This window comes from Amblyomma americanum, chromosome 2 (assembly GCF_052857255.1).
Source record: "Amblyomma americanum isolate KBUSLIRL-KWMA chromosome 2, ASM5285725v1, whole genome shotgun sequence".
In the NCBI taxonomy this organism is placed as follows: Eukaryota; Metazoa; Arthropoda; class Arachnida; order Ixodida; family Ixodidae; genus Amblyomma; species Amblyomma americanum.
The window spans coordinates 45,777,299-45,838,246 of NC_135498.1; the positions used below are offsets into that span (position 1 = coordinate 45,777,299).

Below are 60,948 nucleotides of genomic sequence, written 5' to 3' on the forward strand. Positions count from 1 at the left end.
CTTCTCCGCGACCTGATCCGCTCCGTTGTGCGCGAAGAGCTCCAGGCGCTTTTCGGTGCTCCCCTGCCGACGGCCGGCTCTCTCGCTAGCCTGGTCCGCGAAGAGGTTCAAGCCTTGAGACCTTCGTTCCCGTCCGTTGACCCGCCGCCTTTACCAACGGAGTGCCGTCGTCCAACATACGCTGAAGCCTTGCAACGTCCTGCGCCCTCTTCGGCGCAGTTTCCTCCGTCCAATCAAGGCTCGCTGTTTTCCGCACACCCCGACACGTACTACATCGACAATCGACGATCACCCCAGCGGAAGACGGACCTGTGGCGTGCTCCGGATCGGCGGCGTCTCTGCTTTCACTGCGGGGAACCCGGTCATCTGTATCGCCAGTGCCCGTATCGACAGCTTGGGCTGCAGGGGTTCCCTATCGACATGCCCCGTCCACCAAGAGGTCAACGACCCCGGGAGATCGAGGACTACGTAGCCCAGCAGCGCATGGCGACAATTCCCCAGCGGCAGTCTCGGTCTCCATCACCACGCCGACCTTCGCCACAGCCCCAAAGCTCCTCCTGGATGGCGCAGAGACGGTCGCCAAGTCCCCGCCGGGAAAACTAAAGAGAGCGACCTCAGGGGGCGAGGCCGCTAGCAATCGATACGAACAAGACCCCTCGACAACGCGAACAGCGACCGACCGCGATTTAAAGGCAACGACTGCAGTACCTGAACTCGGAGATCGATTCTCGTTGGATATACCCGTGCTTCTCGATGGCTATAAGGTTAGTGCTTTGGTGGACACTGGCGCTGATTTCTCGATTTTAAGCGGAAAGCTAGCGGCGCTTCTTAAAAAAGTAATGACACCATGGTCCGGCACGCAGATTCGCACGGCTGGCGGACATGTCGTAACTCCGCTTGGCCTATGCACAGCAAGAGTCCAAATTCGCAGCTCCACATTTGTTGTCAGCTGCCTAGTTCTACCGAACTGCTCCCGTGACTGTATCCTTGGCGTTGATTTTCTCCGAGAGTATGGAGCTATTATTGACCTCCGAAAGCGCACTGTCACATTTTCTACCGAGAAAGCTGATGTTTACTCCGAGGACTGTCCACGCCGCGCCGCCCTTAGAATATCCGCCGAGAGCGTTTGGATTCCGCCACGCGCCAGCGTTTTTGTGAGTGTTCACTGCGACGGACTACGTGAAGGGACAGCGGTCGCAGAGGGCAACCTGTCCCTTTTGCTCACCCACGGCATCTGCTCAGCGCGAGGTCTCATTCATCTCCGCGACGGCTGCTCTGAGCTCCTGGTGACTAACTTCTCTAACGAGCCCCGGCACCTTTTTCGTGCTACTGCCATCGCATTCGCCGACCCCTTAGCGGAGGTTTCTGAATGTTTCGCGTTCGAAGCTGTTAGACCTGTGCGCCCATCCCTTGACATCAGCCCGGACCTTTCGGTGACTCAACAGCGAGAACTACGTGCCCTCCTACTTGAATACTCCTCCTGTTTCGCTTCTTCGTCGAAAGTCCGGCAAACGGCTCTTCTCAAGCACCGCATCATTACGCCCGACGATGCCCGCCCCATCCATCAGCAGCCGTACCGTATCTCACCGAAGGAGCGTGAGGCGATCCAAACGCAGGTGAAGGAGATGCTTTCAGATGGAATCATTCAACCTTCCAGCAGCCCCTGGTCTTCACCTGTCGTGCTGGTGAAGAAAAAGGATGGGACACTCCGCTTCTGCGTGGATTATCGGAAACTGAACAACATCACCAAAAAAGACGTCTACCCGCTGCCTCGTATCGACGACTCGCTCGACAGACTTCGTCGCGCCCAGTACTTCTCTTCCATTGATTTAAAGAGTGGGTACTGGCAGATAGAGGTCGACGAGCGGGACCGCGAAAAAACGGCGTTCGTGACACCCGACGGACTGTACGAATTTAAAGTGCTACCTTTTGGGCTATGTTCAGCGCCGGCAACTTTCCAGCGGATGATGGATACCGTCCTCGCTGGACTAAAATGGCAAACTTGTTTGGTTTATCTCGATGATGTCGTCGTATTTTCCGAAACCTTTGCCGAACACCTTGAACGCCTGAGGACAGTATTAGATGCCCTCCGATCGGCCGACTTAACGCTAAAGCCCGAGAAGTGCCACTTTGGGTACAAAGAGTTGAAGTTTCTCGGTCACCTCGTGAGTGCCGATGGCGTTAAGCCCGACCCCGAGAAAACTGCTGCCGTCGCGAACTTTCCTGTTCCTGCAACAAAGAAAAGTGTGCAACGTTTTTTGGGTCTGTGCGCATATTACCGCCGCTTCATCGCCGACTTTTCAAAGATTGCCGCACCCCTGTACCACCTCACGCGCAATGATACACAGTTCGTGTGGGCTGCCGAGCAGCAGGAGGCTTTTGCCGAGCTGCGCAGACGACTGCTAACATCCCCTGTTCTTGCGCACTTTGATGAAGAGGCTGAAACCGAAGTCCACACCGACGCGAGCAACGTCGGCCTCGGCGCCGTACTCGTCCAACACCAAGGTGGCGTGGAAAGGGTCATCGCGTATGCAAGCCGCACGCTTTCTCGCGCTGAAACAAACTATTCGACCACAGAAAAAGAATGCCTTGCGGTTATGTGGGCAACCATGAAATTTCGTCCGTACCTCTACGGCCGCCCGTTCAAAGTAGTTACCGACCACCATTCGTTGTGCTGGCTTGCAAATCTTCGCGACCCATCGGGGCGCCTAGCCCGATGGAGCCTCCGCCTCCAAGAATTCGATTACACCATTGTGCACAAATCTGGCCAGACGCACGAAGACGCTGACGCACTCTCTCGCGCGCCCGTCGGGTTAGCGGATGATAGCATAGAGGACGAGAGTGGTTTTATTGGAGTTGTCAGCGCCTTAGACCTAATGACCCGCCAGCGAGCTGACCCAGACCTGCGACCTATCATTGATTATCTGGAGGGCCGAGCTTCTGTCGTACCCCGACAATTTTCTAGAAACCTGCCGGCCTTCTGTCTCCGGAACGGCATTTTGTTTAAGAAAAACTCCAGCACTGTTGACCGAGCGCACCTCCTCGTCGTTCCGGCAGATCTCCGCGCCGATATCCTTCTTGCTTGTCACGATGAGCCGACCTCCGGCCACTTGGGCTTTGCCCGCACACTTGCACGCGTGCGCCAGGCGTATTATTGGCCCAAACTTTCTCACGCCGTCCAGCGTTACGTCAGAGGCTGCCGCGATTGCCAACGTCGTAAGGCGCCTCCTCTCAAGCCAGCGGGCTTGCTCCAACCTATTGAACCCCCTCGGACGCCTTTTGATCAAGTCGGCATCGATCTTCTGGGCCCATTCCCTGTGTCATCGGCCGGTCATAAATGGATCATAGTCGCGACCGACTATTTAACAAGGTATGCGGAAACTAAAGCGGTGCAGCGCGGTACGTCATCTGAGATCGCCCAGTTTTTTATGCAACAAATCGTGCTGCGTCATGGCGCACCGTCCCACGTAATCACTGATCGAGGTACGGCGTTTACGGCACAGCTCATGTGCGACGTGTTCGAGCTCAGTCACACGAACCATCGCAAAACTACTGCCTATCACCCACAGACGAACGGGCTCACAGAGAGACTCAACAGAACGATCGCCGACATGATCGCAATGTACATAGACTCGCAGCACAAAACCTGGGACGAGATTCTCCCGTACGTCACATACGCTTACAACACGGCCACCCAGGAGACGACCCGATTTACACCATTTCGTCTGGTCTACGGACGTGACGTTCAGACGATGCTGGATGCAATGCTTCCATGCAGCACTGATGACCACCCACTCACGCCAGACGCCGAGCAGTTCGCTCAGCGCGCCGAGGAAGCACGTCAACTTGCCCGTCTTCACATTCAGCGGCAGCAGGGCACGGATGCACGCCGCTACAACCTCCGTCATCGGCACGTCGAATACCATCCGGGAGACCAAGTTTGGGTGTGGACCCCGGTACGCCGCCCAGGCTTGTCTGAAAAACTGATGTGCCGTTACTTTGGACCGTACCGAGTTTTGCGCCGCGTCACCGAAGTGACCTACGAAGTTCTTCCTGACGGGACTGTGCAGCCTCAGCGTCGTCCACCCCGCTCTGAGGTTGTGCACGTTGTCCGCATGAAACCCTACTTCACGCGGTAATGGATAGTACGCTCAGTGTTCTGCTAGTTTTCGCGTGGGACACCTTCGCCCACCTCCCTTGTACATTTTTGTGTGCTTGTGCTGTTTTTTTTTTCTCTTTCCACTGCCCATACTGCAACCCCGCTTTTGTTTTTCTTTTTTTTTGGAGGGGGAGTAATGCCACCTGGTGTTCTCAGGTGGCGCTGAAGTGTCTTCGAAGACGTTGAAGTGTCTCTCGCTGGCTGGCTGGCTGCTTGCTGTATTCTGCTGGTTAGCGACCTGTCTCCCTGTTTTCCGTTACAATATATATATATATATACGGCAGCACATTGGCACATAGCCTAGCGACCCAAGAGAGCAACTTTCAGGTTACACCAGAGCGGTGTTACGGCGTCATGGAGAAGGAGCAGTACCACCAATCACAGCAAGCCTGAGACGCCAGCATCCATGCTGAGCGGAATGTGCGTAGAAGTAGTAAGTGGTTTTATTAAAATAATAATAAAAAGGAAGGAAAAGATTTTTGCTAACCCCGGCATCTGCCATCGATACTAATAAAGCACCTGAGCTGGGGCAGCGGAAATAAAGGATAGCAGGCAGAATGGAGAAATGAAATGAAAGAGGTGAGAGATATGTGCGTCTGAAATCAATTTTTGGTGTTTTTTGAGGAAAAGGAAAGACGTCCGTGAGCTGTGCGATGTCAGTGCACGTTAAAGATGCCCAAGGGCCAGATTACGCAACTGTGACAAATTCTGTGAAAAGTTATTGACAGTGACGTCAAAATGACGAAACGATGAGACGTCACCACGTGACGCAACGAGCAATCAGCCAATTACAGCAGGGCGGTGCCCAGAGAGCATTCGAGGGGCCGTCTGCTAAATTCTTTGTAAAAAAAGAAATAAGCAAAGATGAAAATAACTAATATTTTATTTTGCCAAAGCGTTCGTTGTGTTTTAAGTTAGAAAATATTAAGCAAAACAAAAAGCGTTTGAAGTTGTGCTATTAAATTGGCTGGTGGGTAACTTTCGGTGCCGCGGGGGTGTGCTGACAGCAGTAAAAAGGCCACTTTGCACGAAAGCGACGAAAGCACCTGTTTCACGCCGCGTTATTGTCTTTTGCATGGCTACTGTGCGGTTGACCTAAGTGCGCAGAAAAATTTCAACGAATGCAGTGAAGGCTACGTGACTACCGAGCGAACTTGCAAGAAGCGCTTGGTACGAAATGGACGAAGACAACTTGTTGGAAGTCTGCGTTGTTCGGCTCTTTCGATCGATGACAAAAATGCCAAAAGGTGAGATGTTGCAGTATGTGATATGTGGTTGTTTGTTTCTTTCCCCTTGGGAAACAGAAGACGACCACGAAGTGCCATTTGCTAGGAAAAATAAAGTGCTTTGGCAGCATAAGCGTGTCTTATTTATATGTAGCTGTGTGTCACAGAGGTGACGACGGCACCCACCCCTTCTGTGCACTAATAATAATAATTGGTTTTTGGGGAAAGGAAATGGCGCAGTATCTGTCTCATACATCGTTGGACACCTGAACCGCGCCGTAAGGGAAGGGATAAAGGAGGGAGTGAAAGAGGAAAGGAAGAAGAGGTGCCGTAGTGGAGGGCTCCGGAATAATTTCGACCACCTGGGGATCTTTAACGTGCACTGACATCGCACAGCACACGGGCGCCTTAGCGTTTTTCCTCCATAAAAACGCAGCCGCCGCGGTCGGGTTCGAACCCGGGAACTCCGGATCAGTAGTCGATCCGGAGTTCCTAACTTTACAAATTGCCTCCAACACCCGCTGTACGCATTTGCTCACCGCCGGTTGTGCGATGCAGACGTACGCCTCATTACCAACGGCAGCTTGAAAGCCGCCGGTAGCAAATAAGCGCAGTGCACACAGCACCTGCCGCCGCACCGACAGTGCGCTCGCACGCAAGCCTCCCAGTTCATCGGTGAGTTCGTCGCATAGCCACTCCACCGTCTGCTTGTCCAGTCGAGAAAGGCGTCGAAACAGCTCGTCCGGCAAGTCAAACGCGTCTTCGTGCGCACTCCTTCGCCGTTGCTCGCGCCAGCGCAGCCGCCTCATCACCGCCGCCATTAGAGGGTTTTAGTTTCACGTACGTAGAGGGTTCACGTACGCAATCGTGAGAAGTCTACGTAGCCTGCACGCAGGTGGTTTGAAACCCTTATAGTTACACGTACGCGAAACACGCCGCGCGTTACGCCTAGCGCCATCTACTAAGAAACACCGGCACTGGTTGTAGCCTAAATCATCCAAGACGAGTCGTTAAGCCAAGCCATTCATAGCGAGACGGTTGCTATGACGACGACCAACGCTACTTCGTCAGGCTTAGCAGCTGAAAAATCGCCCTTCTGTCTGAAAAACAAAAGCCATTTGTCGCTTGAAACCTTATGCGAGGGTAAGAATGGGCAAATCGAAGGCGAATACAACAGTTTAGAACACGATATCACCTCGAGGGATTAGCGACGAAGCTGTTATCGCTGTGAAGCGGCGGGCAGGGCGCCGCCATGTTTGTCAACGCTACGTACGCAAGCAACGCAAAGACCGCAACGTAAAAATCCGAATCTCACGTACGTACGTGAGACTCGCGCACACCCTTTGCGTTCTGCGCATGCATACTGGTCACCCGTAAGAGCTCTACGTACGTGAAGTCTCTACGTACGTGAAACTAAAACTCTCTATTTACTGTCACAAACGCAACGGTCAAATTGACGGCCTCGAAACTGTCACAAAAAACTGTCAATTAGCGGCTGCATAATTAGGTGTGAACGTCACCACTTCTGCCACAGCCGAGACGTAATCTGCAGCCAGCCATGACGCAAAAAAAGCCAAATGTCCGCCGCCCACGACCGACCAATAGGAGCGAGGCTTATTGATACCTTTTTGACAAGTTTTTGACAATTTTCCCAATTGACAGTTGCGTAACCTGGCCCCAGGTTGTCGAAATTCATTCCCGAGCCCTCCACTATTTCACCTCTCTCTCTCTCTGCCTTCACTCCCACCTTCCTCCTTTCCCTTACGGCGCAGTTCGGGTGTCATCGAGATGTGAGGCAATTATTGCGCCATTTCCTTTCCTCAAAAACCAATTTTCAATTTTCAAGCGCGGATGGACACCACAGAGGGACCGGGTGGTGGTGGTAGTGGTTTTATTAAAAATAATAGAAAAAAGGAAGGAAAAGATTTTTGCTAGCCCCGGCATCTGCCACCGATACTGAAGCACCTGAGCTGGGGCAGCGGAAATAAAGGATAGCAGGCAGAATGGAGAAATGAAATGAAAGAGGTGAGGGGACAGGAAGTGAGGATAGGGGGAGAAGTAATATGTACAAACAATTTACACAATAAGAAATGTGTCCAGGTTGTGCGCGTGATTAGTTCATTTTAGAGGAATTAAATCACACACGCGCACAGCACTGTGTTGGGTACAACTGGAGTGGGGCGTCCAGTTATTAATCGTTCAATGTAGAACTCGCGGAGCGTTCGGTCACTGCGTGTAACTACAAGACGGAGAACAAACGGGACGTCAAGCCCGTGTGTTCGAGGAATGCACAGTGGCTCACCAAAGTTCGCTCACGAGTGCGCGCACTGCCCTGCGGCCTCAATAGCGTCATGATGGAGTCTGGTAGTATGCCCTGCGCCCTATAGGCCGCGAGCATATCGCGACGAGCATCGGCGAACGTGGCACAGTGAAGGAGCAGGTGTTCTAGGGTTTCCGCTGCACCGCATCCGTCACACACATCACTCGTCGCGATTCCGTGACGCACCCGTCGTTCCCCGGGCCACACGCAGCCAATGCGCGCACGGAGGATCATTACACGTTGTGACCGTGTAAGTGTGCGACAGCCAGTGATACTGTCGATGCGCTCACCTCCCGCGATGCGTGGGTCGGGGTGCTGCTTTCGGAGATGGTCGTGGATGGCCGCACGCACGTCCTCCAGCGCAAGGGACAGATCGCTGGCAGGTAGTTGGTGTGCAGCGGTCGCGAGGTCGTCAGCTTCTTCGTTGCCTGCGATGCCGCAGTGACCGGGCACCCGCTGTGCACGCACGGCACATCCTCTCTGCGCGAGGCGCTCGGTGCGTGAGCGAATTTCCCGCACTAGTGGGGTACCGCGGCCGTTAGATTGCAGGCGGCTAAGGGCGGCGCGGGAGTCACACAGCAAAGCACTCCTGGGCGGCGGAGGGCCGAGGGTGAGCAGCAGGTCTAGCCCGAGCCGGATCCCCATCAACTCCGCCGTGGTGGAGGAGCCCAGGAAGGCTGCGTGTTGCTGGCTGTGCAGTCGCAGGGCGGGGATGGTTGCCGCCGCAGCAAGGAGTGCTGCAGTGCCGGGTGTGGTCAGCATGAATGGGAGTGTAGCTGGTGATGATGCCCTGGGAACGTTACAAAATGTATGAGAGGTTAAGAGTGTCGCGCAACGAATGGCCTTGAAACTCAATTCTCTGTACGGTGAACTTTGCTTTCATAAAGGATGCTCATTAGCAGAGAATTTGCCTTCTAGGCTGGTGCTTGTGGTCATGTCTTAGAAAGTGACAGTACGACACTAGGGCTGAAACTGATTTCATTAGCAGTTAACCATCTGCCCCCAATAAGACGCTCGATTTCTGTGTAATGTACGTCGATAATTGAGGTGTGCCTGCCAGTGTCTTCCCTGTTCTGACCGCTTTCGAAGCGAGAGCTCCACTACGCCATGTTTCGCCAAAGTCATCGGGTGTTGCAGTTGGACATTCATCAGGAGGCGCACCGAGGTGTGGATGTGACGTCAGACTACGTGACTGGTCGCTGCTTCTACCGCCGCCGCGCTACTGCTCCGACTACAGTGCGCCGACGGCCGCTTCGCCAGTTGTGGTCATGTGATATGCACGTGACTCCGCGTTCGCTTAAGGAGGTGACGCCGCTCTCTCACGCAGTTTCGCCATGAATGAGAGCGCGGCTAACAGTGTGCCTGAACCAAATGCAGCCAAGTGTAACGGAGCTTTTGCTCTAACTAGTTGAGAAGAGTTGCACTGAAAAATTGGTGGTGGTAGTTGTTTTTGTATTAAAATAATAGTAAAAAGGAAGGAAAAGATCTTTGCTAGCCCCGGCATCTGCCATCGATACTGAAGCACCTGAGCCGGGGCAGCGGAAATAAAAGATAGCAGGCAGAATGGAGAAATGAAATGAAAGAGGTGAGGGGACAGGAAGAGAGGATAGGGGGGAGAAGTAATATGTACAAACTATTTACACAATATGAAATGTGTCCAGGTTGTGCGCGTGATTATTCATGTTGGAGGAATTAAAACACACGCGCACAGCACTGTGTTGACTACAACTACAGTGGGGCGTCCAGTTATTAATAGTTCAAGTTAGAACTCGTGGGGCGTTCGGTCACTGCGTGTAACTACCTGACAGAGAACAGACGGGACGTCGAGCCCGTGTGTTCGAGGAATGCACAGAGGCGCCACTGTCACTGGACGGGATTCCGATTCCTTGGCGTAAATCGGTGCGGTACTGAAAAATTATAATTGGTTTTTTGGGGGAAAGGAAATGGCGCAGTATCTGTCTCATATATCGTTGGACACCTGAACCGCGCCGTAAGGGAAGGGATGAAGGAGGGAGTGAAAGAAGAAAGGAAGAATGAGGTCCCGTGGTGGAGGGCTCCGGAATAATTTCGACCACCTGGGGCTCTTTAACGTGCACTGACATCGTACAGCACACGGGCGCCTTAGCGTTTTTCCTCCATAAAAACGCAGCCGCCGCGGTCGGGTTCGAACCCGGGAACTCCGGATCTGTAGTCGAGCGCCCTAACCACTGAGCCACCGCGATGGGTGGTGGTGGTAGTGGTTTTATTAAAAATAATAGTAAAAAGGAAGGAAAAGATTTTTGCTAGCCCCGGCATCTGCCATCGATACTGAAGCACCTGAGCTGGGGCAGCGGAAATAAAGGACAGCAGGCAGAATGAAGAAATGAAATGAAAGAGGTGAGGGGACAGGAATAGAGGACAGGGGGAGAAGTAATATGTACAAACCATTTACACAATAAGAAATGTGTCCAGGTTGTGCGCGTGATTTGTTCATTTTAGAGGAATTAAATCACACACGCGCACAGCACTGTGTAGGTTACAACTGGAGTGGGGCGTCCAGTTATTAATCGTCAAGGTAGAGCTCGCGGAGCGTTCGGTCACTGCGTGTAACTACCTGACGGAGAACAGACGGGACGTCAAGCCCGTGTGTTCGAGGAATGCACAGAGGCTCACCAAAGTTCGCTCACGAGTGCGCGCACTGCCCTGCGGCCACAATAGCGTCTTGATGGAGTCTGGTAGTATGCCCTGCGCCCTATAGGCCGCGAGCATATCGCGACGAGCATCGGCGAACGCGGAGCAGCGAAGGAGCAGATGTTCTAGTGTGGTGGTGGTAGTGGTTTTATTAGAATAATAGTATAAAGGAAGGAAAAGATTTTTGCTAGCCCTGGCATCTGCTATCGATACTGAAGCACCTGAGCAGGGCTAGTGTGGAAAATTGGTTTTGTGGAGAAAGGAAATGGCGCAGTATCTCCCTCACATCTCGGCTGACACCTGAACCACGCCGTAAGGTAAGGAATAAAGGAGGCAAAAGGTGCCTTGTGGAGGGCTCCAGAATAATAATAATAATTGGTTTTTGGGGGAAAGGAAATGGCGCAGTATCTGTCTCATATATCGTTGGACACCTGAACCGCGCCGTAAGGGAAGGGATAAGGGAGGGAGTGAAAGAAGAAAGGAAGAAAGGTTCCGTAGTGGAGAGCTCCGGAATAATTTCGACCACCTGGGGATCTTTAACGTGCACTGACATCGCACAGCACACGGGTGCCTTAGCGTTTTTCCTCCATAAAAACGCAGGGCTCCAGAATAATTTCGAAAGGAGGGAGTGAAAGAAGAAAGGAAGAAAGAGGTGCCGTAGTGGAGGGCTCCGAAATAGTTTCGACCACCTGGGGATCTTTAACGTGCACTGACATCGCACAGCCACGGCCGCTCAATGGCAACGCACTTGGTGGTTGCCATTGAGCGGCCGTGGCACAGCACAGGGGCGCCTTAGCGTTTCGCTTCGATCGAAACGCAGCCGCCGCGGTCGTGATCGAACCCGGGTACTCTGTATGGCTCAGCAGGTAAGTATTGATTTTACCCCAGGGTGGCCAAAGTATATCCTGAGGCTTCCCAATGGCGCCTCTTTATCCCGGGCTTGTTTAGCTCTCTTCATCTTTGTCCCAACGGCATGGTTGAATTGTTCACCCAGTAGTGTCGTTTACTTTCTTTTCCCTTCCTCATAATTAATTAGTTTCTCTTCGGAAGCGCATGACTAGCTGGGCGTCTTTTACACATGGTCCATAAACTCGAGGCACCAGCGTCTTCACTCCAAAAATAAAATTGGTTTGCGGAGCCCTCCCGCCGCGGTGGCTCAGTGGTTAAGGCGCTCGGCTACTCATCCGGAGTTCCCGGGTTCGAACCCGACCGCGGCGGCTGCTTTTTAATGGAGGCAAAACGCTAAGGCGCCCGTGTTCTGTGCGATGTCAGTGCACGTTAAAGATCCCCAGGTGGTCGAAATTATTCCGGAGCCCTCCACTACGGACCTATTTGTTCCTCTCTTCTTTCACTCCCTCCTTTATCCCTTCCCTTACGGCGCGGTTCAGGTGTCCAACGATATATGAGACAGATACTGCGCCATTTCCTTTCCACCAAAAACCAATTATTATTATTATTAAACCCGCTGTGGCGCTGACGCAGCGCCCAACCCCCTAACCTAACCGCGATGGCTAGCGCACCACCTGAGCGGCAGTGCAATTGTAGAGGCTTCCGAGCCAAGCGCAGAGCCCTCAAACACACCTAAAGGCACAACCTTACACGCCACTCATCGTTGGTCTACAAGAAACAAACACTGATGCCAAACTCACCAGCTACTCCGCATACAGCCAGATAGGAACCCCGGATCACCACCCCTCAACTGCTATCCTGGTGCATCGGAAGCCAACCAACATGACCTAGACTATCTATACGTGCCCCCACTCAATTGTTCAGAGCCTCTCCTAACAACCAAACTCAGTCTTCCCTATATGTCCTCCTTGTTTACAGTCCCCGCCCCCCCCCCCCCCCCCCAGTGATAGAAGAAAGATCGCCACCTTCTTCAGAAAAGCCTGCATGGCTGCACGCTACGAACAGCTCCTGATTGTCGGCGACTTCAATGCACCACAGGCAGCATGGGGATACCCCAACAAAGCTTGTCACCATAAAGGAGATCAGCTTTGGGTAACAGCACAGGCACTCGGTCTCACGCTTCTTTTGGACCCGGACAGACCCACTAGAACCGGCAGTAGTGTCAGCCACGACAGCTGCCCAGACTTCAACTTCGCTCAGAATCTTCCTGGGGCTAGCCCCCCTTCTTAACAACATCCCACATATCAACCACTCCATTTATGCTGCTGACACCACTATCTGGACTTCCACCGGTTCTGATGAGAAAATACAGGAGTCCCTTCAAAAAGCAATCCACACTGTCCGCACCGTTGTCCAAGCCAACGGACTCTCCTGCTGCCTGACTAAATCAAAGCTCTTAGTCATTCGCGACAGACGCACTCGCATATCGGACAGAAATACCCTGGCTCCTATTTCACCTCCACATACACGCGCACCCCTTTCCCTCAGTCCCCATCATCTGAGTAATCGGCATGCTTGTGCAAACAGCACACACAATTCGGAAGCCATAAAGTGCTCCGTACCACTGCGACACAGATCACTGGTCTCATTCTACGCACCTCCACTCGACACAGAGACATGCAAGAATCTGACATCTGTCACATCACCCAAGCCTTCTTCATTAGCCGCATCATCTACACCCTACTGTCACCTTCGGAAGAAATACATAGAAGCGGCAGACAGTGTCATTCGTGCGGCCTACAATGCATCCCAAGGCTGACCTTCTATGCCAGCACACAACGCCTCCTTCAACTTGGCGTGCTCAACACTCTCACAGAGTGGATCGAGGCCCAGAAGACAGCTCAAATTCACCGCTTCTCACGTACTGCTCATGGTCGCCATATTCTCAACCAAATACATGTCAACCCTATGGGTGACTTCACTCCCCAAACCCCTTGCCACAGGTATCTACAGTCGCCTGGTGGTCAAACCCCCGCCAGAGAATATGTTACCTGGACGACATGACACACGCCGCTGCCTTAAAGCCCATGCCCTAGACACTGCGTGCATGTATGACACCTACGCAGTCTATGCACACACGCACACACGCACGCACGAGCACAAACCCACACGCACCACCGCTTTCTTGCCGAAAAATTAATATGCGCGTGAGAAAGCAAGTTCTTTATTTGATGTTGTGATGAAGGGTGAACTGCCGCATCTGTTGTCTATTGATGTTTTTAGCAACACGATGAACAAGTTATACCTAATGAAATGAACGTTGTAGCTTTTTGAGCAATCACATGGCAGCGCCGGCGACTGCAAAAGCCAGGAAGATCAAAACACAACGCAGTCAAGTTTTTCTTTTTTTACATTGTAATTACCCAGTTCCCTTTTACTGGAGTTAGCATTGCAACTGCGCCAGGCATGTTGGTATGTACATGCAGCTCATTTGTTGTGCGTTCGTAAAGCCATTTCATTTCGACTGTAGAAAAACTTGTTGCCTTAACCGGTATTGGAAAATTGCAGTACTTGTTGAGGGCTGCAGAAGGCATAAAATTCGCTGACAAAATAAAATTCATGCTGTTGCTATGTCTGCATTTTTTATACCGAAAGTATCTTTTTCTCGGAGATGCTGGGGTTGAATCGTAGAATTTTAGTGACTTTCAGCTTCAGGTTTATGGAGTTTTTGTGCCATATGATGACAGCGCAGAAGGTTTGTCAGGAACATCAGACGACAAGAGGATAGGTATCGAGTCTTCAAGGACCGGTACAAAGTCTACTTATTCAATGTCAGCTTTGTAAAAATTAAAATACAAATTCGGTACAGTTCCTTGTTCTGCGCTGGTAGCACCTACTCTCAGACTGTGGAAGAATTCGTTGTTTTGATAAATAGGTATTGAAATATTTCATGCTTTACTCGCGCAACACTTCTGAGAAGCTTCAAAATGTCAGTGAAGCCCGGTCGAAAGTACGGCTTAAATATTCCTCAGTTATGGTGGCGTTGAACCCAGTAATAATGGTGACGTTTCGCTTCACACCGGGTATCATGTAATCGAGCCACCCGTGCACGAGCTGACCGCGGGTGTGGGTGCCGGTGAGTTCAACGGTGACGCGGTGCTCCACATTCTTCGTAATGCTCTGGGGTTCCATTGCCGCCAGCACAGCAAGACCGTCGCCCAGGTCGAAGCCGGTGTTCTTGTCCAGGCAGCACTCCACTGTAAACGTGGTGATGTCACCCAGAAACTTTTGGAGTGGGCCTGGGTCTGTCCTGTTCGTTATGTTGTAGTAGGCACCCTGATGGGAAGAGAACATGTACATGTGCGTTGACATCGCTAAATGCGCGAAGGTAACACTTGTTTCGTGGCTTGGATAATGGCTAACTGCTCTGACTTATCCACGAAATCCTTGCGCCAAAATTTCGCAGAAGTACGGGCAGGGGCTCTACTAATAATACTGATGTCGTAACAATGATAGTAGTAATATAAATAAAAAATTGAACGGGACACTTAGGCTCCGCTTTAATGGTATGACGCGATGGCGTAATGGGTTAAATCCCATATATTCCTAAGGTAAATCTCTACATTCATAAATCTCTGGGAGTCCTCATACCTCTCCTGGCACAATGGTGCAGCGGTTAAGCGATAACCCACTGCCCTGCGATGGCAGGTGCTGCCACCAGTGGGACTTGTGACACCCAGGTTGCTCTTCATACCAAGCACCAACCTGCTCACAGGATAGTGATAGGATACACCTGCCACGGAGGGCAATTTGCTCACAATCCGGTGGTCAGGTGTGATGACGCTGCAAAGTCACGTCACTTTGGTGGCCCACGCGCCTCCTAGGATGCTCTCAGGCCAACATAGTCATGCTCCAGAGTCATGCTCGTGACTTTTCGCTCACAACGTTGACGCCGACAATGCTAACGCCGGATTTCTGGACAACGGAGCCTCAACGCTGTCGCGTTAATATGGTTTATTTAAATTCAACCTTGAGTCGTGCAGAAGTAGGGAATTTTATATCAACCGCAAGCTTTCCCTGCAGCAAAAAGTAAACTGGCGGCCAGTAAAACTTAAAATACTCACATTACCAATTACCTTTAAATAAAAACTCACTAATAAAGTTCAGAAGAGCCACAACAAGCTGCATTGTGCAGGCGTCACTTGCTTCCATTCAGTGCTGCCCTTTCGCGTCGCAATCATTTACCACTGTAGCTCCTAATTCTTATTGTTCCTCGTGCGCTATACCGCTGGTTGATAATTGATGCATGTTATCCGCTCCGGTCATGAATTAGTTCCAACGTCTTAGAAAAAATTAACAACTTTCAGATTCTCACGTACCAATGGGCACATAATTCTAACGACAGAAATCAACCCTTTGGAATCGGTATAATAAATATCCTTTTGTGTCGGATTATGCTTGTACACAGGGTGATTCTATGGTTGTCTTGAATATTTAGTTGTATTATATATTCTGCCATTCTACGAAAGCAGGAGAAATTCCTTCATATCGGGGGCCCTTAGTGTTTCACAAGCTACTGTCAGGCACTGTGATACTTAGATCGCAGCGAAGAATAGAATAACGTTAATAAATTGTTGTGTAAGTAGCAGGTTACAATTTGCACTGGAAAGTTATGGTTATTCTCAAAATTTAGAATAAGCATTGTGTGTTATATTCTAAACGTCAGTTGAACGTTCAAAATGAGCTAATGCTATATTCTAAATGTTATTTTGTTGCAGGAATTATATCTAACACAATACATGCAAATTAGATATTTTATTATAAAGTTCTGATAATAATTAAAAACAACATTACCAATACATTTCAAGTACTGTGTCTCGAAATTACTACACACGCGGTGCCTCTGAAATTGGTTTTTGGGGAATGAAAATGGAGCAGTATCTGTCTCACATATCGGCGGTCACTGAACCGCGCCTTAAGGCAAGGGATAAAGGAGCTAGTGAAAGAATAAAGGAAGTAAGGTGCCGTAGTGGCGGGCTAATAATAATAATAATAATAATAATAATAATAATAATAACTGGTTTTTTTGGAAAGGAAATGGCGCAGCATCTGTCTCATATATCGTTGGATACCTGAACCGCGCCGTAAGGGAAGGGATAAAGAAGGTAGTGAAAGAAGAAAGGAAGAAAGAGCTAGGTGCCGTAGTGGAGGGCTCTGTAATAATTTCGACCACCTGGGGATCTTTAATGTGCACTGACATCGCACAGCACACGGACGCCTTTGCGTATCGCCTCCATCGAAACGCTGTCGCCGCAATCGGGTTCGAACCCGGGTACTTCGGATCAGTAGCCGAGTGCCCTAACCACTCAGCCACCACGGCGGGTAATGCGGCTCTTTACTCATTTATGTATACTACTATTGCAACATCTTTTCCGGCATATGCTAGCATTCTTAATTTTTCAGATCTTAAACATTGTAATCACTGTAGATTTCATAAGATCTACTTCTTTAGCTAATCACAATAATACCAGTTTGCTGCTACCGAAAGCATCCTACTACCGAAGATCAAAACGAATTACGATAAATATACAACAAAATTCATGCGAATAGCATTCTGGAATTCGTTACCCAATGAAATTAACATCTGTGGCAGTCGAGAAGAAATTATAAGAATGTCTGGTGATTGTACTAACACAAAATTATGAAATATTGTAAATATTTTTTCCCAGTGCTATTCCTGTTCATTTGTATGCAGATTTTGATCTCACCTATTGTTTTCTTCTTACGATCTAAAACCTTTCTTTTACTCTTCTGAGTTTTAATGTTTTTTCATCACAGATATGATTCCACGTAGTTATTAACATCAAAACAATAATCCTGTTATTTAATTTCAATTATTCGCGCTGTAATTCGAGCGTTTCTTATAATTGCGTTCTTGCACTTTTTGGAAATTTAATGAAATTTTTGTATATGAGATCGTTCTGCCGGTGTTTAAACGTGGGACCCCCTCCTGTATATTATGTTAACAAACACCAAAGCTAAATAAAATATTTCTCACTCTCCTGACAATAATGTTATTTTTAACTAGCATGATTTTGCAGTTTAATATCTGAGAAATTTCCCCCATGCACAGCCTCGAAATTTCATGAGAAAGTACGCTTTCACCACTACCGCTTATACATACCTCTCACAACCGGTCATATAAGCTTGAGACCATGGTATACTTGTTAAGAGAGGAATAAATTTGTTGCGCTGTATTTTAACGCGTGTACCCCTCGCTGCCCTCTACAAAGTGTTGATTAAATTTGTGTACATCACAACTGGCGGACGTAGCCTTGCAGGATTACTTCAACATTTTGACGAAAGTTGTATATATGTCTTTTAAATAGTCACCTGAGGTTAGTGGAAGGCTATTCCAAGGCTTATTCTTAACGGTTCATGATCGTTAAAAAAAGAGAGACATCAGAACACTGCATTAAAGTTTGACCGGAACAAAACATAACATTACTAAATGACGTTTCTGTGCCAGCAAGGTAGACGAAATATAGATTTTGTGGCGCCATATGCTGGAAAATGTCGTATTTACTCCATGCTATTTGGTCCCTGAGCGATATATCTTCGTTTCCACCGATTGCACCTCCCAAAGTCAGTGCTCTTTTTTAATGACCTTGATAGCATCTGGAGACGATCGTGCTTTAGATAAGCAGCGATCAAACACTGGAGCTTATTAATATCCGCCCTGAGATTTACAGGACTAGTTTTTTGCGAAGTAGTTGTCGCGGATTAATTGTCTGACACATAAAACAAAAACGCTATTCCCATGAGGTCGTCTTATCATCTATTTTATAACCCTGCGAGATCTGCGTTTTAATGCAGCTGGGACGTGGTGGCACATCAGGGGTCACTTGAATCAGATCTCCCTGACCGCACAAGTTGCCACTTCGGAAACCCCGCAATTCCAGCAGTTGCCACTTCGCACAGTTTTACAGACCGCTGCCGCCTGTGAGTTGTGCTGTCAGCTATCAGTGGTCAATTGTAGCTTTTATTTCTCTACCAAGTTCATGTTTTGAGTAGTATTGAGCACTTCATCTGAACCCCGCAAGTGGTACGACCGTCGGCTGACCGCAAAAGTCCCCTGACCTCCACGTTTTCGTCTTATCAGATTGCTTTATTTTGCTACACACGTGGCGTGACAGTCGGTTAACCTTGACGTGACCTTCGAGTTTTCGTCTAATCGCACAGCTGGATCTAATTACACTACCAAAGCGGTCTAACTTCAACTTAATAATTCTAACGTCTGATAAAACAGCCCACTCCCACCCCACCCCCCCTCGCCAACCGCACAAACACGCATACGCACACAACGTGGCATTATTAAGCAGCCTTAGAAACGAGTGGTGCAAACGATGCAGTTAACGCACCCATGGCACTGTGGATTCGAGCACCGTCTCCCAAGGAACGATGTACACTGGGCATTCAGCCCTCTGGAGAACCACCAGCGCCGCCTCGGGGTCGGTGAGGAAGTTGAACTCGGAGCCCGGTAGGATGTTGCCCCTACCTGCGGAGGAGGTGATAACACTGACGCCGAAGGAAAAATAAACACGTCTATTAGCAGTGACGATGAAAAAGATGAGGACGCTCGTAACTGGCTCCCTGTGTCAGTGGGCACCTCAATCGCGCTTTCACCTGATGTCCGCTTGCAAAAAGAAAAAAAAAACGTTTCGCACAATATTTTGTGCTTAGCAATCCTGAACCGCCGGCGATTTTCTTTTCCGAATTCTGCAAAACCCTGCTATATTATGGTGGAAAAATAACGCCAGAGAGACAAATTAACGTCAACTTCAGACAGATGGAACGATTTGAAGGTCTCTGCAGCTCAGACTGCAGCAAATCCCCCACAAACGGCTTCTCTTTTCCCAAAGGGGTCAGTTCAAATGCTGCAGTGAACCCATCATTACTACAGGCTTCAAGGAAGACGAAGGCACCTTTGACAGTTATTGTAAATTTCCGATGATAGAGGCTCCGCACATCCTTCACCGTAACCTCGCACCCAACTATCTCCTCCCACGCACACCTTACCCTCGGTAAGATTATAGACAATGCACCTTGTTTTGCGAATTTCCAACGCTGCAGTGTATTAAGCTTGTATTCATGAAAGCGACGCGTAAAATCTGACTGGTGCAGCGGTATCCTCTTTTTATCTGAAACAAGGAAACGCTGTGGATGTAAAAATTCTGAAGGTGTAAAAAAGGACCGAAAACTAAACATCTAAGTTGTTGGAAAAATAAAGCTTCTGCATAGGCAACCAGTGTTCGGATGAAAGAGCTTATCATTTATCTGAGGGCAGTTATTGCACGACGCCTTCTCGCTGAAGCATAGGACAAGCTAGTCTATCTTTGCAATGCCTCAAAGTGTCTCGACAGTAACGTAATAATAATAATAATAATAATAATAATAATTGGTTTTGGGGAAAGGAAATGGCGCAGCATCTGTCTCATATATATCGTCGGACACCTGAACCGCGCCGTAAGGGAAGGGATAAAGGAGGGAGTGAAAGACGAAAGGAAGAAAGGGGCGCCGTAGTGGAGGGCTCCGGAATAATTTCGACCATCTGGTGATCTTTAACGTGCACTGACATCGCACAGCACACAGGCGCCTTAGCGTTTTTCCTCCGTAAAAATGCAGCCGCCGCGGTCGGGTTCGAACCCGGGAACTCCGGATCAGTAGTCGAGCGCCCTAACTACTGAGCCACCGCGGCGGGGAGACAGTAACGTACCGTAAATATTTCCACCAAGAATGTAGATGGCGCTGACGTTCTGAGTCAGGTGTGGTTCCACCAGGAGCGCTATCGCCAGGTTAGTCAGCGGCGCCAGAAGTACTAACGTCAGTTCTTTCGGGCTATTCTTGATGAGCTCTATCATCTTGAGGTATCCGTACGTGCCAGGATCTGGAGCAGCGTTTGGGCCCATTGGGTAAAGGCTGCTCGCGTTGCCGAAGTTGTCGGGACCAAAATACGTCTCTTCGTAATCCCACAAGCCGTCGATGGGACGATCAGCTCCTTTGTAGACAGGAATCTGGAAAACGTAAACCGAAAAGAAAAGTGTACGGATCTTCAGCAAATGGACAAAACATCTCTTTGAATGAGCCTCGCGCTTAATGGGACCCTAAGGACCAATAGAATCAGGCCTCTATCGATAAGGCTGTAATTACCTTGAGACCCCCCTCACCGAAAACGCAGCTTTTATAAGCTTTAAAAAATGGAAAAAATTTCAGGGGACACTTAAGCTCCGCCTTAAGGATATGACGTGATAGCGTTAATGAGTTATAGCCCGTATATGCTTATTAGTCATTCTCAACTTCACATTCACATGTCCCTGGGAGTTCCGATACCACTACTTGCGCAAGCACCACTACCAATAGCTTGCCCTTTTCCTCTGCTGAGGGAGCTGGCAAGAGTGTCGTCGTCGGGGGTTTGCTAGCGCATTCCCATATAATATGGCCTTGGGTGGTGTGCGTCTACTACTTGTCTACTGCTTGCCTAGCTAAGTTGAAACCCACAAATAAGAACACTGGGGAAAAAAATGCGCGCCACTGACGGAAAAAGAAGCGTATCGCGCTAGTAGTTCGTGTCCGCATGCGATGAATACACCGCATGAAAAAAGTCGAAATTTCTGAGCGTTCATGCAGCGAAGTTGACCGACGCCGAGGGACTGGGATCGGAGCCGCTGCTTGATGATGCCGCAGTGCGCATTCGCACCTCGTTGAAAACATAGGCGCTTACGAATTATGTGCTTGCATCACACACTTGTGTTCGGTTTGCTCGAACGTTGAATTACGCTGCGCCGAGGCGACTGAGGCTTCTAGACGAGCCGACATTTCTTTCCTCCATGCGAGCAGATACAAAATGGATGCCGACCCGCCGCGGTGGCTCAGTGGGTAGGGCGCTCGGCTACTGATCCGGAGTTCCCGGGTTCGAACCCGACCGCGGCGGCTGCGTTTTTATGGAGGCAGAACGCCAAGGCGTCCCTCATAGCCAGAGTCGCTTTGGGACCTTAAACCCTCATAAACCTAATACTCTATAGCGCAGGGAGCTCCTTCTGTTGAAAACACAGCGTCGTCGTCCGTTGTGCTGCGTTAGTGGGAAAAAATCCCAGAAGTTTGAAATGAAGCTCACTGATTAGGAGAGGTTCCAAATGAAGTCAAAATTTGCGAGGAGGTTGCTCTAATGAAGGTATCTCAAAATAGCTGCATACATTCGAATCCTTGAATCGTCTCGAATTCTCAACCAATAGGTTTATGGCGGTTTAACGTCCCAAAGCGACTCACTCAGGCTATCAGGGACTCTGCGGTGAAGGGCTCCGGAAATTTCGACCACCTGGTGTTCTTTAACGTGCACTGACATCGCACAGTACACGGGCATTTCGCCTCCATAGAAATTCGACCGCCGCGGCCGAGATTGAATCCGCGTCTTTCGGGTCAGCAGCCGAGCGCCATAACCATTCAGCCACCGCGACGGCCGCAATTCTGAAAAGATAATTTCATCTCTCCTTTAAGACTAGTCCACGAGCGTTGAAGTTAGGTTTCGGCTCAAACGCGAACACATCCTTCCGGGCAACTTACGTCCGTTCGGTTGATCACTCGTAGCACCCTGAGTGTGTTGTCGTACGCAGTAGACAAATTCGTGTTTCCCGCCACAACGGTGATGGCCTCCAAGCAGACGTCTGCCGAAGTGGCGGCCATGGTGATGGCCAATGCATCGTCCACGCCCGTGTCGACGTCCAGCAATAACTTCAGTGGCCGCGTCGTCGGGAACCTGGGACCCCGAGTGGACAGAACATTGCCGAATAAGCACGCGAAAACTATGTACCGCATGGCAAATGAGGAGGCCTTCAGTCTCATTGCTAAGCAGTCCGCAATTCGCTGAGAACTCATTATCTAGTCCCGAATCGGAGCTGTTCCTAGAATAGAAAATTAAATAAATTCTCGGAACCAAAAGCCAAGGTGTTCGTTAGTCTCAAGTGCCAGAGACGTCGGAACCGTGCGAATTGTGGCTGTCGAAAGGTGAAGCTACTTAAGCGGGAGCATAATTTTCTCCTTGCTCCTGTTTACTTCGACACAGACGTTGTTAGCACGATGTTATTAGTGTAACGAGCGTTTATTCGAGAATTGTTTGCCATCGCCCATGCGCGTTGTCTGAAGCGAACATGATTCTACCTTCTCTTGTGCTGTCATTTCGCTGAATCATTTTTAGAGCACATTGATCTCTTCAGCGCCCGCGGTACTATACATTCCGCATCGCCGTCAGCGTCGGCGTTGTCGGGTAACCGGTTCTCCAAGTAGCAGAGCCACCTGAAAGATGGCTGCCAGGGGAAGATCCTGGAAGGTGGGCGGGTGGGTGGATTTGGTTTGGTTTTATGGGGGTTTAAGTCCCAAAACGACTCAGGCTATGAGGGACGCCGTACTGAAGGGGTCCGGAACTTTCGACCACCTGGGGTTCTTTAACGTGCACTGACATCGCACAGCACACAGGCCTCTAGAATTCCAGCTCCATCGAAATTCGACCGCCGCGGCCGCGATCGAACCCGCGTCTTTCGGGCCGGCAGTCGAGCGCCATAACCACTCAGCCACCGCGGCGGCCCGGTGGGTGGATTGACGGACTGACAGACGGACAGACAAGAGCGTCCTCTTTTGAAACTTTGTGATGGCAGTTGCCACCATGCTCGTTTTTTTTTCATTCATTTTTTGCTTATAGTTCTTTAGCTTAGCAATGTTATAAATCGATATATATATATATATATATATATATATATATATATATATATATATATATATATATATATATATATATATATATATATATATATATATATATTGCCACCTAGTGTTGCCAGGTGGCGCAAGCTGTCCGCGAAGACGATGAGGTTGCGATCGTGCTATCGCGGATCGGCCGCCATTACCGTCTCCTCTTGCCGACTCCAGCTGTTGAAGCGTCTCTCCGTGAGAACTCCGTGACAATTTGGTGGAGCCTGCTGGGTAAGAGTATCCCATGCAAGAAACCCCTCCAGGGAGCCGTGCCGCCAGCCCTGCGCCGATTGACACCCCGGTACACCGCTTCAGCCGGAGGCTGCAGGGACTTTCACCGGAGCTTGGACCACTCGCGACAGTCATGATACCAGCCACCGGTATTCTCACGCAAGCTGCCGGTGCTACACCTGCCCACTATACCTTGCAGACCCCGCGGGTTCCCAAGGCCTTCCACGGGGACCTTTTCGAAGACGTGGAGGACTGGTTCCTTCACTTCGAGCGTGTGGCTGCTTATAACCAGTGGGACGACGCCGCGAAACTAAGAAACGTCTACTTTAGCCTAGAGGATGGCGCCCGCACGTGGTTTGAGAACCGTGAGGAAGTTCTAACTTCCTGGCGAGAATTTCGCCGTCGCCTGCTGGAGGCCTACACCAGCGCGGATCGCCGCGAAAGAGCGGAGCGGGCAATCCAGTCCCGCGTCCAGCTACCGAACGAAAGCGTACAAATGTACGTCGAGGACATGACGCGGCTCTTCAGGAGAGCTGATCCTGCCATGCCTGAAGAGAAGAAACTTCGGCACTTAATGAGAGGCGTCAAAGAGCAGCTGTTCGCAGGCCTCGTGCGCAGCCCACCATCTACAGCTGCTGCATTTCTTTCGGAAGCCACAACGATGGAGAAGGTCCTGCAACAGCGTTGCGCCAGTTACGACCGGCCCGTGCATGCTGCTGCAGTCACATCATCGTTTGCCACCATCGGACAGCATCCTGATGATTTGCGGGAACTTATTCGCACAATCGTGCGTGAGGAGCTTCACAAATTTTGTAGCCCGTCGCAGCCTGCGCTCGGTTCCATCTCCGCTCTTGTACGAGAGGAGGTGCAACAGGCGTTCCGGGGCCCTGTTCCTGTGGTCGACGTACCACCTCTGCCTAGGGACTACCACCGTCCGACGTACGCCGAAGTTGCAAGGCGTCCGGCTCCCGCTTCGCCGCCACCAATTCACGCCACGTCTCAAGCCCCGCGGCCCTCTGTGCAACCGGTGCAGTACTTCGAGGATCGTCGAGCACCCCTCCGAAAGGCCGACGTTTGGCGTACACCTAACCGACGACCGCTCTGTTTTCACTGCGGAGAGCCAGGTCATCTTTATCGAAATTGTTATTGACAAGAGCGTCCTCTTTTGAAACTTTGTGATGGCAGTTGCCACCATGCTCGTTTTTTTTTTCATTCATTTTTTGCTTATAGTTCTTTAGCTTAGCAATGTTATAAATCGATGTATATATATATATATATATATATATATATATATATATATATATATATATATATATATATATATATATATATATATATATACGGCGGCATGGTTGTTTTTTCTGCTGCTTTGTAAGTACTTTTCTTTAAACCAAAGATAAATTGAAGTATTATTCTCCCACTAATTCGCACTGTAAATTAAAAAAAAGAGAGAAACATTCCCCTAAGCGCCTTGGTTTCGGTGACTGTTGGCTTCCTTCACGTATTTGTCAAACGAGCCCCTTATTTCCCTTACCTTGTCTGCTAATAGCTTAACGAGGGTCTCGATTCTGGCAGTCTTGACGCCATGGGTAGCATAAGAGGGCTCTCGCACAGTTTCCGCCCTCGTCGTTAGATGACGTTCCACGTCACACTCGCAGTAATACAGGACGTGCTACGTTCGCCGCTATGGACGTGGGTGGCGCTGGTGAACACTCTCAAGGTTCGCTTACACTTAATAAACATAAATACCCACGAGAGCAGCAGATTGGAGAACCGTCGCCGTAGCTCAGTTGGTAGAGCACCGGACGCGATATTCGGAGGTCGTGGGTTCTGATCCCACCGGCGGCATGGTGGTTTTTTCTGCTGCTTTGTAAGTACTTTTGCTTAAATCAAAGATTAATTGAAGTATTATTCTCCCACTAATTCGCACTGTAAATTAAAAAAAAGAGAGAAACATTCCCCTAAGCGCCTTGGTTTCGGTGACTGTTGGCTTCCTTCACTCCTTCTCGTATTTGTCAAACGAGCCCCTTATTTCCCTTACCATGTCTGCTATATATATATTGGCCATTTTCTTTAAAAACATTTTAATCCTAGGTTTCTAACAATGTGCCACCTCTCGGCTGTTGAGCCAGCAATCTTCCAATCCCTTTTTGCAAACAACCACCGCAGATTCATTCACATGACCATTGTTATCTCTAAACCCTAGGGCCTTAGGGAGAGTGACTTTGCCTGCGTCGACATCCGGATGGATACCACCACATTCGAGAATAGGGTGTTTACTTGTTTCTACAGTAAGGACGGCGAGTTGAGCTAGTTGGTACATACTGAGCGTGAATAGCGCAGAGACAAGGTTCCGAGAAAGGAGGGGCAACACCGGTCCTTTCTACTTACTCTCTCCCTTGCCTCGGCACTGTTATTCACACTCAATTGTTTCTACAGATTTACCACGCACGGCACATGCGTCATCTTTTTGGTTATATTTCTTTTTGTAGCCGCGCGTTCTAAGACACCCTGACCCAGCTTCAAAGAGTGGGGCACTGCCTATTGAATTGTGATAAAACGATTCCTTCCTGATCTACATTTTCCAATTTCGGTATAGGTATACACTGCGCTTCTTTTTCATTCAACTAGTCCAGTTTTTACCGTCTTCGTTTTTTACCTAGCAGCCTAGCACGCCACCTGCCAGCGGTGACAGGTGGCGTGTGAAGAGCTGCGCCCAAATCTCGCATTGCCGACTATCGTTATCGTCTGTCAATTTTTTTTTTCACTGCTTTCTTCTGATCGTTCACGTCTGAGCAGATGACATCGCAATGTGTTTCAAGCTCGAAGCATTGTGATTGATGGCGCTATTTGTTTTGGTGCTTGTGGAGTCATATTAACGCAGTTCATCGAGAGCTGACATACTTCAAGCACTTCTCCTTTTTGTGTACAACCTTTGTCCGTAAAGTTCCGAGACGGAGTCCATTAAAGAAATGCGTTTAACATTGAAAATCATTTGTGCAGCACCTCTTCGAAATAGTCTCACTTTCAGTCTATACGCAGCTTCCAACGTTTCTTGAGGTCTTGGAAACAGTTAAAAAACGCTTGTTTTGGTAGGACTGTAAGCTCCTTTGTCGTGGCGTTTGAATGGCCTCCAGGCTCCCCATCCAGTGACCTTTTAGGGCTCTCTTCACACGAGAAAACGGGAAAAAATCGCATATGGAGAGGTATAAGGCGAGTATGGCGGATAGGGAAATACAGTAATGCTGTCGTTGGCGAGAAATTTCGTCACGCTGAGAGCAGTGTGCGGCCTCACGTCATGGTGGAGAATGCTCCATTGTCCAGATGCCCACAAGTAAAGGCGACGGCGTCGCAGTGCATCACGCATGTGTTGGAGCGCGCCGATATAAAACTCCCGATTCCCCGTCTGCCCTTGCGGGACGAACTCATGGTGTATGACACCTCTGGCATCGAAAGAAACTCTCAGCATCGTCTTTGTTTTGATCTTCTGTCGCCGCACCTTTCTCGACGCCGGAGAGCTTGTGGACCGCCATTCGGCGCTCTGCCTTTTTGTTTAAAGATCGTATTGAAAACACCATGTTTCGTCTTCAGCAATGATGCTATCGACAAATGCAGCATCCTTCTCTGCTTCGGAGAGCAAATCAGCGTCCATTGATGGCCGCGTGTCCTTCTGGTCCTGTGTGAGGGACTGCGGCACAAGTCTGGCATTCAGCTTTCGTTTCCCCAAGTTCTCACGAAAAATTTGGTGGCACGTTGTCTTACTAATTTTGAGAGCATCTGATAGCATGCGGGATGTAATGGTGCGGTCTTGCTGTACGATTTCCCTGATCCGAGCCACGTTTTCATTCCGTGATGTTGAAGGGCGCCCGTGCCTTGCGTCGTCTTCCACCGACGTTCTCCCCGAAGCGAACCTCCTGTGCCACTCGAAAACTCCCGCCCGCGATAGCTTCTCGTTGCCGTAAGCGTCACGAAGGAGCTCATACGTGTGTGTGGCTGTCTTGCCAAGCTTCGCAAAGAATTTTTTGTTTACACGCTGTTCGAGGTAGACGTCCATCTCTCCCCATTCACTCACAGTAGAATGCGCAATCGCCTAGTGACAACGTATTTTTCTACATGTAGTTAAATCTAGCGGCTGCTACTGCAATTAACATAAATAGCTCAGATTAGCCCGAAAAGATGGCGCTACACATACGCCCCAACGTTTGTTTTGGGGAATCATTTCTAGAGAAGATAATTAATTAGTCTCGAAACTTTACGGACAAAGGTTTTAGAAACTGGGGAATTCGTTTCCTGGTCAACTGGATTAGCTAGCGTGTACGGCCCACCCTGTATTGTTAAAACGACCGTGATTAACGTTGTCTTCACCTCCCACTGTCAAAGGTTTTCTTGCCAGTGTTGTTCCGCGAATTAAATCTGTATTCGAGTCGCATGTGCACTATTAATTATCTTACGAAAACAGTTAGGTGACAGGTCACAAGGAAAGAACTGACGCCAGAGCCGTTATTTATTAAGCTGTATGGATAACGAACTCAGCTCAAGCTGATGGTCTATTACTTTACCTCCGCATTCAACTTTATGGAGCACCGGTTCTAACATTGTTTCGCACGACTACAGTTGCTTCTGTGCTAGCGAAATTGGCGTCAACTTTGTAAACTTTCCCATTAGGCTGAAAGCCTCCCCACTAAAAAAAACAGGCTTATTATTGCGCATGACGTTGACGTAGACGTGGCTAGGGTCAGCTAAAATTGAGCTTGTCTCGGAATTTGGAAGCGTTGGAGTGTATTTTAATGAACATTTATCTCAATGAACATTCATCGCGCAGTGGTTATGGCGCTCGGCTGCTGACCCGAAATACGCGGCTTCTATAACGGCCGCGGCGGTCGAATTTCGATGGAGGCGACATTCTGGAAACCCGTGTACCGCGCGATGTCAGTGCACGTTCAAGAACACCGGGTGGTCGAAATTTCCGGACGGACGGATGGAGGGACGGATGGAGGGATGGACAGATGGACGGATGGACGGATGGATGGATGGATGGATGGATGGAATGATGGATGGATGGACGTATCATAGAGTTTCTTACTTTTAACTAGAGGGAAAGCTAGCGGCGCTGCACCTGAACCTCCATGGGCGCGCAAAGTATCATGGGGCGATGAGCTACTTGGGGCGGGACAGTAGGTTTTTTTAGGAACACAGAGTGGCGTTGCTGAGATGTCCCATTCCGTATCCATGGTGCGCTCCGCGCGCAGACGACTTCGGCGTAAAAGTAGTGTGCAAAAGCCATAGTAGCGAAAACGCAACAGCACACGACGCCAATAAAACATTCTTGTTTTCCGAAATGCTGTGGAAAAACCTTTCAAAATGTTAAAGTGGCAACATTTTTTTCAAAAACATATTTCTTTTTAAAAGTGCGCCTGTTAAGCACGAAATATTAGCTTTTGTGGTCTGCAATGCTTGGCCAATAGAAGATCAAGCCATCGCTTATTTTTGAGCAAACATTGCATTTACATGCTCTTCTGCTCGTTTGCTACGATTTATAGGCATGATATTGAATGACAGAACATTCCTGATTATCGAACAACGCTTGTTCTTTTCATTATTTTTGTCCAAAAGTTGTAGTTCTGCAGTCGGTAGCTCTCCGCCACATGATGCTTAGAGCGCCCATGGTGGTGCAGGTGGTCTCGAGGAAGCTCCATGCAAACTACCATAGGCGGGTGCCAGCTTTCCCTCTAGTTACTAGTAAGAAACTCTATAGAATGGATGGATGGATGGATGGATGGATGGATGGATGGATGGATGGATGGATGGATGGATGGACGGACGGACGGACGGACGGACGGACGGACGGACGGACGGACGGACGGACGGACGGACGGATGGATGGATGGATGGATGGATGGATGGATGGATGGATGGATGGATGGATGGATGGATGGATGGATGGATGGATGGATGGATGGATGGATGGATAAAAACTTTATTTGCGACAAATTTAAAGTGTTCTTGACCCTTACGGGTCACTGGGTGCCGTGGTCGATCCTCGGTCCAGGATGCCTCACTAGACAGCTGGCGTCGTGGCTGGGCGTATGAGAATCGTTGCGCTTCCTCGTCCTGGCTGGCCAGCAAGTGCTCCCGCTGCGTCATACTCGGGTGGTCTGTTGTAGGCTCTAAGTCTGCCTTAGGGCAGGTCCATGTGACATGCTCGAGTGTAGGTTTACCCTGTAACCACGGACATTCGCCTACGCATTGTGTAGGGAGAACCTTGTGTAGTTTGTGCAGGTGCGGATAGGTATCGGTTTGTAGCCTGCGCCAGTCTACCTCCTCCTCTTTGGTTAACCTTTTGTTTGCGTATAACTATAGCATATGAGCATTTCGTGTTGAACATGTCAGATTGACATGTGCATGACCATGCCTTGTGGGAATTGGTCCTGCATATCACAGTGTGTATTGTCTATCATGGAAGTGAAACCAGCAGCCCTTTTCAAGTATTCGCAGTAGAAGTTTGCAGTTGAAGGTCCTTTTCTTTGCAGAGCCAAGCAGCAGCAGTTGCGGCAGCGGCAGCGCAAGCCGTCGCCATGACTGCTGCAGCAGTCGCGGTGCAACAGGCTGCAGTCGCGCTGCAGACCGCAGCAGCAGCAACGCAGCAGATGGCGGCTGTTGTCGCAGAGTCGCGGGGCCAGGAATCGGCCCAACACCATGTGCTGGCGGACTGTGTCGGGCAGCTCACCCTGCTGCTCCACGACAATATTCAGCCGCCGGGGCAGTCGTCCTAAATGTGTTCTTTCGGCGTTTTTTTTTCTTTGTGGCGCTCCAAAACACAGAAGTTGTTCTGTTCATTGATTTTTTTCCAGCTTCTGCCAGGCGCAGAGACTGCACACATATATTCTATTTTTTTACTTTCTCCTAGCAGCTTCTGCCAGCTGCAGAAGCTGCCCTGTTGTTGTAGCTTCATTCTGCCAGGTGCAGAAGTTTCGTTCTTTATTCGCGTGCTTTCCTCTCTTTCCCCTGCCTTATGACAAGCGTATAAGGTGTTGTATATGCAACGCTGTTGTCCGCATGTTTTCTCAATTCGTGACAGGCGAACATTTGATGTGTACCTCTCGAAATGTGAGTTTACGCTACGATGTACAGGTATAAGGATCTCTTGTTTGTTTTGTAGGTTCTAACATCTCGAAGGAACACGTTGCCTATCAGGGAGGATGTATTGCAGTGATCCGCATTAAGACTGATGTGCGCTGACGTCACGCAGCACACTGATGCAGTCTGCATTTCGACTATATGTAAACGCGCCTGTCACGAGTGGGATGTGGCAATGCAACAAATATGGAACTGAACTAGTCACACACGTACATGCTGCATCATCTGTGATATGTAAATGCTTCGTGCACTGCACATGTTTTGCTACTCCAGCTAAATTTATGAAGACGACTGTCCCATGCAACAGTTGCACGTTGCTGCAGTCGTGCACCATGTTTTCACACTACGATGTCTACATGTGGCTTTTCTGCTTATGCAGGAAGTGCCAGGGCTGTGATGCTTACCACCGTGTAAACTTTCAGGCAGTAACCAACTGTTCTTTCTTTCCCGTCTCTGTGTGGCTCAAGTTATGTGTCACGTGGCAACGATGAGTGCGGTAATTCAGCGACCATTTTAATGCATGCAGTACGGGCGCCGCTGCATCTCCCAAATGGGTGCCATGCCGCGGCGTACTGGTTTAACGAGGACGATGCATACATGTGATAGAAAAAAAAGTGTTCATGTGCTCTTTCATTTCCAAATAACACCACGAGCATTTATTATCTTGTTCAGTCGAAACACTTCAATTTATGCAGTGACTCACACATGCACACACACATTGGTGGTGATCGCAAGCAACTGTTTCAAGGTGCAATGTGATGGCAGTGGAGAGGCGGGTGGGTTTTGCATTGTTGCACTGACAAACACACACGTGCCGCCTACATGCAACACTTCCAGGGTCCGCAAGGTGACGGCAGCGACGAGGCAGGTGGGTTGGCGCGAGCAACGACGAAGGAGGGTACACGCTGACACTTTTCACTTGTCGGACAAGCTGTTTTGACACTTCATTCGACTCAGCAAGGAGACTGTGCAGTGACTGTATGGCATACTACTCAAGAACTGGGAAGTGGACTGGCAAGTGCACTATCCGTGTAGCGACAGCTGATGTGAGCACTTGTTTCCTTGGCACGGGAGGGTTCCAGGCACACAAAGGCAACAAGTGGAAGGGCGGTGTTGGCTACTGCGGTGGGTGAGACTGACGCCGAAACCGCCGACGTACCATGCGGAGGTAGTGCAGCCTCTGGCGACGTGTTCTTCGGAACAGGTCGATAACACTGTTCCTCGTGGCTGCACCCCGCAGGTACGTCACGCGAGTTCCCGCATCGCATGTAGTCGTCTGGCAGAGGCGGCCCGTTGTCATCAAGATCACCTGCATCTTCCTCGTCTTCTGGAATGGGGTCATCCAAACAGAGGTTGTGCAGCGCGGCACACGCTGCAACGATGCAAGTCGCTCGCTCCGGTTCGTAGTGGAGCGTCCGGTACCTTTGCAGGCACCGGAAGCGGCTCTTGAACACGCCGATGGCGCGCTCAACCACCGATCGCATACATGCGTGTGCCGCGTTGTACAGCCCCTCTGGAGACACAGGACTTGGGTGGCCTGGCACCGGTGTCAATAGCCAGGGCTCTAGCGGGTAGGCGCTGTCCCCTGCATAATCAATAATGATGCGCAGTCAAACATGCCCTTGTCAAACATGTCGATTATTTCAACATCTTTGCAGCACGCTCTACTATACAACGCAAGACCCACATCACGTAGCTCAGTGGCTCGTTTTTGAACGCATGGTATGTGTTGTAGAAGCGTACCTTGTTGGGCCAGTTGCCGCGCCGCATAGTATCAGTTAGAGAAACCAGCGTAACAGGACGTGTGCACATGAAAAGGAAGTCCCAAGGACGCCTCTCCACACTCCAACGTCATCCTTGTGATTTCCTTTTTGTGTACACGCACTGTACCGCTGGTTTCTCTACCTGGAATTTGGTGTGTTCTGCGTTTCAATTTTGGATTTGGTGTTGTTTAGGTACATCTCACTTCATTATCGCCTTACATTGTCACGTCATTGCTTTCTACAAAAACCCACCCAGCCATGAATAAAACGTCATTCGCCATGAAACTCTGAGTCTCGACTCGCTTCTTAGGCGTCCGTCCAGGCTGACACTACAGTATTTATGCACATGCATACAATGTATAGTTCAGAAGTAACCGCCGCTGCAAGACCAGCCTTGTAACTTCTCACACAGCACAGATGATTCTGCCTTGATTTCAATTGGGGCAGATAATACACTCCATTTCAACAAATGCTTTATATGCCTTGTGTTCGGCCGTGATAACAAGTAGTAACACACGGAAAACTCGCACAAGGCGTGTATATAGTGCTGCAACGCATGGCTAACTAGCACGCCTCATTCTTTTGCCTTGAGCGCATGCGGGTCACTACTTAGTGCTATACGTAAAGCCGAGGTGGCCCGATGCTTGACAGGGCTTTCTTAATGTTACCGAGCAGAAACTCTCCTTCGGCCAGCAGGCCTGCCTCCATCTCTCGCCGGACCTCTGAATATCCCATACAAACGTGTCATGGCAACATGCCGGCCTGCGGGGGTCCACGGCCAGAATACGCATGTTGGCGTCGTAGATCTGCAGAAAACAGACAGGAAAAATTCCCTCGTGAGCTTCCACTCTCGAGGCCCGAACTCGTAACCGAACACATGTGATCAAGCAGAGGCAGAGGTCTACTTACAATCTGTGTGTTTAGGGCGCAGTATCCCTTTCGGCTCCAGAAGGCTGCACTGTGGGCAGCATTGCCCCGCGGCGCATTGATGGCAACGAGTGTGCCATCCACGCGCCCGAAGACGCCGGGGATACTGCCGTTGCGAAGGTAGCCCTCTTTTGCCGCCGCCTACTCCTCAGGGCTCACGGGGAAGTGAACCCAGCCCTTCTGCGCGCCTTTACAAATTGCTTGCGCCACCCGCCGCACGCATTTGCTCACCGTCGGTTGTGCGATGCCGACGTGCGCCTCGTTACCAACGGCAGCTTGAAAGCCGCCGGTAGCAAAGAACCGCAGTGCACACAGCACCTGCCGCCGCACCGACAGCGCGCTCGCACGCAAACCTCCCTGTTCATCGGCGAGCTCGTCGCACAGCCACTCCACAGTCTGCTTTTCCAGAAGGAAAAGGCGTCGAAATAGCTCGTCCGGCAAGTCAAACGCGTCTTCGCGCCCCCTCCTTCGCCGTTGCTCGCGCCAGCGCAGCCGCCTCAGTCGTATGGCTGTGTACACCGCCGCCATTTTCTGTCAAAAACGCAACGGTCAAATTGACCGCTTCGAGGCTGTCACAAAAAGCTATCAGTAAGCGGCTGTATAATTAGGTGTGCAACGTCACCACTTCTGCCACATTCGTGACGTAATCTGCAACCACCCATGACGCAAAACATGCAGCAAAATGGCCGCCGGCCACGACCTACCAGTAGGAGCGAGGCTAATTGACGCCTTTTTGACAAGTTTTTGACAACTTTGCTTATTGACAGCTGCGTAATCCGGTTCCAGGCCGCTCTAATATGGAGATGAAATGCAAATGCTAATGGTTTAGCTCTGGTTAACCCTGGTCGAAAGCAAAAAGCTGCATCTCCTGGGCTACGTTTGTGGTCGAGCGACTGCGATGCCTCGTTTCCTTCTCTCCGCAACGCGGTGACGCAGCGCACATCTGCCGCTCTCCGCGGCAGGCGTCGCATCGATCACACCTATCGTTCCGCTGAACTCATCAAAGTGCACCGCCGATTTATGCAGAACCCACTTTCATGACCTGCGCATGCGATGCCGCAGACGCTTTCCCGCTTGACCGAAGGTCAAGGTCAAAGTCGAGATAGTGTAACAGCCGCTGGTGTCACTGCTGTAGCTGACGTCATGTGTCGAACCTGACTACCACCAGTTGTGCTCATTGTATGACCTCTAGCTGCAGTCAAGGTCAAACTTACGGCCCCACTGACTTCTAGCTACATTCAAGGTCAAACTTGCGGCCCCGCTGACGGCTCGAAAAGCTAGCTTAGTGAAGCTTTTCGCTTCAAAATTGGAGGTGGTGGTTTAGTTTTGCTAAACACGAAATATGATGCGAAAGCGGCGGCTGTGTTTTTATGGAGGAAAAACGCTAAGCGCCCGTGTGCTGTGCGATGTCAGTGCACGATCCCCAAGTGGTCGAAATTATTCCGGAGCCCTCCACTACGGCACCTCTTCTTTTCTTCTTTCACTCCCTCCTTTATCCCTTCCCTAACGGCGCGGTTCAGGTGTCCAACGATATATGAGACAGATACTGCGCCATTTCCTTCCCCCCAAAACCAATTATTGTTATTAAAGCACTGTTTCTTGCTGCCTGGACACAACCGCCACGTACCTCAAAGCATAAGTGTCCGCTGACCCAGGGAGCCAGTTGTGCGCTTTTCCTTTCCTCAAAATCAACGGTCTAAATCTGCTGGTTTTAAGAAAGGGAAAGACGCATAACTGACGCTACCGCCTACTAACAGCGCGATTGAGGTGGCCACTACTGGCGTTCATCCGTTTCTCCAGCAAACGACGAGTCACGTGATTAGTCACGTGGCCACAGCTGCCAAGGCGGCGGTCGGCAGTCAGTCAATCAACTTTATTCAGCCAAATGGTGGTAGCTCGCTCCCCCGTGGTCCTCAGCCTAAGCCTAGGGCCCGGGGGTTAGGCTACCGGGCCGGGGACGGTGCCGTTAGTCGGTCACAGCCTCGCCCGCCGCGGCTGTCGGCGCGGCGGCGGCGAGTGACGTGTATGTCACGAGGCTGCCACATCACCACTGCTCTTCTACTTCAAGATCAAATTGCGGCGCCGATGGCCTTGGCTTGACTAGGCCAGTAAAGCTTTCGCTTTAAAGGCGCCGGTGTCACGCCTGTCTATTTACTGCGCTAGGTTATCGCACGTTAAGAAACAACTCCGGGTGATTTGCGAACATTTTGAGCAACTATCGCATTGTACTTCATGGGCCTCCATGCCTTGGTTCCTGTGAATACGTATTTTAAATAAAACTTCCGGCGGTTTAGCATTCTTTAGGGCGGAATATCGTGCGAAATCAGCAGTTCTTGCGAAAAAGCCGGCGCGGTGACTAAGTGGTTATGGCACTCGGCTGCTGATCCGAAAGACGCGGGTTCGATCCCGGCCGCGGCTGTCTAATTTCAGTGCAGGCGAAATTCTAGAGGCCCGTGTACTGTGCGGTGTCCACGTTAAAGAAACCCAGGTGGTCAAAATTTCCGGAGCCCTCCACTCCGGCGTCCCTCGTAGCCCATGTCTCGCTTCGGGACGTTAAACCCCGTGTACCTATCCATCGCAAAAAAAACTTAAGCCACCCCTTTAAAGGCCAGTCGCCACATCACGATACCGCACCTGCGACCCGGCCGGTACCTCGGAACAGCAATAAAGAACAGAAAGATGGTGATTGATATGTGTTCACTTAAACAACCACTTATACGAGTGGAGGCGAGCCATCATGAAATCTCAAATCAATCATGCACTCTAAAAAGACAATGCGCAAAACAAGAGAAGGCAACATGAATTGCCACGAGTTAAGGTATAGGATGTAGCAGGATCACACAGAAAAAATACGCAAATCATAAATCAACAAGAGCAAAAACGTATTAGTCCACTGCGTTCGCAGATTTACCGCGGCAGTTGTCTGATGGTTCCATCAATTTTATTCTTTCGTCGTCGCTTTTTCGTTCTCCTGCTGCGTCGACTTCTGGTGTGTAGAGGCTTCTAGAAAGGGGGGAGGGAGAGGGAAGAGCGTTTGGGGGAGGTGCACACACACACACACACACACACACACACACACACACACACACACACACACACACACACACACACACACACACACACACACACACACACACACACACACACACACACACACACACACACACACACACACACACACACACACACACACACACACACACACACACACACACACACACACACACACACACACACACACACACACACACACACACACACACACACACACACACACACACACACACACACACACACACACACACACACACACACACACACACACACACACACACACACACACACACACACACACACACACACACACACACACACACACACACACACACACACACACACACACACACACACACACACACACACACACACACACACACACACACACACACACACACACACACACACACACACACACACACACACACACACACACACACACACACACACACACACACACACACACACACACACACACACACACACACACACACACACACACACACACACACACACACACACACACACACACACACACACACACACACACACACACACACACACACACACACACACACACACACACACACACACACACACACACACACACACACACACACACACACACACACACACACACACACACACACACACACACACACACACACACACACACACACACACACACACACACACACACACACACACACACACACACACACACACACACACACACACACACACACACACACACACACACACACACACACACACACACACACACACACACACACACACACACACACACACACACACACACACACACACACACACACACACACACACACACACACACACACACACACACACACACACACACACACACACACACACACACACACACACACACACACACACACACACACACACACACACACACACACACACACACACACACACACACACACACACACACACACACACACACACACACACACACACACACACACACACACACACACACACACACACACACACACACACACACACACACACACACACACACACACACACACACACACACACACACACACACACACACACACACACACACACACACACACACACACACACACACACACACACACACACACACACACACACACACACACACACACACACACACACACACACACACACACACACACACACACACACACACACACACACACACACACACACACACACACACACACACACACACACACACACACACACACACACACACACACACACACACACACACACACACACACACACACACACACACACACACACACACACACACACACACACACACACACACACACACACACACACACACACACACACACACACACACACACACACACACACACACACACACACACACACACACACACACACACACACACACACACACACACACACACACACACACACACACACACACACACACACACACACACACACACACACACACACACACACACACACACACACACACACACACACACACACACACACACACACACACACACACACACTGAACAAGAAATACCCAATGGATGGAACGCTGTAGCTTTTTCTGTAATCGCATGACAGTGCAGGTGGTTACAGAGGCCAGGGACATCAAAACACAGTGGTCAAGTTGTTGTTTTTTATTTTATATTGTAATTGCACAGTTCCACTTTATTGAAGTTAGCGTTACAAATGCATCACGCATGCTTGGTATATACCGTTCATTTCCTGTACTTTCGTAAAGCCATTTCATTTTGACTTTCGAAGTATTTGTTACCTTAGCCGTTGTAGAAAAATTGCGCGACTTGTTGAAGTCATTGAAATTATAAAATTCGCTTATAAAATAGAATTCATGCTATTGCCTTATTTGTTTTTCCTGGCGAGAGTATCCTTCTAGTTTTTCTCGGAGATGAATCCCAGGATTATGGCGACTGTTCGGATTAAGCTCTATTCACTTCTACAGCGACAGCTGTTCGTCGCCCGTCCCTGGCTTTCTCGTTGCCGTCGTCGCCGTCGGCGTAACCGGTCAACCTGGCTCGCATAAGACGACGGGTGGCACTGTTTGGAACAGCCGCCTGCCAGTGCAGGGGTGCATCACGTGACCACTGGTGTAGTGTTCACGTGATGCATAGACTTGGAACGTCATAATACGAGAGGACAGGTAACGAGTCTTCAAGGACAGGTACAAAGTCTACCTCTTCAGAGTCAGCGTTGTAAAATTTAATATACATATTCGGTACAGTTCCTAGTTTTGCGCTGGTAGCATCTACTCTCAGACTGTGGAAGAATTCGTTGTTTTGCTAAAGAGGTATTGAAATATTTCATGCTTTACTCGCGCAACACTCCTCAGAAACTTCAAAATGCCAGTGAAGCCCGGTCGAAAGTACGGTTAAAATATTCCTCAGTTATGGTGGCGTTGAACCCAGTAATAATGGTGACACTTCGCTTCACCTCGGGCATCATGTACTCGAGCCACCCGTGCACGAGCTGACCACGGGTGTGGGTGCCGGTGAGTTCAACGGTGACGCGGTGCACCACAGTCTTCGTAATGCTGTCGGGTTCCATTGCCGCCAGCACAGCGAGACCGTCGCCCAGGTCGAAACCGGTGTTTTTGTCCAGGCAGCACTCCACTGTAAACTTTGTGATGTCACCCAGAAATTTTTGGAGTGGGCCTGGGTCTGTCCTGTTCGTTATGTTGTAGTAGGCACCCTGATGGGAAGAGAACATGTGCGTTGACATCTTTAACTGCACGAAGGTCTCAATTGTCCTATAGTACGGCTTCAGTAATGGCCAGCTTTTCTGTTGTATCCAAGAAATCCTTCCGTCAGAATTTCGCGAAAGCTTGCGCAGTCCTTTTTTTGAAGTACCAGAAGTGGCTTTGCTAATAGTAAATATGGAAGCAATGATAGCAGTAGTAATAACAACATATGCTTGATACAGTTTTAACCTTGAGTCATGTAGAAGTAAGGTATTGTATTATACGAACTGCAGAAGTTGCCCTGCAGCAAAAGAATAAACTGGCAGCCAGTATATTTTAAAACACTCGGATCAACCATATACTGCGAATTAAAAAAAAAACTCACTGTTGCAGTTCAATACTGCTGCAAAAAGCTCCAATATGCACGTGTCACTCATTTGCCTTTAGTGCAGCAGTTGCTCGTGGCTTTAGTTTACCATTGCAGACATAATCATTTTTATTGTTCGTCATACGCTAAACTATTTGGTGATAATTCATGCCTGTTAACCGCTTCAGTTATAAATTAAGGTAAAACGCCTTAGAAAAATGAATTACTTTCATAATAAGGGAGTAATTACTCATTAGCATCCAACCAAGCGAAGTGATATGGCACTCCACAGTAAACGTGGAAATACTACCAGATTCTCACATACCAAAGGGCACATACGTTTAGCATAAATTAGCTCTTTGGATTGATTATGATAAATATCCTCTCGTACCGTATTACATTTTTGTACACATGGTGATTATTTTCCTGTCTTGAGTATTTAGCTATATCTTCTGCCATTCTACGAGAGCAGGCGGAACTATTCGTTCACATCACTTTAGTTTTGGAACTATTCGTTCACATCACTTTAGTTTTTCACACGCTGCCGACTGGCTCTGCGATACACAGGTAGCAGCGATGGCTAGGATAATGTTGTGAATTTTCTGTGCAAGTTGCAGCTTCCTTACAGGTTGCACTGGAAGTTTATGTTCGTGCTAAAAATTCGCAAGAAACGCTATATGTTCAGTTATAGATATTAGTTGTACGTTCAAACTAAACTTCATGCTAAATAAGTGATCTAAATGTTATTCTTATGTTCAAATCATAACTATAAAACTACATACCAATAATTAATTTTATAATAATATCTTGGCAATAATCATAAAACTACATTATCATGATATCACAAGCAATGAGGGAGAATTTTTTACACTGTTTGTACAACATTTTTTTTTTGCCAGTAGCTGGGATTCTGCAATCAAATATCTAAGATCGTTCCTGCTTTTGAATGCATGCATGACCTCCAAATTTAATTAGAAAAATTTGCACATTACCCCTTCACCACTATGACTTATAGACATCCCTCACATCTGGCTATACAAGCTTGAGGCCATGGTATCCGTTATAAGGTGAATTTATGGGTTGCATGCATTAGTTGTGCTGTATTACTGTTCGTGTCGCCCTTGTTGTCACAACTGACGATTTTGGCTTTGCAGGATTACTGTAGCTACGATTTTCGCTAAAGTGATACATACGAGTATGTCGTTTAATAAATAACTTAAGGTTAGGAAAAGGTTATACCAATATTTATTCGTAATGGTTCATCAATGTTAGCACAGAAAGATGTAAGAACACTATATTAACATTTTATCAAAGCAAACAAAGTAGCACTGATACGACGTTTCGGTGGACGGGAGTGGTCAGGGAGTGTGGGCGAATGAAGGGTGTGTCTAAGGCAGGAGTGGCGGGATCAGGACGCATTTATTGCAGGGTATTGTTCATTTGAGCGCCGCAAGTGGTATGACAGTTGACTGACCTTTAACAGTCCCTTGATCTCCGAGTTTTGTCTAGTCACACTGCCGTATCTGATTATGCAAGTGGAATGACTTTCAGCTAACCTCTGAAGTCCCCTAACTTCGGAATTTGCGTCCAGAAGGACTGCTGGATTTCATTACGCTACGAAAGACCTCGGACTTCAACGTAATAATTCTAGCATCTGAAAGCGCAACACAACTCCCCCCCCCCCCCCCGCCTCCTCCCAAGCACATGCACAAACAACCCGTCATAATTAAATGGTCTTAGAGAAGAGTGCAAACGATGCAGTTAACGCACCCATGGAACTGTGGATTCGAGCACCGTCTCCCAAGGAACGATGTACACTGGGCATTCAGCCCTCTGGAGAACCACCAGCGCCGCCTCGGGGTCGGTGAGGAAGTTGAACTCGGAACCCGGTAGGATGTTGCCCCTACCTGCGGAGGAGGTGATAACACTGACGCTAAAGAAGACAAGCGCGTGTATGCACTCTTAGCCAGCACTGTACAGTGCATCTGTTGAGGCACTGTCCACTGCTGACTCTTAAAGCCATTTCGTATAGCACATAAAAAGTACACAAAGGCAAATACCAACCATAGATGGCTTGTACTCCCCGTAAAGCCAGTGCGCTAAAGGGCAGTTTACACATTTTTTCTCCTTTCGTGTTTAGAATCTGCAACCCACTTTTTAAGTGAAACAAGGGAGAACTGTGGAAGCAAAAATAATAAAAGTGCAAGAAAGGGAAGAAAAACTAAGCAACCAAGCCTTAGAAAAAAAATTAATGTGGATTAGCTCAGCTAATCCAGGATATATAAAGCGAAAGATGTCGGGATTCACTGTGTTCATTGGCGTTGGCGTTGACAATGTTATAGACGGTGATGGCTTTTAGGAAATGAAGGGTGCATAACTGGCTCCCTGGATATGCGGACGCCTCATTCATTCTTTTATACATGTGGCGATGGTGAGAGAGAGAGAGAGAGAGAGAGATGTCGCCTGAATGCATTAGCGCTGACAGCGTTGTGGCTGACATGCGGCACTGCAGCAATAGCTGGGCCGCAGCGTTCATTTGGTGATCAATCTCTCGCGATCAACCATTAACTGCATGCCACCTCCCAGGGTGGCAGGGAGGGCGCGCTGCCTATCCAGTGTGCGGAACGCAATCAAAGCACGCTTTTGCAGTTGGACACCAACGCCATGCCACGTACATAAAAGCGAGATTGAGGTCTCCACAGACCCACGGGGCCGGTTGTGCGCCTTTGTTTTCGTGAAAATGAACGGCCTTTGCAAAGTTGTCAATGCCAATGAACCCTATAAACGCCGTGGGCTCACTTGTTTTGTTTGGTTTTTGAGGAAAGGAAATGGCACAGTAACCGTCTCACATATCTCGGTGGACACCGGAACCACGCCTGCTGAGCAGCGGCGGAACACCTGTGGCTCGGTGCTACTAGTGGCGAATGCGCACTAGTGACTAGGGAGAGAGAGAGAGAAAAATATCCGCGGCGAGGCGCGCATTGTGACGTCATGTACCTCCTCGGAGCACCGCCACGGCGAAATCGCAAGTTCGCGGCCAGTAAAGCTTTCGCTTTAAAAAATACACCGTCTGCATAAACAGCCGGAGTTAAGACGAAAGAGCTTATCTTAATCTTAGGGTAGTTATTGCACGACACCTTTCTGAAGCATATGACAAGCGAGCCTATCTCCGCAATGCCTCAAAGTGTCTCGACAGTAACATACCGTAAATGTTTCCACCAAGAATGTAGATGGCACTGACGTTCTGAGTCAGGTGGGGTTCCACCAGGAGCGCTATCGCCAGGTTAGTCAGCGGCGCCAGAAGTACTAACGTCAGTTCTTTCGGGCTCTTCTTGATGAGCTCTATCATCTTGAGGTATCCGTACGTGCCAGGATCTGGAGCAGCGTTTGGGCCCATTGGGTAAAGGCTGCTCGCGTTGCCGAAATTGTCGGGGCCGAAATACGTCCCATCGTAATCCCACAAGCCGTCGATAGGACGATCAGCTCCTTTGTAGACAGGAATCTGGAAAACGTAAACGAAAGAGAAAAGTGAACGCATCTTTAGCGAATGAGCAAAACATCTCTTTGAATGCCTGAGGCAGCCTCGATCGCGCTTAAAGGGAGCCTAGGTACCAATAGAAGTAGGACTTTATCAATACAGTATCAGGTTATTACCACTAATGAGAGCCCTTCCAGCGAAAATGAGCTTTTATAGGCTGAAAAGGACCAAGAAACAAAGATATGGCCTTCACCGACCGAAATCGCAAGTAAAAGGCCCAAGTCGACACCAGATTGTGGGAACGAACCACCGAGTCTACGCAACACCACCGTTCCTTTCAAAACGGTGGCAACTTGTCCTTCTCGTAAGGTTGTAATGAGTTGGAATCGATTGGCATGAATATTTTCGATTCCAATATCCTGGATTATAAATGCGCATTTCGCTGTCAGTCAAACATCAGTACTGCCAGAAACAGCCATAGAATCAATTTTTACTAGCAACAATATTGAAATGGAGTTCTCCCCAGGGTCGTTGTAGTTATCGACTCACTCACAGCGTCAGAAGTGTCCCCGAAATTTTTCCGAACTGTCACGCACTCCTGACCAAAACAACCGCCGGCACTGGAAGTCATTCCGGATTTTGTCACCTACAGTGTCTTTTTCAGACTAGAAAAGACATTTTGGCGCGAACATTGCTAACTCTGGTTGGATTTCGTTGCAACGCCCTTCCACCTGAAGTCATGTAACGCAAGGGGCCCTATCCTAGCACAAACTTCCTATCGATGGCTGGCTGTTGCGACTAAAATTTCGGTGCAATTACTCGCAATAGATGACCGGTGACAGCTGCTGCTGCGCAGTACACTGGAACGAAGGACAGCGTCATTGCATATGTACAAAAATGTAAAGGTTCTTGAACGACAAACATTGTTTAAAATATTTGCCCTCTACTTGCTAATTTCATGGCTTTAAGTTTTTCATATCAGCGGCATGCACTGCATTGCTGGTTCCGGACCGATGTAGTTCTAGACTTCGCGTGATGTTTTCTTTACTTATTAAATACGCAAAAACGTGGAAAATTGATATCAGTTATGTCTCCCACGAGTTAACGATAAGGGGATTGTTGGTATGACATGATTACAAGACATAAAACTGAGCAGGGGACAAGACACAAAAGAGAAACAAACAGGACGAGCTCGTCCTGTTTGCTTCTCTCCTGTGCCTTGTCCCCTGCTCAGTTTTATGCCTTGTAATCATGTCTACCATGATTTTTAAGACATACGAATACATTCTTTTATTTTAAAAAATACATATTTCACTTGTCTAGACAGTGCGTAGCGTTATCTAATACACAATGGCATTGTCAATGGCAATGGCAACGCAGTTATTATTGTTGCGTTTGATCCTTCCACAGTTCTATGAGGAGGCCGCACTGCAACATGAGCCCCCCCCCCCCCCCCCCGAACACAATTTCTGGCTACGCCACTGCACAGAGTGAATACAACCGGAAGAAGAAAAGATAGGTCAAAGCTAACGAATAAGAAAGCAAGAGAATTCGAAAATAAATATTGCATGCAATTGCCGGCGAGACGGTGCACAGGTGAATTATAAGAAAAAGAAGGCGCGAAGCATGCAAGCACCGCTCAAGCATATGCACAACAGAGCGAACAGGACAACAGAGGCAGGGCTGAATTGTGAGGAACGGACAGGCGGCCGTTGTCCGCTGTTTGCTGTCATGCTAAGCGGTATCGAACCAGATGGAGACGGCAGAGTTTCACAGAAACCACGCCATTATGCTGACACATTTGCTCTACTATATAGAAAAGCCCAGAGACTCATTCGACTGCGTTACCTCATTCCCTATACCCCACCCATTGACCATCGTTAGCCGGCCGCTAACGTTGGATACGGACGCCAATTTAAAACATAGTTCCGCGCCGTTATTCAACATGCTGTGCGATTGATTCCCCGCGACAATAAATTTCGCTATAAAAAAAACAATACAATCTAGAACTTTGCTTTCTTCAGAGTTATTTCCTGTTGTATAGGCAGACTTTTTAATACTCCGCAGTTTCTTTAACATTTACTCTTTGGAAGTTTTGTTCAAATTTTATCTAAAAACCTTGATTTCGCAAGTAAAATTTGGTAATTAAACATGACTATTCTTTAATGAAGTTTATATAATTTCAAAGTGTGTTTATTTGGCTTGAGGTTGACGCATTGCATTAAATTTTAAACTTCATTATTCTAGGGACAAATATATTTAACGAAGACTAGAAAATAAGGGCTTATCTTTTCAACGGTACAGGAAGAACTAAACTACCCGCCCCCAATCAGAAGTTGGCTACAAGCTTTCCACGAGTAATCCACGTGCACTTCCGTCTCCAGAGTGATGAGTTCTCAAGTTTTCCTATGGAGGCTTTTATTTTTTTCGGGACTTAGTTTTCTTTAGGTTAGCTCGCACATTGTTTGAAAATGCGAAATTCTTTAAATGCCTCCGTGCCTCCGAAAACATTTCTTTGGTTCTTTCAGGAAAGAAGAAAGTCCGAAAGGTGCAGGCTTCCCTGCATGGTGCGTAGCTGTGAATTAGCACTTCGTACTAACTGACCTTTGTGTCTGCTCATAGCCGAACTCAGAGCGTCTCAGCTATGGAAAGTAATTTCTCTCGATGATTGTCGGTGTTTCGCCGCAATTGTATAAGGCACTAACACACACCTAACTATAAGAATCATTGTCGCATCGTAGTGATAACCGCAATTACCGAAGAAGTAGCGTGTTTCGTCATTGATAGAGTTTGGTTTATTGTTCGCACGTGCGCAGCAAGAATGTAGTTATCTTTCCTCTCGCCTTGTAAATGTCACTTTTAATCACGATTTCCGATATGCGCACGCACGGACGTTGTGTATGTAGAAGTTATTTATCCTACAGTATCACAATCTTCCGCGCCTTCCTATTAGTAATGTGATGACCCCCATAATGCGCAGGTCCACACGGGACGGAGAGGCAAAGAGACACCGTATGGCTCAGTTTAAACAAACAGGTATATTCAATAATTACACATGATTAAGGTTATACATCAGAGGCTGGGGCGTCCGAGCTTACGTACCGATGACTTCATGGGGGCGATGGAGTGGCTCCGGAGTTGGGCTCGAGCGGTTGCTGGCAGAAGCTGCACGCCGACGGGCTTCGGCGCTGAAGGCCCTCTTGGCGAACGATGTCGTCCTGAGCGTGCTTGCAGTAGAATTTCAATAGTCGTCCGTTTCTTCGAGGATGGTTCACAAACCCTTCCTCTAGTGTCGTTCGGCTTGGAAGATGAACAGGAGGCGAGCTTGTAGATGATGACAGCAGAGCATAATTTTACAACAGAACAAACTTTGCACTACTTTACTCATCGACCGGGCAGGTTAGTGCCTAAGTAGCATCACATTACATGCTAAGCATGGAGCCCCAGCTCAGACTGAACTGCATCCGTTTACATGCGCTTTTAAGCACTTGATTAACAAAGGACTAAGGGCGGTCATTTCCAGTGGCCCGCCCAAAGCATCAATTCTCCAATCCAAAATAACATGCGAGATGGGGACCACCTCTTGGGTTGGGCTTAGCCTCGACCCCAGAGTCTGTTAACAATACAAACTAAATAAACAACAAAAACGCCACCACTCTCTCTCAAGTGAGAGTATACACAGGCTCTCTCTTCGGAGCTAATTCACTAGCGCCTGTCTTTCCACATTCTTGGCGAGTACTGCCTGTCTGTCTGACAGGTGTCCGTCACGGCCCTTCTGGGAAGCTGTGGGTGCCTTCCCGGCGATAGCCCACGACAAAGGGGGGGGGGAGGGAAAGAATGTTGTCTTCGCGGTAGCGCATAGCGTCGGCTGTGGTACGGCGCGCTCTGGCCCGCTGACAGCTCCCTTGTCCTGGAATGTGCCCGGAAATTGGGGAGGATAAAGCCTGTTTCCCCGGGGCGGCGGCGGGTCCGGTTGTTCTGGTCGTCACTCAAAGAGCATGGCTGGGTAATTGATGATGCCGCTGTCACGGGTCTCCGTCTACGCCGCGCCGTCGAACGTGGATCCTCGTAGCACACACGGAATGTCACACTCGCTCACCCTCCAGAAGAATGTTCTCCGAACATTTGAGTCCACGCAGCTCCCCTTGTCTTTCTGAATCGCCTCGCACAGTGCGTCCGACAAAACACTTTTCGCTGCACTCAACACCACTGCACAACACCATATGCCTCCGCTGTCAATACTGGCGTCTCCAGGGGCAGCACTGATCTTCTTTTACAGATAAACATGAAACTCAGCACCCAAGCCTCTCTTTTCTAGTCCAAACTGGACGAAATAAATTTACCACAGTTATAAAGGAGCTCCCACTTCTAGCACGATCACGGCACAGACAAAAATATAGATAACGAAAGGAAGTAGGGCAGGTTCTGCATGCGCTCCGCATGCTCTCCTGTGAAGGTGTTACTTAATGACAGAAAGGTTTAACTACCAACTCCGATAACTTAACACATAAGCACATAGCAATGTTATGAGCTGTGGCATTACACAATTCTAACCAGTTCAAAACTCCGCTCTGTTTACGCCATTAGTCCGACTTAGCTTTCCGATTTCGCAGCGGATATCGGCCTTCATGAGTCATACTAAGTAAGTCTGTGCCCCTTTGTCTGCTTTGGGACTCGCGAGGGCTCGTGGCAGGAGCCTCTCCTGGCGTTATCTGCGCGGCAACCTCGCGCGCTTCTTCTTCTAGCAATGCATGAAGTAAATCCGGTGGCATTCCGGCCGTCACCTCGGGCGCCTGCCGAACAAATGCAGGAGAGGGCGTTTCTTGCGAACTATCTGCGCGCTCCGCTTCACTTCTGTCCCCATCAAAATCCGCGCTTTCCCTTTCCTCATTTCGTGAATACTGAACCGGTGCCGACTTGAGGCGATTTGCGTGTATCCTTATCAAACGCCGGTTCACGTCTCGGACTCTGAAGTTTACCGGAGAAAGCTTCTCGACAACCTCGCACGGTCCTCTCCACTTCGTCTGGAACTTACGAGCTAGCCCAATCTGCCTTTGGCAGTTTTCAATGTACACGCTGTCCCCCACATTAAACGGCGCGTCTCTAGCACTGCGATCGTGCACCTCCTTCCTGCGCTTCGCCGCTTTCTTTAAGGCCTCCTTTGCGATGTCCCTCGCCACTTGCAAGCGCGATTCTAGCTCCACCTTATAGTCGTCCAGTGAAGCGTATGGGACACGACGGGGTCCTCTGGCACTTCACTAGGCTGGTCCGGGTCTCGGCCGTAGAGAAGAAAGAATGGCGATTCGCCCGTGCTCTCGTGTGCTGCGGAATTGTAGGCAAACATTGCATACGGGAGCCACAAGTCCCAGTCCCGCTGGTCGCGCGAAACAAAATGCGACAGGAACCCGGCCACGGTTTGGTTCAGTCGCTCCACCGCGCCGTTGCAAGCCGGATGGTACGGTGTTGTCTGCTTCTTAGCGATCTTAAGCAGCTCGCAAACTCTCCTCATTAGCTGCGACACGAAGTTCGTTCCCCGATCTGTCAAGAGTTGCCTCGGGGGTCCATGTCGGAGCACGATCTGTTCGACAAATGCTCTTGCAACCGTGTCTGCCTTCTGATCTGGGAGTGCTACCGCTTCCGCGTATTTTGAAAGGTGGTCGACAAATACTAAAATGTACTTGTTTCCGGAAGTGGTCGTGGGCAATGGGCCCATTATGTCCATACCTGTCCGCTCGAAGGGAGCCGAAACCTCAGGGAACGGCTGAATTGGAGCTGGTCTTCGTCCCTTGGGTGTTTTTCTTTCGAGACAGGAATGACACTTCGCACAGTAGTCTCTAACATCCTGTCGCATGCCACTCCAAAAGTACAAACGCTCCACACGCCTGCGTGTCTTCGCTACGCCAAAATGACCGGCGCATGGCGCATCGTGAAACGCGCGAAGAACCCTTTCTGTCCACGACCGAGGTATGACGACTCTCTCCCAAGCGGTTTTCTCTGGTCTCCCTTTCCTGGTTGGCCTCGTGCGCCGACACAGGGTGCCGTCTTTGTCAATGAAATAACCTAGCTGTTCGGGGTGAGACGGTGCGCCCTCTAAGCTTTCGATTATTCGCTTCAGGTCAGGATCTTTGCACTGCTCTGTGCGTAATTCGGCGGGGTCGACTACGGGGACAAACTCTTCTATAGCTGCCACGGCAGCTGTGCGGCTGAGTGCATCAGCATTCAGATGTGTCTTTCCTGACTTGTGCTCAACTTCAAAGCAGTATTCCTGCAGGTGTAGATTCCATCTAGCGAGTCGCGAGCTAGGGTCCCTGACACTCATCACCCATTTCAGAGGATGGCAGTCTGTGACTAGCTTGAATTTGCGGCCGTAAAGGTAGCATCTGAAGTGCTTTACTGCCCAGACAACGGCGAGGCACTCCCTTTCCGTAGCTCCGTACTTTTGCTCTGTGGGGCTCAGCTGTCGGCTAGCAAAAGCAACGGGATGTTCTTTGCCCTCGATAACCTGAGATAGCACGGCACCAACTGCGAACTTTGACGCATCTGTGGCCATAACGAAGGGCAAATTAAAATCCGGGTGGCGCAACAGCGGTGCACTCATTAGCTTCCTTTTCAGGGCCCCAAAAGCATCCTCCGCGTTTTCGTCCCAGCGAAAGGCGACATTTTTGGCTGTTAAGGCGGTGAGCGGCTTAGCGAGCTTGGCGAACTCCTCTATGTGCCTTCGGTAGTAACCGATCAGGCCGAGAAACTGCCGGACCTGGCGGACGCTAGTCGGGGATGGAAAATCCGAGACACACCTTAGTTTCTCAGGGTCCGGTCGCACGCCGTCAGCTGAAACAACGTGCCCGAGGTATTTCACCTCGTTTTTGAGGAATTGGCACTTAGAGGGCTTCAGCTTGAGACCCGCTGCTCTTAGTCGCACCAAAACCTGCTCAATATCGCGCAAATGGTTATCAAAACTGTCACTGTATATGATAATGTCATCCATATACACGAAGCACAGCCTCCCCAGAAGACCTGCCAGGATAACATCAGCGGTTCTCTGCCAGACAGCAGGGCTGTTGGCCAGACCCATCGGCATTCTTTTCCATTCATAGTGCCCTGAGGGCGTGTTGAATGCCGTCTTCTCGGCATCTGCCGGATCCATTGCTATCTGCCAGAATCCCGCCGCCATGTCCACTACCGTGAAGTACCTGGCAGAGCCCAGCTGAGAAAGCGTCTCCTGTATATTGGGGATGGGGTATGGATCGATGCGAGTTACGGCATTTAGTTTGCGGTAGTCCACTACCAATCGATACGAGCCATCTGGCTTTTCCACCAATAGTGCTGGTGCTCCCCAGGGTGACTTTGAGTGTTCGACAATGCCGCGATCAATCAGGTCCTGCACCTGCCGCTCCATCTCCTCACGTTGGGAGTAAGGAATCCTGTACGCACGCTGGTAAACGGGCGATGAAGTGCCGGTTTCTATCCTGTGCTTTATAACGCCACAGCAGCCCAAATCCAGGTTGGACGCGGCGAATACCTCCGAGTAGTCGTTCAGCAAACCAGCCAGAGCCTCCCTCTCCCTGGATTTTACGTGAGAAAGATCGAACGACACCTTTGGAGCAGCCGAAGGACTAGCATGCTCTACAGTTGCGAGTACCGTATCGGTGGGCTCACGTTGCTCTATCGCAGAGGTGAAGAAAGCCAATGTTTTGTTCTTGGGAAGGCTCAGTGGCTGCTGGCTACAGTTAACCACCCGTAGCGGCACTCTGTGGGCGTCATTAACTGTCACGAGGCACGCGGCTGCCTTCAGGCCATTGCTGAGAGAGTCGACCGGCTCAAGCACTCCCACGGCGCCGCTCTCTACATCTGAAGGCACAAACGCGTACAAAATGTGCTCCGACCAAGGAAGGACGACCGCCTCCTCGACCAGCCGGACGGCAACCCGCGAATATACCTTCTCCAATGATCCCACTGTTTTACGGGTGTCAATATCGGTAATGCGAATCTCAGCCCCTCTCCTGTTCAAAAACGGAACTTTTGAGCCGCCCGCATTAACCTCTTCCTCAGAGAATGAGACTACTACCTTCCCTTTTCTCAAAAAATCCTGCCCTAATATACCTGACACTCCGTTTGGCAGAGACACCGTGTCCGGGCATACGTAGCAGGGGTGCTCCAATGCAATTCCGCCGAGAGAGAAGTGTAACCGGTAGAGTCCACTTATGCCAAGAGGATCCCCCGTTATGCCTACAAATTTGGTTGCCATACCACCAGACGCTTCCAACACCTCGCGGTCCCCCTTCCTTCGAAGCGTGTTAAAACTGCTCTCCTTAAGCAATGTCACCTTTGACCCCGTATCTATCAACAATTCCATACAACAACCATTTAACTTGCAACGCACAACAGGGCATGCCTCGTCGGCCACACAAACTACCACCACCTCATCATCTACTGCTCCCTCCCCACGCTCCTCAGGCTGGGGAGGACTAACTAGTTTTTTGACTCGGTATCTGGAGCCCCGCTGTAGGCTTGCTTAGGGCGTGTCTCGCCTGCTTCTCTTTGTGGCTCCCCACGGCGCACGTTTTGGCAGAACCTGGCGATGTGTCCGCGACCCTGGCAAGCGAAGCATACGATTTCTTCAAAATCTCGCATACCGCGCCTGTAGCTTTGTGGCGGTCTCCGGTTTCCAGCGAATGGGCGCTGTTGAGCGCGCGCTTCAACCTGGCATTCTACCTGCTGAGATAGCAGCTGTTCTAAGCGATCTAACCGCTCTGTCAAGAGAGCAACCTCAGGGTTGAGCACCGCTCTCTCTATGACGCGTACTCTCGCTGCGGCTGTCGTTAACGCCTCATTTTGTTCCTCATCCAATGCGGCCTCCACGGCTTGGTCGAAATTGCTCGGCTTGCGCGAGAGCACGAACTGGCGCACGGGGTCTTGCAGACCAGCCACGAACAAAGCGGTCATTTCCTCTTTAAGTATATCCTCCGCGTATTTCTTCCTAAGCTGGTCTCCTTCCTCCTCCCTGCTTAACGTATCGCGCGCTAAGCGCTGAAGCCGCGACGCAAACGTTCGCACGTCCTCCCCTACCATCTGTCCGGCGTCACGGAACCTCTGTACTCGCACGTGACGTGGTTCAGTGTCAAAATGCTCAAACGCGAGCTTCTTAAATTCCGCAAATGATTTTGTGGATTTTACTTTTTCGTCTCGCCATGCAAAATCATGAGCAGCTCCTGCCATCTTACACCTCGCCATTCCCAGCATTTGAGCATCGGACCATCCCCCCATTTTCCCAATCTCCTCTAGCATGGAAAAGAAATCGCAGATTGGAACCCCTGTCTTATCTCCCGTAAACGTCGGAATGACGCTTCCTAATGCCAGCATGCTTGCTCCGAGCGACGGCTGTGGAGTGGGAGCTCCCTCAGATACAGTCATTTTTTTTTCAAGCCCTCCAGTGCCTCAAGCCTCTCAAATGGGGGTAAAAGTCCCACAATCAGTCCCGTGATTCCCTTTTGATTACAATTTTGAAGTCATGAATGTCACAGCATTCAGAGGACATTTGCTTTTGAGACCCCACTTCTGACACCAGTGTGATGATCCCCATAATGCGCAGGTCCACACGGGACGGAGAGGCAAAGAGACACCGTATGGCTCAGTTTAAACAAACAGGTATATTCAATAATTACACATGATTAAGGTTATACATCAGAGGCTGGGGCGTCCGAGCTTACGTGCCGATGACTTCATGGGGGCGATGGAGTGGCTCCGGAGTTGGGCTCGAGCGGTTGCTGGCAGAAGCTGCACGCCGACGGGCTTCGGCGCTGAAGGCCCTCTTGGCGAACGATGTCGTCCTGAGCGTGCTTGCAGTAGAATTTCAATAGTCGTCCGTTTCTTCGAGGATGGTTCACAAACCCTTCCTCTAGTGTCGTTCGGCTTGGAAGATGAACAGGAGGCGAGCTTGTAGATGATGACAGCAGAGCATAATTTTACAACAGAACAAACTTTGCACTACTTTACTCATCGACCGGGCAGGTTAGTGCCTAAGTAGCATCACATTACATGCTAAGCATGGAGCCCCAGCTCAGACTGAACTGCATCCGTTTACATGCGCTTTTAAGCACTTGATTAACAAAGGACTAAGGGCGGTCATTTCCAGTGGCCCGCCCAAAGCATCAATTCTCCAATCCAAAATAACATGCGAGATGGGGACCACCTCTTGGGTTGGGCTTAGCCTCGACCCCAGAGTCTGTTAACAATACAAACTAAATAAACAACAAAAACGCCACCACTCTCTCTCAAGTGAGAGTATACACAGGCTCTCTCTTCGGAGCTAATTCACTAGCGCCTGTCTTTCCACATTCTTGGCGAGTACTGCCTGTCTGTCTGACAGGTGTCCGTCACGGCCCTTCTGGGAAGCTGTGGGTGCCTTCCCGGCGATAGCCCACGACAAAGGGGGGGGGGGGGGGGAGGGAAAGAATGTTGTCTTCGCGGTAGCGCATAGCGTCGGCTGTGGTACGGCGCGCTCTGGCCCGCTGACAGCTCCCTTGTCCTGGAATGTGCCCGGAAATTGGGGAGGATAAAGCCTGTTTCCCCGGGGCGGCGGCGGGTCCGGTTGTTCTGGTCGTCACTCAAAGAGCATGGCTGGGTAATTGATGATGCCGCTGTCACGGGTCTCCGTCTACGCCGCGCCGTCGAACGTGGATCCTCGTAGCACACACGGAATGTCACAGTAATCTTTACGCTGTGAAAACATTCCTTCTGTAGAACCCCTACCTGCGATTACAAAAATAAATTAGTTTAGTAATACAACGAAGCCAACTAATGTAGGCTCAACAAGAGAAATAATTCGTTATTTTAAGGAAAATGCAACAAGCCGCATTGTTTACAAGCAGAGTATTCTCAGTCGCCTAGAGGAAAACTGAAGAGTCCTAAAAGGTCCCAAAAGGGTAACAGGGTCCTATAGGGCATAAAGGGCAACTGAAAAGGCTTTAGAATTAGGCGAACTTGAAGTGGTTGAATGCGTGAATCTTGCAGCTCAAGAATGCCAAGGCTAATGGTTCTAGCGTTTGAAATGGTCACGTAATCGACACGTGAAGCCTCGTAGGCATTCAGGCTTCTCCACACTGCACAGATGCGGGCAGGGGACGAAATGGTGACGTCATGTACGGCGGTGTTACGCTTCTAGCGAAGAAACGTTTGCTTGAAGGCAGAAAACCAACGCCACCACAAAGTAATGCCCACGAAGCGTTGTTCGGCTGCGTCGCACGACGCACGGCAGCGTGTGGCAACTTGAAATTTCGGCAACAATGACGTCATCACGAGTTTCTCCGCACTTACACGACGCAGTGAGCAGAAGGCTGAACATCGTCACTCTTTTAATAGGTGATTACGCCATCATTTTAAGTACTAGCGCAAAACTACTTGGCATGCATCACCTAGAAGCTTCGTAATTTTGTATCCTTGAATCGTCTCTAATTCTCAACAAATCATTTCAGCTTTCCTTTAAGACTAGTCCACGAGCGTTGAAGTTAGGTTTCGGCTCAAACGCGAACACATCCTTCCGGGCAACTTACGTCCGTTCGGTTGATCACTCGTAGCACCCTGAGTGTGTTGTCGTACGCGGTCGACAAATTCGTGTTTCCCGCCACAACGGTGATGGCCTCCAAGCAGACGTCTGCCGAAGTGGCGGCCATGGTGATGGCCAACGCATCGTCCACGCCCGTGTCGACGTCCAGCAATAACTTCAGCGGCCGCGCTGTGGACAGAACATTGCCGAATAAGCACGCGAAAACTGAGCACCACGTTTCAAAGGAGGAGGCCTTCAGTCCCATTGCTGGGCAATCCGCAGTTCGCCGAGAGCTGTCGAAAGCTGAAGCTTCTTAAGCTGCGCCACAATTTTCTGCTTTCTCCTGTTTGCTCCATCTCTGCACAGACGTTGTTAGCACGACATTATTAGTATAATGAGAGCTTATCCGAGAATTTTTTTTTTCATCGCTCATATGCGTTGTCTTATAGCTCCGTACAGAAGACGCCATTGGTTGAAGCGAACCTAATTGTGCCTTCTCTTGCGCTGTCATTTCGCTGAATCATTCTTTTTCCACCACGTTGTTCGGATCGTTCACCGCTGAGCAGTCGTCATCACAATGCGTTTCAAGCTCGACGCATAGCGATTGAACGGCATTATTTGTTTTTGTGCTTCTTGAGTAAAATTTAGCGCTGTTTGTGGAGAGTTTACACAACACTTCGCGGTCTATACCTTCGGTAGGGATATGTACCGCCGCCGTAGATGACATCATCATCAGGCGGCCACCTGGCGTTGTGCGCTGGGGAGAAGCCTGAATGCCGTCGCGACGTTATTTTGCAACTGCGTCGCGATTTCAGATTATAGCACACACGCAAAGAAAAAATACATAGGAAATTCAGGACACCACACGTGCATTTCTTGCTCTCGTGTTCATACAAACTCTGAATGTCTTCAGTATAACCGCGAAAGGCGCGCTTCTAATGCCTCGAAAAATCCTCATTTATTGCGCTAAAGTTTATTTGTCCCCTCAAAAAATATAAAAACAACATAAAATAAAGATACAGGGAGCCCGGACCAGGAAAGCTTGCTACTAGCGTTAAGATTGAAGACAACGAGACTGGTTGAAGAGCTAGGTAACCGTCAAATGGGTAACGGAGTAAGATTCGTACACATCGTGGTGGGGATGAAGGAAGCTGACTGGTTGTCCCAACCTGTTCCAATAGGCGTGCACCTTTGCGGCGTACTTCTGTCCGTCGAAACGGTGCCCAGCATTGGTGACGTCGTTGCAAGCGATCTCTTGTACCGCAGCGAATTTATTAGTTCATTCATTTCTGGGGTGAACCTACTGTTATGTAGAAATCGCGGAATTCGTTTTATTCTCAATTGCATTAGCTAGCGTGTGCGGTCCAGCCTGTAATGATGACACGATCGTGATTAACTCTGTCTTCGCCTCCCATCCTGTCAAGGGTGTTCTTACCCGTGTTGTTCCGCGACTGAAATCTTTCTTCGACTCTCCTGTGCACCATTAATTATCTCAAGAAAATAGTGAGGAGACAGGTCACAAGGAAGGAACTGACTTCAGAGCCGGTCTTTTAAAAAGGTGTGGGGTCAACAAACTCAGCACCAAACTGATTGGCCAGTACGCTGTCTCCACATCTAATTTTACGGAGCACCGATTCTCCCATTGCTTCGCATGCCTGTTGTTGCTTCTGCGCAAGCGAGGTTATTTCAAGACTTTTTAAATAGCCTGCAGTTGTTGTTTTTTATTTATGGCTTAAAAGAAAGCCGCACCATTAAAGAAACAGCCACATTATTGTGCGTGACGTTGCCATGAAAGGAATTTACTTCGTCTGTATATACGTAGTCATCAGCCAAAGTTCCCATCATATACATGCATTCTCTTCGAAGAAAGCAGTTCAGAGAAATTCGGTGCAAGAATTTGACAGCCTACAGAAAGCGGTAATTTTCAGTCGGGTGGCGACGCCTAAAAGGCGATGCGAGAGAGAGAGAGAGAGAGCAGAGAAAACTACTCTAAAGGTTCACTAGAGTAAAGTATTTTGTAGCCTTTTCTTAATATAACAAGCAACAGGCAAGGGTAAACATCGATTTTACGATATCCACGGGGATCCTCAGGCTCTTCTCAAAATCGAAAATTTTGTAAAAATTGGAATTTGCAGTAATCTACAATGCACGTAAGAAACGCATTTCGCTAATTAAACGTGTTTCTTTTCTCTTGACGCAAAAAACTTAGTCCGCAGTGTCGTCAAGCAAATTCTCGTTAAGCTCAAAGGTCGCGTCGTGTCTCCCTCGTGAGAGTATTCATCGCACGGATAGGGCGCCGTCTGTTCCTCCCTTTTCTTTCTTCGTTTAATTTTCTTTTCGGCCGTTTATTTTGGTGTCTGTTTCCTCGTATTTTTGCCTCTTTCTATACTTTGCCGTTCTGTTTTTTTTTTCTTCCCTCTCTTCCCTCTCGCTTACCTGTAGCATCTCCTCCCTTTCTTGTGGCGTTTCCAAGCGTCGTTTGTTTACGGGTTGTCTGCCATATTCCTTTTCTTCGCGCTTTTCATCTCTGCGTCGATCTATCTTTGTCGGCTTCTTAATTGTTCTCTTGCACAGTTTTACTTTCCTTACAGTTTCTGCGAACAAACGCTCTTTATCACTTTTTTTTGCTACTCGTTCCGTTTTTTATATTAGCCCTGTTCTCTTGGTATTTTGATACTGTTCTCTCTCTCTCTCTCTTTTTTTTCCACTTCCAGCTTCAACCTAACGGGGACCTTCTGTCCCCTCCTCGCCTTGCTGAAAGTTCTATGCTTTGACGCCATGGACTTCTTTTTTTTTTCTTGTCTTTTATTATTTTTTACTTCTCTTCTTTCCCTTTCAAAACGTTTGTTTTTTTTATTTCGAGCGTTTGGCTCCTTTTCATTTTTCCTGAATTGACTTTTAAAAGTCCGGCAAAGCTTTGCTGGTCCGGGCTCCCTCTTATGTTGTTTGTTATGTTGTTGTTTGTTATGTTGTTTTGTTGTTATGTTTTTATGTATGTTGTTTTTCTATATTTTTCTGAAATTACAAATAAAAGGCTAAAAGGGAATCTTCAGCAGCGGTCCCATTGTTGCCTTGCACTTATTCGGTGGAAGTGACCTTTACTGCGCCTTTTTGCCCGAGGATTTTTCTTTAGCCAATGGGAGAGTTTCCACGTAGCCACCGAAGTGGGCAGCTGTCAGTACTTAGTCCGATGTTTTGAAGGAAAAAACACGGAAGTACACAACGCAGGCGCCTGTTTCGTGTTCTATTCTTTCTTCATCCTGCCTCCTTGTTCGCACTGTGTTTTTCGAAATGCCTTCAAAATGAACGCCGCCCACCTAGCCCAACTTGCCGCCCTACTTAGTATAATAAATTAGGATTTTTCTAGGCATCAGAAGCGCGCCTTTCGTGGCGATACTGAAGACATTCCAAGTCTGTATGTACACGAGCGCAAGGTGTGCATGTGTGGCGTCCTGTGACAGGACACCAAACATATGTGGCTTGTGCTCTTGTAAAGCCCCGTCAGATCTGGCGCACATTGAAATGCGAGTCTGTCTTTTATCTGCGTTTTTAAAGAAGGCCTGAGGTGTTCAGCATGACAGCCGTGGGAAGTCAAAGAGTCATCTTCTCCCACCTAGTAACCTTGTCCAGAATTTCCTAACAATGTGGGTGTTCTGAACAGCCTTCCAAGTTGGTTGCGTTGTCTTAAATCAGCTCCCAGGGACAAAATAACTCCTAAGTTTTTCATGTTTCGCAATGAGACGGAGGGAGAACAAGGAATATTTTATATAAAGGCTTTCTCTTTACATAAAAGGAAAGCCTTGTTTTGGAATTTGGATCTAAATGCGGTTTCTGCCACGCATGTATTTAACTAAATGTGCGTAATAAGGAGTTCTTGCGTGTTTCTTGGAAGCTGAAACGTTTGCAATTTCTCGGGCAAAAATTTTGAAAATTGGAAAATTGTAAGACATTGTTATGTAAATATTGAAGGTAATGGCCTATTATTCTGACATGTAGCAAAATCTTTCTTTTACAAGTGTTTCGAGCGATCGTATCGAACTGTTAAGAGTGCCATAGAAAACCAATGGGTAACGCTTTTGACAATAGCAAATACGTGAACAGAAAAAAAAATACAAGTGGATATATTGATTGTTATAGTGAAGTCTTACATTATATAAAAAAATTGTGTTCATAAACGGTTTCCCGCTCAAAAATGCTTTTGACCAGAATTGCTCTGTACGAAGCGGGGCAAAGCTAAGTGATGACGTCATTATCTGAGATTTTTTTATTTCCGCTGCCTTTGCCATGGCACGTGCATCGTACGACACCGTCAAGCACTTTGCGGGCTTTACCTTGGGTGGCATTGGTTTTCTTCCTGACAGCAAACTCTTCTGCAGTAGAAACGCACCGCCGTCGTAGATGACATCATCATCAGGCAGCCATCTGGCGCTGTGCGCTGCGGAGAAGCCTGGATGCCGTCGCGGCTTTATTCCGCAACTGCGTCACGATTTTAGGTGCTAGCACAAAAAAAAAATCGGGTGCTTTACGCGCAAGTTTCACACGTTCGACACCTTAATGCTCGCCGAATTCTCAACAAAAAATTAAAGGAATACTGAAGCTTCGCCTTAAGGGTATGACGCGACAGCATTCAGATTTGTGCTACTTTGTTTTTAATCAGTGCCTTTTTATATGACACACACTAATTAGCATATATCCGTTGGCATCCTAGACCACGTGATACACCACCAGACACATAAGTGCTACCTTTAACCAGTCGAGCAAACGTGCATCAATGGCGCTGATGTAACGTGCCTTACTCGCAACACGACGGTCTTGGGTTCGATTTCCAACTAAATTCCCTAATTTTGTTTTCATCAAAATCAATTTACATTATTATATGTCACAATGACATCCCAGTCATGCGACGACCTCATAACTAGAGTTTAACTCGTGTTTTAATCATCCACAGCTCAACGTGTAACGTCACAACCCTCTCGACCAATCCTGAATTAGTGTTACAAAGTGCATGCCTTTTCCTCTGCACATCCGCTCTAAATCTGTCGCGTTAAAAACATTTCAGCTCCCCTGCAAGGTGTGGAGTTCCATGGAAAATAACGCGGTAAAAGGCCATAAAGAAAGAGCTATTAGACCTACGGCTGCAATATAATTTTTTCTACGCTTCTGGGGACCCCCAGGCGAGAAATGTAGTTATTTAAATCAGCAGCGACAAACTGCAAATTTTACCAGCCTGAAGAGAATATAGAGTAGCCCCAAAAGTAAAACAAAGCACGCGAGTTATGGACCAATGGCTTCCCAGACGACTCCAGCAGCGAGTGTCCGGCTGACCCTTCCTGAACTTCTGATGCTCTCCTTATCGCCGCCACAGGCGAAGCTGCGATTCTTCCGTCAGTGCTCGTCAGGGGGCGCTTTCAGCTTCTTTCAGGGATTTTAGTTAGCATGCTTTGTGCCCAAAGAGTTGATCTTTGGCGGCCCGCGCGTTCTGCTTCGACACAAATGCGACCACCTTAATTAAGATTGATGCTTGCATGTCTGCCGTGGTTTACGCTTCTCGCTTCGCGGTTATTCTTCAACCACCGAATCACGGCGTGTCAGCGATAAATCCTTGCATGAAGCGTTAAAAGCGCCCCTGGCGAACACGGTTGGAAGCAGCGCGGCCAGAATTAGGGAACTTCGTACATACCATTGTCCAGCCTATCCAGAAATCAACACCAATTTTTCCCTTGCCACAAAGTTTCTTACTATTGAGTATAGTAGAATACAACGCAGAAAATAAAAATAAGTTGTTGACACTGGCCTACGCTCCGAGGCGTCCTGTATTACGCCGTTAGCCAGTTACAATAGTAAACTAAATCAGCTTTTTAATGTTTGAGGTTATATTTTTTTCTTGTGATGGAGCTCATTGTTTAGGTAACCAGAAATGTTTTAACGACTACTTTTTGTCGTGGAGGAACTTTGAGCGGCGGTCCTGAATGTGGGCGGAACTTCACTGCAGACTTAAGTAGTTTCCGGCTATAGAGAGAAAGTTGGGGGCCCTGCACTTTATCCACCAGGGACGCCGGAGGTACGCCGGGAAGAAAATTGCCGTTACTGCCAATTTTCTTCCCGGCGTGCCTCCGGCGTCCCTGGTGGATAAAGTGCAGGGCCCCCAGCTTTCCCTCTATAGCCGGAAACAACTAAAGTCTGAAGTGCAGAAGATTGGCAGTAACTTAGCTCGCCCCCCCCCCCCCCCCCGCAGTGGCTCAGTGGTTAGCGCGTTCGGCTACTGATCCGAAGTTCCCGGGTTCGAACCCGACCGCGGCGGCTGCATTTTAATGGAGGCACAGTGCTAAGGCGCCCGTGTGCTGTGCGATGTCAGTGCACGTTAAAGATCCCCAGGTGGTCGAAATTATTCCGGAGCCCTCCACTACGGCACCTCTTTCTTCCTTTCTTCTTTCACTCCCTCCTTTATCCCTTCCCTTACGGCGCGGTTCAGGTGTCCGTCGATATATGAGACAGATACTGCGCCATTTCCTTTCTCCAAAAAAAAAAAACTATTGTTAGCTCGGCTATGCCAGGATGTACGTAGCGAACGCTAAGGCGTAGCTTGGTTACCCTTGGTTAATCTTCACTGCAAGTCCAGGTTAGTCTGGTTGTCTGGCTAGTTGTTGTCACGTGGTTCGTTC

General features: G+C 49.0%; 2 protein-coding genes across 2 annotated transcripts; both read right to left on the reverse strand.

Moving 5' to 3' along the window:
- Positions 1-13,562: 13,562 nt before the first annotated feature.
- LOC144119672 (nucleoside hydrolase-like) lies at positions 13,563-22,123 on the reverse strand. Its single transcript, XM_077652239.1, has 5 exons — positions 21,845-22,123; positions 20,001-20,298; positions 18,646-18,782; positions 14,305-14,560; positions 13,563-13,582 (listed from the first exon to the last, which is right to left on the reverse strand). Exons 1-5 carry the CDS (start codon positions 22,121-22,123, stop codon positions 13,563-13,565), a joined length of 990 nt encoding a protein of 329 aa, XP_077508365.1.
- A 9,263-nt stretch (positions 22,124-31,386) lies between these two features.
- LOC144119673 (nucleoside hydrolase-like) lies at positions 31,387-54,551 on the reverse strand. The gene is made up of 6 exons (XM_077652240.1): positions 54,294-54,551; positions 42,471-42,768; positions 41,037-41,173; positions 38,653-38,910; positions 32,912-32,963; positions 31,387-31,979 (listed from the first exon to the last, which is right to left on the reverse strand). The coding sequence occupies exons 1-6, from the start codon at positions 54,549-54,551 to the stop codon at positions 31,387-31,389; spliced, it is 1,596 nt and encodes a 531-aa protein (XP_077508366.1).
- Positions 54,552-60,948: the final 6,397 nt, after the last annotated feature.

What these genes read in the sequence shown, in the direction of transcription:
- LOC144119672 (XM_077652239.1), bottom strand. Translation starts at nt 22,123, where the DNA reads ATGAGACTGAAGGCCTCCTCATTTGCCATGCGGTACATAGTTTTCGCG. An exon ending in TCTTGGTGGAAATATTTACG is followed by an intron (nt 18,783 to 20,000) that starts GTACGTTACTGT and finishes CCTCCTCCGCAG; the next exon opens with GTAGGGGCAACATCCTACCG. An exon ending in TCGAATCCACAGTGCCATGG is followed by an intron (nt 14,561 to 18,645) that starts GTGCGTTAACTG and finishes TCTTCCCATCAG; the next exon opens with GGTGCCTACTACAACATAAC.
- LOC144119673 (XM_077652240.1), bottom strand. Translation starts at nt 54,551, where the DNA reads ATGGGACTGAAGGCCTCCTCCTTTGAAACGTGGTGCTCAGTTTTCGCG. An exon ending in GAGTGATCAACCGAACGGAC is followed by an intron (nt 42,769 to 54,293) that starts GTAAGTTGCCCG and finishes TACGTTTTCCAG; the next exon opens with ATTCCTGTCTACAAAGGAGC. An exon ending in GGACCCCCGCAGGCCGGCAT is followed by an intron (nt 31,980 to 32,911) that starts GTTGCCATGACA and finishes TTGATTATGCAG; the next exon opens with GGGACAGCGCCTACCCGCTA.